This window comes from Hevea brasiliensis, chromosome 6, assembly GCF_030052815.1.
Source record: "Hevea brasiliensis isolate MT/VB/25A 57/8 chromosome 6, ASM3005281v1, whole genome shotgun sequence".
In the NCBI taxonomy this organism is placed as follows: domain Eukaryota; kingdom Viridiplantae; phylum Streptophyta; class Magnoliopsida; order Malpighiales; family Euphorbiaceae; genus Hevea; species Hevea brasiliensis.
In genome coordinates this window covers 22585386-22657474 of record NC_079498.1, presented here as the reverse complement: position 1 = coordinate 22657474, position 72089 = coordinate 22585386, and the positions used below count along the sequence as shown (strand labels likewise).

The 72089-nt window shown below is 34.5% G+C and overlaps 1 protein-coding gene and 2 pseudogenes across 1 annotated transcript; all 3 read left to right on the top strand.

Moving 5' to 3' along the window:
• Positions 1-17266: 17266 nt before the first annotated feature.
• LOC131180968 (mitogen-activated protein kinase kinase kinase 20-like) lies at positions 17267-26838 on the top strand (annotated as a pseudogene).
• Positions 26839-34550: 7712 nt separating this feature from the next.
• Positions 34551-53598, top strand: LOC131180612 (mitogen-activated protein kinase kinase kinase 20-like; annotated as a pseudogene).
• Positions 53599-56911: 3313 nt separating this feature from the next.
• On the top strand, positions 56912-57744 carry LOC110638436 (mitogen-activated protein kinase kinase kinase 20-like). The gene is made up of 3 exons (XM_058149287.1): positions 56912-57070; positions 57125-57610; positions 57649-57744. The coding sequence occupies exons 1-3, from the start codon at positions 56912-56914 to the stop codon at positions 57742-57744; spliced, it is 741 nt and encodes a 246-aa protein (XP_058005270.1).
• Positions 57745-72089: the final 14345 nt, after the last annotated feature.

Here is a 72089-nt window from a genome sequence, read left to right as displayed (position 1 = left end):
AATTTAATTATGTGATTAAAAATCCTAATTAAACATTTTAATTAGTCATATGATGAACCTTTCATCATGCAACAATTGCAGAATTTAATAACAACCATGCGCACCATGATCTTCCAAAGCCATGCGCACCATGTTGGAGTTCATCAAGCATACCGCCACACCTGTTGATCCAACCAGTAATGGATCAATCATCTCATGATCAAATCACACAATTAAATCATATAATAAACAATCTAAATGGCAAATATAGTGGCTCTAATACCAATTGAAGGAACGGAAGCGTGAAAAACACAAGTTTATACCATTGAATTCAAAAATTTTCACCTAGGGTCACACGCATCATGCAAGATTTATTTTTATCTATTTGATTTCAATGATAAACAACATATTAAAACTCTTTTAATATGTTTTTGGATCTATATTTGCCATTTAAGATTTTAAAATTAATCAGATTAATTTTAGAACCCTAGATTAAATCAAGAACGATTACACTAACCTCTTGATGCACTATAGCGTGTCTGCGCCTTTGAAATTCGTCTTCAGGACACCAGATGTTGTCCCTCTAGCTTGTCCACTCCAAGAACACCTATGGCAGCCCTTGAACAGCTTCTAAAGCCTTTTCTATTAAATAGAAATTCAAGTTCTGCCTTTTAAGAGATTAGAGATGTAAACAGGACACTAGAAACAATTTCTAGTGTTCTTAATTCAAGAGATTGATGGCTAATCTCTTTCAATTGATGAGAGATAAAGAAGAATAGAAGGAGGGCTGCAAAATGGCGTAACAAAGGAGTGTGGCTGCTGGTTGTATTTTATTTTCTCATAACAACACTTAAATAGCTAGGTTAACACATTAAACCCTTGCCACATGTCACCCTTTGATTAGCTCTAGGTTTAAGTGACCCAATCACATTGTGCCAAGTGTCAAACCTATATTTAATCTTGATTTTAATCATCTTACATGATTAAAAAAATATTTATCAAGCTTATGTGTTATGCCATATGTCACCATCTCATGGTGCCACGTGTCACACTGGAAAAATGACCAAAATGCCCCTGTGTCTTAATTTTGAGTTCTCAACCCAAAATAATTATTTTTCTTCATCTAATTAATTTATATCAAATATAAATTAATTAATTAATCTCTATTAATTAATTTCTCATTAATTAAATTCATATTTAAACACTTTAAATATAAATTTAACTTATATTATACATCCAATAATATAGATTTGGTTTCAAGTCATGCTAGGGACTTTGCAATCTAATTGCAAACCAAACCTATTTAATTAATCAATTAAACTCTTTAATTAATTAATTAATTAAATCATATTTAATTAGGTGATAACTTGTGTATGTGTGTGACTTACTAGGCTCATCACTAATTGGCAATGAGACATGATATCAATTCTTAATATCATCAGAACTCTTTCTTACCATAAATGATTTCTCTAAATCATTTTATGAACCTCATAGACCATGGTTAACACCTAGCATAGCATGCCATGGCCACCCAATTAGTAATAAGGTTTACCTTAAATGAACCTATAATCATATGTTACCATGCACTAGAATCTCTCTACATAAAAATCCCAACTCAAGTCGAGTCATGGTTTATGTCAAAATCCATTTGCTATTAAAATTATATTCTATTTTAATTCCAGTTCTTGATTAAAAGATTTTTCATCGTAAACTCTTTTCGAATAAATCTATCTGTCTCCGCCAGAACTTGAAACATCAAGAACAATTAAATGAACATAGGATTTTATCTCTATTTACTTAGAGGAACAGATTCCATCTTGATCAACACCTACCTCCATATATAACTAGTAGGAGCCAACACATGCCTATATACCCATACACAGTACAAGTATGAAAGCAGTATCAAACTCAAACTACCTATATACAAGATAACTGTGCTATCTCAGGTCTAAAGATTATATGCACTGATATGATTTATGACAAAACATTGACAAGAGTAAACTCCATGTGCTTGTCATAAGTGTCACTGGTTCGGCCTACTTATCATTTATAAGTGCCTATCATGTTTGTTACATGGCATGAGACTCACCATTCCATCTTATTTATATCTCATATAAATAACTTGGGAACAAACATGAATACAATCTTTCTGGATAAGTCATGTCCTTATTATGAAGTATCCTCAATTGTGATCCTATTTATGATACTTCGTGCTAGAAATATTATCACTCATATTCTTAACTACTTAAGAATAATATTTCTAACAAAATATCAATGGACCTTTTCTATTACACATAAATATATTATGTAAATGGAAAAGTGGAAATGCCTTTTATTAATAAAAATATGTACAAGATACATACTAAATGATATGCTCTAGGGCATACTACTAACATTATGGTGAAGATGAATTGAGGGTAGTGTATGTGAAGTAATGGTTGGGAAGTATATGTAATTAAGTGATTTCATGTATATGTTATGTTGAATTTAACTTTGTGAATTAGGGTTGTATAATGTACATGGAGCACTTGTATATTCTGCCCAAATGCACATGATTGAGATATGATGAATGGTATAGAAGTGCTAGGAATGTATAATTGTAGTTTTGGGAGGAGGAGAAATGTCAATTGGGAGTGTTCTTTTATGTGCAGGTTGTGTGTGTTGAAGGCAGTAGGTAAATTGAACCATAAGTGAAAATTGGTGATCCCAATTGGTATGAGGCCAATGGGAGGTGAAACTAGACACATAATAGGACAACTTTCATGTAGAAATGTTGCCAAAATTCTACCTAGAAATTGACCTTAAAAATGACCTAATCCGGAATTGGTAATGTGCAAACCTAGATTTTTGACCATATGAACAGTAGTCACTAAAATGACCATAACTCACTCAAAACAGGTCCAAATGACCTGAAATTTATACCATGGAAAGCTTAGACATAGAGATACAATTCTTATGAAGACACCAAAGCTCAGAAATAACCAGAACTAAGTTAAATTGCTTGCCCAAGTTAGGGTACCAAAACTGCCAGAACTGAATTTGACCTATAATTGACCAAATTTTGCACTAAAGATGCAATCTGTCCAGCTTTAGTAAATTGACCATATCTTGGTCTATACAACCCAGAATGACCTGAAATTTGTGCCAAAAGTTCAATAAGACATAGAGCTACAATTTTGCTTCTTTGACTAGAAGCTAACAACCAAAAGAAACAGAACATTAAGCTAGTCCAATCTAGCACACTAAAACTGAAAAATTGACAATATTATACAATAAAGCCTAGAATAATTTGGCAATAAATGCCAACTTGTGAAAAGGGTAAATTGCACTATATTGGCAGCGTATTGAATTACAAATTATGACATGTTGATATTAGAATTAACTTATTCATGATGTCTAAAAAGGTCAATATTTGCATTGACTTGTGAATTGCATAATAACTAGTAAACCGTAAAAATAAAGAATTAAACAATCAATTTGTAATATGCCCTAGTTTACCTAGTTGACTAGTTTGGATAGGTTGACATGCTAATAGGATTCTGATAGCTGTTCTGTAAATGGCTTTACGTCATATTGTGTTTATACGGCTTAGTATGTCGCACTATGATTTTAATAGCCTATGGCTATATGGATTTTATTATTATACTTGGCTTATTGCCTAATTGATTATATGGCTTTTTAGCCACATCATTTGCACACCGAGAGACACTTTGTGATCGATGGTGTGACAGCTCGAGGTACTAGGTACCTAGTGCTAGTATATTCATTTATCCAATCTGGTCAGTGTATAGGCTACACGGGTAGTTAATTTAAGCACTATTAAATTCAAATAGCTAAATTCAGTTTATTGACATACAGCACCACCAAAATTAGCAAAAAAGAAAGGTTAGCAAATAAAAGTAGAAACAGCAACTACAAAGAATATCGATGTCATAAATTCATAAACAATTCATTTATTTTATTTTAATGTATATTTCTTTACAAATGGCACCACTAAGCAGAATTGCTTAGCGCGTTACTTTTGCTACTTGTAGGTATTAGAGACACAGCTGGGGAGCCCAGCAGACCTACGATCGGGTGAGACATCAGATCTGCACAGGAGTCCAGAGTCATCTGTACTACATTGCATACATGGTAGGACTTAGGATCTTGTGTAATGACTATCAGTTGTATTTTGACATTTTGTTATGTAATATGTATATCATAAAACTTTAAGGTTGTAATAATTTGTATATATTAACTTTATATAGAGAATGTCTGGATGTATTTAAGTTATAATGGACTGTATTTTGAAACTATTTAAATATTGTAAAAAGCAATAGACTGTATTGAAATATTAAGACTGTGAAATAGTTGAGATTTTAAGAATATTATATTGAACTATTTTTAACAAGTGAAAAAGGACTGTTTGTCCAAATTACAGACAGCACTTTGCCGGATTATGGTTAAAAATTTTACAACACCAAATTTTATTACAAGATACAAATATATCAAACATGATATGAATTTTACATAAAGGCTTCTTAAACCAAATTGAGTATTCTGAAAATAAGATAATCACAGACTAGGTGCTCCGGCACGCCATGTAGCACACCTTGCTTGGTTACACTGTAAACGGGTGAGGGGTGTTACACCCCGTCTCATGATTTGCTTGGCCATCATATGCCCATTAGTGTGAGTAGCGCAATTCCCTTCATGAATTTCAAAAAGGATCCTCCTTGCTTCTTTTGCATCCACGCATCTCAACAACTCACCATTGGAGCTTCTTTTGTACAAAACTTCACCACTAAGGAAGTATCCTAGTGCCAATCTCCTGATCATTCTTCTTTCATTTCTGCTTGCCCCAGGAGGGTATTCCCTAGTTTTGATATAGACCTGGATGTCATGATACTAGGGTTTACCATCTGTTTCTTCTTCGATCATGAAGCAGTACGCCGGCTCACTCTTTGTTTTGATTTGTAACACCTGCTTTGTCTGTCCCCCTTCCATTTGAGTCATGACAGCTAGAGTGGCTAAGGCATCGATGCATTGGTTCTTGTCATGGTTGAGGTGAGTGAAGGAAATCTCTTCGAATTTCTTGATCAATTCTAGGAGATACTTTTGATACGGGATCAGTTTCGGGTTTTTAGTTTGCCATTCCCCTTTGACTTGGTAAATGATCAAGGCTGAATCTCCGTACACCTCTAATTTCTTAATCTTAATTTCGATGGCAGCTTGTAAACCCATCACGCAGGCCTCATACTCTGCAATGTTGTTGGTGCAGTCGAACCTTAGCTTGATAGCTATTGGGAAGTATTTTCCATCTAGGGATATCAAAACTGCTCTAATCCCATTACGAGACAAATTGACTACTAAGTCAAAATACATTTCCCATACGTCATTCGATTCTTTGTCATCGCTGCTGACTTCATTAATATACTCATCAGGGAATTTGAAATCTAGGGCTTTATAATCCTGGATCGGGTTTTTTGCTAGGAGATCAGCAATCATGCTTCCTTTCATGACTTTTCTGGTCATGTAGACAATGTCATATTGAGAAAGTATGACTTGCCATTTTGCTATCCTCCCTGGTACGAACGGGCTTTTAAATACATACTTGATTGGGTCCATTCTGGAGATGAGCCACGATTTATGATTTAACATGTAGTGCTTGAGTCGATTGCCGTCCATGCCAATGCGCAATAAGTTTTTTCTAGGAATGAGTATCTCAACTCGTAATCATTGAATTTCTTACTTAAATAGTAAATGGCTCTTTCCTTTCTCCCCGTGTCATCGTTCTGTCCCAGAACACAACCCATCGAGCTCTGCTGAACTGTCATATACAGAATCAACGACCTTCCCATCACTGGAGGAACCAATATTGGCAGATTTGACAGGTACTATTTAATCTTTTCAAAAGCCTCTTGACAAACTTGATCCCACTGAGCAGTGTTATTCTTCTTGAGTAGTTTAAAAATGGGCTCATCTTTAGCAGTGAGATTGGAGATGAACCTCAAGATGTAGTTCAGTTTTCCCAGGAAACTATGCACCTCCCTTTCTGTCTTTGGGGATGGCATTTCTTGAATGGCTTGAACTTTATCTAGATCCACTTCTATTCCCTTCTCGCTTACTATGAATCCCAATAGCTTACCAGACTTGGCCCCAAACACACACGTAGCCGGGTTCAGTTTTAGTTGATACTTCTTGAGCCTTTCGAACACCTTTCTCAACACCTGTACGTGACTTTTTGCCTCTCTCGATTTGATAATCATATCATCCACATATACTTCTACTTCCTTGTGCATCATATCGTGAAATAATGTGACCATGGCGCATTGTTAGGTAGCTCTGACATTCTTTAGTCCGAAGGGCATCACCCGATAGCAAAATACCCCCCACTGGGTGATAAAAGCAGTTTTGTCTTTGTCCCCCTCATCCATGGGGATTTGGTTATACCCTGATGCCTCGTCGATGCATGAACATCTTCCCAGCCTTGCAGCATTGTCTACCAGCACATCTATGTGTGGGAGAGGGAAATCATCCTTCAAGCTTGCTTTATTGAGATCCCTGTAATCAACACATACCCTTACTCTTCCATCCTTCTTCATTACAAGAACAATATTAGCTATCCACTGAAGGTATTTGACCACTTCCAGAAATCCAGCATCATATTGCTTTTTGACTTCATCTCTAACTTTGAGAAGCGTGTTAGGGTTTATTCTTCTCAACTTCTGTTTCACTGGAATCATCCCAGGAATTAGAGGGATTTTATGCGTTACTCTCTGAGGATCCAATACGGGCATGTCATCATAGCTCCATGAGAATACATCAATGAATTCCTTGAGCAAATTGACCATACTCTCTAATTCTCCATTATTCACGACCTTAAGTTCCCTCTTTATTTCCTCAGTCCCTAGATTTATGGTGTGCATTTCATCCCCACAAGGCACCAGGGAAGGCTCATCTCTTTCGCCCTGTTCTTCTATAGACTCTTCTCCGGATTCACTTGAACCAATGGCAATTATGGGAGTTTCAAAGTTAACATAAGGAACTTCATAGTCAATTAAATTATTAGGTGTGGATTGGTCAATGGTCTTGGAGAAATGAAAGTAGAGTGTATTGAAAAAATGGATTTTAATGGCGAAAGGAAAAGAGAATCGGATACAAAATGCGTTATTAATTAATTAATACGTTTATCATAAAAAAATGGTCCATTTACAGCATTACACTTGTCACCATGGACAGAATGATCAAGTGTTAATAACAAAATACACTTTACTTGAGATTAAGCATGGGGATATCTTCTGCTTCCCAATTATCAAGTTCTTGCCCTTCAGCGATTGTTGAAATCAGAGCCTCGAACATGGAGTCTAGCTGTATGACATTGATGGATGGTTCCAAATTAGACTCTTCGCTTTCATCCCCAGGTTCTATCACATTCACACCATTGCCTGCACTATGATTATGTACTGGGTTTGAAGTGACATTGGGAAGAGAGCCATTTTCCTCAATTTTTAGCCATCCATTCCTTATCAGAGCTTGTACCCTTCCCCGAAGAGCTTCACAATTATCAGTTGAATGCCCCAGTGCTCCACCATGATATTCACATCGGGCATTAGCATCATACCACCTAGGATATGGTGACTGAATCGGGTCAAAGGGGATGGGCACTATCTGATTTATACCCAGCAGGTATCGATAGATTTCACTGAGCGGAAGAGGGAGAGGTGGATCAGGATTCCTTGGTGGTCTTGGGTTAGTTTGAGGAGCAGGTGGTTTCAACTGATTAGGTTGGGAAAGCGGTCTGGGGTGGTAAGTAGCTTGATGTGGATATTTTGGGCGAGGGTGAGGATAATTTGGAAAAGGGAGCAGAACATTTGCTATTATTGGGCCCTGCATTGGAGGGTATGGTCGAAAGTTATTTTGAGGGCGTGGTGGTTGAGCTTGTCGGGTGATAAAGTGTACATCACCTTTCTTCTTTTTCCTGAAACTTGCTGTTTTCTTTGCACAGTTTTCTCCAGTCAACTCCTATAACCTTCCTAACCTAAGGTTAGCTTCAATTCTTTTACCGACTTGGATAATGTCGAAAAAGCTATTGGATGTGTTTCTGATCATTAAATTGAAATACAAGGCCTTCAGGGTTTCGATGAACAGAGATCAAAGCTCATTGTCAGTAACTTGAGGATATACCTCAGCTGCCTTCTCTCTCCATCTCTGTGCATATTCCTTAAAGCTCTCTTTCTCTTTTTACACTAGATTTTGAAGGTCCCTTCATGTCAGGCGACATCGCAGTTAAACTTGTACTGCTTGAGGAAAGCATCAGCCAAATCTTTCTAGGAGCATAGTTTGCTCCTATCCAGTAGTATGCACCATTGCAAGGGTGACCCGAAGAGGCTTTCATGAAAGAAATGGACTAGAAGTCTATCATCTTTTGTGAGAGCAGACATCTTGGCTATGTAAGTGGCCAAATGGATGCGGGGGTCTAAATTTCTGGTATACTTATCAAAGTCTGGAACTTTGAACTTAGGTGGTAACACTACATCCGGTACCAATCTCAATGAAGATACATCAACTGAGCCATACATGTTTAGACCTTCTATAGCTCTTAGTCTTTCCTTTAGAGCAGACAACTTCTCATTTTCTTTTTCTTTAATTTCACCCCCTGCTACATAAGCCACGCCTCTGGTTGGGAAATTATTTGCAGGGTAAACTGAAGGGATTAGTATGGAAGGGTGAAATTCGGCGTTTGAGACAGCCGGACAATAGGAAATGGGTAAATCATTATTTGGGAATGTTAGACTGATAATGATTGTCAGATCAGGAATAGGAGGTTGATAGGTGAAAGAGATTGAAGCTTGATGGGAATCAACCGTCGTTGCTAGTGGGGGAAATACTAGTAAATTTGGTTCTGGTGTAGGTCAAATGGTTTCTCTACTATAGGACATCTCCTTCATCAGTTTCATCAACTCTGAGACTTGGTCTCTCAATTTTAAAACTTGTCCTTATAGATTCTGCACTTGTTCCTGGTCTTCCATTATCTTCTTCATTCGGGACCTTGTTTAGTACACTCTTTTTGGTTGAACTGCTTGCTCGATCGGGTTTGCTTTGTTTGGAGCAATGTTGATTTCCTGTGAAAAGTAGGTCAGCAAAATAAATTCAGGTAATTTTCAATTATATTGCTGGTGTGGCAATATCTATACACCTATCAAAGTAGGAAGGTGTTTAGATCATCCTGACAGTATGATTCAAAATTACCCTCATGTTATTTAAGAAAAATTTAAAAATATAAACAGAGTAAGGTGAAAAGCAAGTATGTCCCTTTTGTCCTAAAATAGGGTAACCATGACACCGGGTGGGTACTATCTAATCGAATGGTCCTACCTTCAAGGATGGCTTATCATAGGCTTCGACTAATGTGACGGTTTAGCTTAAGGTCTAATTTTCTAAAGCCACAAGTTCCCAAATCGTCCCCACTGTAAACAGTAGAGCCTCACTTTATCATCATGATAATGATAGGAAAAATCCACGGTTATCACGATAGATGAAATGAGTTCCAATCTGAGCAGAAGCCTTCACGGATACTAACGGGGTAAAACCCACGGGTACCGCTATATGACTCCCTCCTATTTCCTAAAAGGGTAAGAAAGCCCGAGTATAGGGCTGAAGTGTGTGAGGACACTGTGTAAGTAATCAGTGTGTGAAGAGACATATTTACCTCTTCCCTGTATGGGAGAGTTTTAGATGAAGATTGTTGTAATAAATAAGATAATCAAAATAAGCAAAATGGTTAGAAAGAATAACAATAATTAATATATCAAGACTTTTTGAGTCTTGTAAGTTAAGCCCCCTAATTACGATTTTAATTTACAAAAGCACAAAATTAAATCTGCTTTTGGACCCCTAAACCAGGGTTAAGGTGAAAAAAAAAATTCCTTGTGGAGTTGCCAAGCTATCGCAAGGGTTTTGCGGTCGCTGGACAAATTCTCACCGAAGTGGGAAAAGAGAGGAGTCGCCACTTTAATTTTGAGGGAAATTAAAGGAAACCATTTGTCAAGATTAAAAAAAAAAAAAAAAAAAAAAAAAAACCACTTTGAAAACAGAGATTCTGGGTTCGGGGTCCGTACACGGGTGGGGAAGGTGTTAGGCACCCCACCTTGTCCCTCAGCGAGGGTAAGCAGATTTAATGTTGTGCGCTTTATAAATTAAAATTGATAATTAGGGGGTTGGAATAATGATGTTAATCCTTTGCACGGATAAAAGGAATATTTGATATTTCACTATTTTGGGTTGCCCAAGAACATGAGTATATGAGATGACCCTTAGTGAGTAGGTGTTGTGTAATGGATTTTTGTTGGGGTTGATATGAATGATGAAGTCATGATATTTTAGTTTAGATTCAAGCTAAGAGAATTCGGGTAAGAACTCTCTCCCGATCTCTTAATATATTCTGTTAAAATTTAAGCGAAAGATTTCGAGTAAGAACTCTCCCTCGATCTCCACATATTTTATTAAGATTTTGACCAAGAATTCGAGTAAGAACTCTCCCCCGATCTCTTAGTGTTAAGAATTTAAGTTGAGAACTCAGGTAAGAACTCTCTCCCGATCTCTTAGTGTTAAGAACTTAAATTGAGAACTCGGGTAAGAACTCTCCCCCGATCTCTTAGTGTATTAAGAACTTATGTTGAGAATTCGGGTAAGAACTCTCGCTCGATCTCTTAGTGTTAAGAATTTAAGTTGAGAACTCGGGTAAGAACTCTCTCTCAATCTCTTAGTGTTAGGAATTTAAGTTGAGAACTCGGGTAAGAACTCTCCCCCGATCTCTTAGTGTTAAGAATTTAAGTTGAGAAATCGGGTAAGAACTCTCCCTCGATCTCTTAGTGTTAAGAATTTAAGTTGAGAACTTGGGTAGGAACTCTCCCCCGATCTCTTAGTGTGTTACGTTAAAAGTTAGACTGAGTTCGGGTAAGAACTCTCCCCTGATCTCTTAATGTGTTACGTTAAAAATTAGACTGAGTTCGGGTAAGAACTCTCCCCCAATATCTTAATGTGTTTATTAGAATGGCGTTTTATAAGAACTTTGAACTAAGGGTTCTAGTAAAGGGTCCTTCTTGACCCCTTTTTACATGGGAATGAAGTACCGAAGGCGCAAGAAACCCGTGTAATGCTTTTCCTAGCCTACGGGACCTTATAACTAGATGACGAAAGACCAAACTCCTTGCCGATCTTCCGTATGATCGCTTTATCAGAACCCTTTGATTTGCGACATCCGATCTCTTTTTAGTTGCTCACCCAGGACCTGAACTTATCTTAATTCTCGATCTATTGTCTTATCGACTAGGTTCGTTCCAAGGCCCAATCTTAACTTATTTATTTAACCTAATCTTATTCCCAACCTATCCGACCTTTGTTACATCTATCTTCCTTTATCATTTTTTCATTTATTCAGACCAAAAACTCTCATGTTAAAGTAGCCCTGCCTATATTCTTTAGAGTATTTACAAGTCGCCTATGACTTGAATGTCTACTCTCGAAGGGAATGAAAGCTAAGTGATGATAAATGGAATTTGCGAATGAATAGAAAAAGAAGGCACAAGAAATAACTTCGGGCGTAGATAACCTATTCTGAGACTTAATGTGACTAAATATAAAATAGACTTTAAAAGAAAACTGGAGAAAACAAACCAAGGGTATTCAACAAAATGACAGTTTAGACACTTACCTATGAAAGTTGAGGAGACAGGTGAGCTGACTCCAGTATCCCCAAATCTTGCCGAGGTGAAAGCTGACGGCCGAAGAACTTGAGCTTACCCGAGGTAATGAGAACAGATTGGGACAAAGTTGAGCTCGGAAAGTAATGCACAGATACTAGGGCAGTGGGAATGAGGTGGAGTGATGATGGTTTCACAGGGCAAAGCACAGGTACTGAAAATGAAAATCTCAAGATTTAGAGCTCCTTTTGATGAAACACTCTAGAAAACTAGTTTCTAAACTTTCTCAATGCTTCGAAAGCTCAGAATGATAAGTAACCAGATTGAATCAAAGTTCAGAGTCTTTCCATGATAATCACCACCTTCTCCTCCCTCTACAGTGTTGCATGCAGGTATTTATAGGGAATATGTGTCCAAAATGAAGGGTCAGGATCTTATTAGCGGGAGACGGAGGGCTCAGATTCAAAAGGATATAATCTGATGCCTGAGAATTAAAGAGAATCAAAATGGAGGGTCAGGATTTCGTTCAGAATATCTGTCCTTTCTCCCCTTAATCCAACAGTCAAGTGTCTCACCTTATGAAATGGATTTAAAGGCTGGGAATAAAAAGCGTTGAATCTGCCGTCTGCTTTTGATCCGAGGGCTCCAAATCCATCCTTACAATTATAATCAATGATGTAGATCGAGATGTACAGGGCTGCTTTAACCGTTTTGGCATATGGCGGCTAGGAGGGCGTCCTTGCAAATGAGATGTGTGGTGAGGATCTGATCATGTCTGCAATGCTTTAACTAACTCGGATCTAACGATGAAGAGAGTTAATTGAAAGTTCTGAACGAAAGTTATTTAACCCCTCTACGCTCTCCGATCTCTATAGGTCGTCTCCTGTTTCTTCCTATCTTCCCATTATGACCATCCCCTTTTAGGGACATTATTCTAATCTCTATCTCTTGCATCGGGTCCTCTCTTATTTCCTGATCTCTCTCATTCCTGATCTTTCCTCTCTATCTAACTTGCATTGGTCAAAGCAATAAATTCTTCAGTTACCGATGCGCCCGCTTCAGGTTCTATATGCAATAAATGCTAAGGCCCTATATATATGCAGCAATAGGAAATCACCTTGACACTTCGCTTTTCCTTTTTCAGTTTATTTTCAATGCACCACTTCCCCAATTCTAGCTTTTTCGGTGATAATTCTAACTATGATGGTCATTTTGATCTTTTTTCGACTGTTTCCTTCGCCCCTTGCCTAAAAATTTATTACCCCGGCGATTGGAGAGCTGTGAGAATGTCATCTAATGACAGTGAGGGAACCGAACTAATTTGCCGATCAAGATCAAAAGTTACGGCCATGCCGATCTCGAATCGGTCTGGCGGTATAGTCGGTAGATCGATCTCAGACAAGAGGACTGCTAATTTCAATCTTGATGTCGGTGACCGCCTCTTGAAGTTCATTTGGCTTCCAACCATATCGGGCGTCTCGACTGTAGCTCGGTTCTTGTCAATGACATTGGCGATGACTCCGCTCAATATCATGAGAGTCATAGTCACCCTATCTAAGCTACACATCTGTCCAATATCTATGGCTGGCTTTCTGATCAAACACATCTTTTGATTCAGCCATAAGACTAGGCTTTGACATAGGCCAGCATTCTGGGCTTCGGAGTAGTCTTAAGCTAGGTAGAATGTAGTGCTGATTTTGAGAGATTGCCCAAATGCTGTAATTAAGATCGCCCAACTGATGTAATCAGATCTTTTGAGATCGCCCAACTGATATAATCAGATCTTTTGAGATCGCCCAAATGATTTAATATGATCTTTTGGAAATTAAATGAAATTTTTTACTTTGAATGTTTTTGTTTTGTTATTGCATTGGTTATTTTTTCGATCTATGATAAGTGTACTCAATCTGATCCCTAGACGAATTGCCATTCACCGATCCATGGGTTTGGAAGTTTGCTCAATCCGATGACCTTAGTTGACCGATCTCATTTATCTGATTTTTTTACTATGTTTCTGGAACCTTCTTACGACGTGTCAAGGAAGCGGCCCAGTTCCGCTAACCGATGCGTCACATAGGACTTCGTGAGCATTTTAATGCTCAAACGGGTATAAATAGGGGAAAGGTGAGTCATTTGTTTCCTCATGTCATTTTTAGACCTTCCCGTAGTGATTTCAACACTTCCTCTCACTTTTTAAAGTTTTCAGGCACTAATTTATACTCCGATAAGGGTTTTGATCTCTTCTCGATTAATTTTCCTTTTTATTTTCTGAAAATGAGCAGTATCGATGGTCAGAGAGCTGCTAGTCCTACCTTCGTTCATATCTCATGGACATCAGATGAAGTTGAGGTGGTCAGGCCAAGCGGGAGATCTGAACCTTCTACAACCTCTGTCTCAGCCTATGGTTGAGCGACCCAATCAAAACAATCATCTTCTTCAGGGAAAGAAAACTTACCCGTGGATGAGTTGCCTTCAGTCCTCAAGGAAACCGATTTGTAGTCCATTAGTCAAGAGTACAACCTTTGGACTGACTCCTTTGAGCTCATCACATGTCATGGCAATCTCCGAGCTGATCATTTCTTTGAAGAAAACGACATGATCATGGTATATGAAGAACAATTGAAGGCCAGGCTTCGGTTCCCCCTGGACGAATTCTTTAGAGCCGTTCTGAAGTTTCATCAAGTATGTGTAGCCCAAGTGCACCCGAACTCTTGGTAGATTCTGGTGGCTTTCAGAGGCTTATGTCGAGCTAAAAAGCTCAAGCCTACAGCAAAGGTTTTCGCTAAGTTGCATAGGCTCACTCGACGAAAGGACGATGAGTAATGGTTTTTCCAAGCCAAGCCGAATTGTGGGCTTTTTACCGATCTCCCTATTTCATTGAAGAATTGGAAGAACTGGTTCTTCATATTGAGGAGTAAGATCCCGAATGGCTTCGAGGGTATCCCACGCAATTGGCAGTACCTGTTCCCTTCAGTTGCAAAGAAGAATGAAGGATCAGGCGGCTACTCACAAGTATTCATGTCTAGATGCAGTTATGGCCGAACTAAAATGGTGGCTAATGCAGATGATCGCCCATGAGGATTATGAGCTGCAGCTCTCTGACCTCAGACTCGGGATCAGTATAACCTAAATCTTTAGCCTCCTAACTTAGGTGATCTAACTAACTTGTTTTCTGTGCAGGTATGGCTGGTGGCTAGGGCGCAAAGGAGAGCCGTAAGCGAAAAAGGGAGGTCGCTCGGAAAGTACGAGAAATGAAGATTGCTCCTGTACTCCAGATGCTAGGGCGAGACTCGATAGAAGTGCCAGGCTCTTCGTCCCGACCTTCGGGACAGCCGACCCCAAAGATAGAGATCGCTCCTTCCCCTCCTCAACAAGATGAACCGCCACCTCCATCGGTTTCTTCAAGTGTGGAAGGAGGGTCTTCCCAACCCGCTGTGAGGACCTTCTCTCGTGGTGCCCAGGTCCTCATTCACTCGCTAGAGAAGAATCGCTCAGTTTGGGAGAATCTTGGCCTAGCCAAGGTTTTGGGTGCCACCATCTTCTTCCAGGACGACCGAAATAGGCTAACTCCAGATAGCATTGACAACCTCCTGGCTCAGATGATGAGCTTGAGCATAGAGAGCCTTGTGAATCAATATATAATCAGAGAAAAGGCTCATATCTTGAGACAAGAAATTCTGAAGGCGGTCCAGGACGCTACTTCTGCCAAAACCTAACTTTCGTCTGCTTAGGACTACATCGTCAAGATTGAGGGTCGGACGAAATCTTGTGAGGATAGGATAGCCAAACTGGAGCGGGAACTCGAAGAAGCTAAGGCCCACCAAACTGCCGATGTCACTCACCTTACCGAGGAGATCAGAGTGAAAGAAGAAGAGGCCATGATGAAGGAAGCTAGTGCTTATGTGAATGCTCATGGCGATCTTCTGGCCGAGCTTGTAAGGCACTATCCTGAGGAAGACTTCTCCTGGATGGTGGATCATGTCCCTAGAGGTGAAGAGGAGAGCGAGGAGGAGCCTGAGAGAGAGAGAGAGGATGATAGAACTGATAATGTACCCGGAGAGCAGGTTAGGGGAGACCCTATTGCTGAATGACTTGTACATTTTTATTTTGAAATGAATTAGAGTTTTTTATGTTCAATTTTTGAAAAGATCGGAAAGCATCAAAACCAAATTGTCTGAGTACTTAATTGAATTAAACCTGAGAACGACTATTAATCAAATTATTCCAAGAGATCGAAAAGACATTACATGCAAACATGAGATTAAACTGAGTCATGACCAAATATTAAATGGAACTTTAGAATATTAGCATTGCACTGACTTGAACTTTTAAGGTCGGAACCATTATTAGACCGAATAAAAATCTTAACTTTATTTCAAGGAATATCTAGGGAATTCCAGCGAGAAACCCGATCACAACATTAGTTGAATGAAATTCTGTGATATTTGTAGATAGAGAGATCGAAGAATTACAATAGGCAGGACTGGATGGTCCGGAGACCCAATATTGACTTGAACTCAGTTGATAAAGACTAAGAGATCAGGAAAACAGTCTAACTTGAGCGTGAGATTGATTTGTTCCATGGATGAGCGATCGGTAAGTTCAGAAAAGCTACCTGTGATCGGGACATCAGTTGAGAATGGATAATAAAGTTTCAATTTTGAAAGATCCTTGCTTTTGAAAGTCGGCCAAAATATGGTGTCTACAATATGCATGGAAAAACAAAAGCTCTCAAAAGATAAATGATTTAAACCTATTTTTGTAGAATCTAATGGCATCCATTAACAAATTTCTATTATTATTACACTAATTGATAACAAATACACACACGTGTATGACAATCTATACAAGTATGTTTTATACGAAAGAATGGAATCAATTAATGTCACATTCTTCAATAGCAATGCATCATAATAACTCATGAATGATGACACTATTAAATCTCTCAGATTGAAGATGATTGAATCAGCTCAAAGCTAATTATTATTATTATTATTATTATTATTATTATTATTATTATTATTATTATTATTATTATTATTATTATTATTATAAAAGATTAAATTTATCAATAATTTCTTATACGAAATATCATTTAGTTACAGCAGAATTGACTTAAAAAGTCAAAATCTTTTATATTTTTTAAATTTAATCAAATCTTCTAATTTTAATAATTTAATTTAAAATTTTATTATTATTTTCACACTTAGCAATAAACCAATTAATAGTTAAAGTGATTAGTTAATGTGGTATGCTGACTAGCTAGGCATGCTGACTATATTAAATTTTTATTTTTAAATTCATGGGACTAAAATTTTTGATAATTTTTTTTAATTTAAAATAAAAAGTCGAGATAAAATTTTTAGTATAATTTTTATTTATAATTATTTCATTTTTGGTAATTTAACATTAATTACTTAGTTATTTTATGGGTCAAAAGATCTAAAATTAGTTATTAGTTAAGTTAGGTTTCAAACTAGTGGCAACTAGGAAAATAAAGCTTTAATTTCATATCGATGATATATGGTGGTAAAATCCCTTCTTTTGTGTAACCAAGTATCGTTGAAGCATTGGAGATTACATTGCTTTGAACCCAAGCAATGAAGAGAGAGGTTATGGTAGTGGAAGAAGATAGCTCGAATAATCACGGAGTCGCATGGTGGAGAGGGCCGTTGCTTGGCAAAGGAGAGTTTGCGTCTATTTATCTCGCTTTTTTGAAGAAACTCAAATCAAGAAGAGCGTTTTATCCACCACTTATGGCTGTTAAATCAGCGGAGGTCTCTTCCTCAAGCTCGCTTTAGAAGGAGAAAGAGGCTTTCAACCATTTTCGTGACTGTCCCTACATTCTTGAGTGTTATGGCAAAGAAACTACTATGAGTAAGGATGGAAAGATGCTTTACAATCTATTGTTGGAGTACGCTTTTGGAGGAACCCTAGCTGATCTTATAAAGAGATACACGCTTTTGGGTGGTTGTGGGTTGCCTGAATCAAATGTGAAGAGATACACAAGGTCTATTCTTAAAGGTATTAATTACATCCACAGTCACGATTATGTTCATTGTGACTTGAAGCCAGACAATGTGTTGCTCGTACCTAGTGGGGATGGTGACTTTGTGCCCAAGATTGGGGATTTTGGATTGGCTAAGAAAGTTCAGAAGACCAAGAAGAGGAAGCTTGATTGTTCTATTACCGGGACTACTTTCTATATGGCACCAAAGACTCTCGTTGATAATATTTAGGAATTTCCCTCTAATATTTGTGCTCTTGGGTGTATGGGATGTTTATTGGGAAATCACTTTGGGGTTCAAACCCTAATGAAACAACTGAAAAAGCTTGTGAGAGGATTGCTGATATATATGAATTGCCTAAAATTCCTTCTTGAATTTCAAAGGATGGCAAGGATTTCTTGAAAGGATGTCTAGTGAAGAATCATCAGTTCAGATTCACCATTGAGATGTTATTAATTCACCCTTTTATATCCGGAATAGATGACACAAAAAGCAGGGAATTTGGGGAGATTGTAGATTAGGGGTGCTTGGACTCATTCCTGGTCTGAAGATGCTAATTCTGCCAGCAATGAAGTTTCATCCCTGCTCACTTGCAGGTTTCTTATTTGAAACCTAAAAAAGTGGTGCAGGTCTGGCATGGAGGAGGTCCATCATTTATGATGTTTGATCTTCTCCAAAATGTGCCAGTTGGTTTCAAGAACAAATGTGGAATTAGCATTCATTTGGAAAAGCTACTGTGATCTTCTCTATTTGTTGAAGGCTCTATTGCTTTTGATAAGGAAGCTGCTAGGCTAGGGCATTGCTGCTACATTTTACTTTTCTATGTAACCAATTCTCTACTAAAATGTTGCAATTTGATATTGTTCATTATATAAATGAAATTCATTTTGGTTTATGAAATGAAAAAAAAAAAAAGGCCAAATGAGTTCACTGCTATGAATAAGTTTTTTTTAAAACTAAGTTTGCTTTAATTAGAAATACACATACGTTGATCTGCTCACAAAAATGCTTCATCCTCCATTAAAAATGTTAGTTATGCTCTATGTTGTTTATGCTCTATGCGGGGGAAAAACATTAGTTCTCATAAGGGATTTAAGATAAAACATGTTTAGTTACTTGTTCTATTGTAACCATTTAAAGTTTTCATCAAGAAGTCTCATTTTCAATTCCCATTAACATTCCGTATTGAATGGATCATATTATAAGAAAAAAATTTTCAGCAAATCTTGTGTGAAGCTCATTTTTAGGAGAGATTATATTTAGTGCACATGCATCATCTCTCTAAATACATGGCCCCATCTTTCTAAAATTAAGGAAAATTAAATTTTTATATCGAAGTCAACACTATTTTTTACCCTGATGTATAAATAATTATCTTATTTTTAGAAAGCTTGCACATATTCAATTCTTATAAATGAATACTGCAGCCTCAAGCCACTTGTGAAATTTAAAAAAATTCTAATAAAATTAAACATGTTAGATCGACGCATATAAACTCTACTAAGCTAACGTATAATGGGAGAGCTATCATTCTAGAGTAACCTAATCGGTTTTTCTGCATAATTGTTAGAAGATCTCCCTAGGTATGTAATAAAGTTAAAGATAAACCAATTGGGAGATCTCACTATCTATTAATAGTGAAATTGTACTAATAGTGAAATGCGATAAAAGTTTTTCTAGAGAGATGGTTACTTAGATGTTGTACACATCAAGAAAAAAGTCTTTGAGAATACTTTTAACATAGTGATGAATATTAAAGGGAAGACAAAGGATAATGCAAAAGCAAAGGAAGATATCACATATTTATGTCGTAAAAAAGAGTTAGAGAAAGATGTGCGAACAGGTAAATACCCTAAGGCTTATTATACTCTTTACAAATAGCAAAAGCAAAAATACAGCAATCTGTTGATATGTAAAAGTATAAGCTTTTTGGTATGAAGAGCCATGATTGTCATGTGTTTATGCAAAGATTATTACCAATTGCATTTCGTGAGTTCCTTCCAAATACATTTTAGCAAGCATTGACTGAGTTGAGCTTGTTTTTCAAAAATCTTACTGCTACAAATATTAAAGCGTAAGACATGGAGCGTCTAGAAGTAGAAATTTCCATAATTATTTGCAAGTTATAGCGTATATTTCCTCCTGCCTTTTTTGACTCAATGGAACATATTCTCATCCATCTACCGTATGAGGCAAAAATTGCATGACTGGTATAATATCAATGGATGTATCCTTTTAAGAGGTAATAGAGAATCGTTATTTTCTTTTTGTGTTGTAAAATTCATCATAAACTTTCCCTAGAGCTTGCATTTGAATATGGTGTTTTGTATTTTCAGATTTCTGGGACACCTAAAGAAAAATGTAAAGAACAAAGCAAAAGTAGAAGGTTCAATATGTAATGCATACTTAGTTGAAGCATCTAATTTTTGTATGCATTATTTTAAGCCTCATGTCATAACGCGGGATCGACAAGTTTCCCGTAATGATGATGGTGGAAACAATGATGAAATCGAAGGAAATTTATCAATATTCAAGTATCCCAGTCGATCGTATGGTAGAGCTAAAACAAGATGGTTAGGAGATGATGAATATAAGATTGCCCATATATACGTCTTTCTAAATTGCCTTGAAATTGACACATATATGAAGTAAGTTTATAAAAACCCTAAATATTAGTTAAATCTCTTAAAAGTCATCTGTGAATTTGCCTTTTCCACTGACAATCGACTAATTTATTTATGTGTAAGATGTACCATACTGAATTACAATAGACATCACGTAATATTAGTGATGCAAAAGCTAAGGAATTAATAGAACAAAGATTTTCAGATTGGTTCAACTCTTATGTAAGTCTATATTTATATAAACCATTCCATCGTCTAAATGTAATTAGTAACATTATTTGTGATTCATGTCATTTAATACAAATAATTTAAAACCTATTTAATATATTTAATAAGTATTTTTGTTTATTTTAATTTATATCTGTATATGTTATAAATACATTATAAATATAAATATAAATTTAAATTTAATCATGCATTTTTAAATAATTCATATAAATTTTATAATTAGTACTCTCAACTCTTAAGTAATCAAATTGTTTTTTTTTTTCTTTTTCTTTTTGTATCTTCCTCTTATTTTTATTATTTTAAAATTTTAAAACATAACAACTTAACATTAATATTGAGAGGAGCATAACTTTTCACATAAACATGTGTAAAAATATAATTATGCTTTTTTTATAACCTTATGGTCAAAATCAGCAATTTAACTAAGATTTACTAATGAATTAAAAATAAAAAATTATATTCATGCATATAAGGATATTAATAAATTATAATTAATCTATATTTAGACTAAATAGATCCAGAAAAATTAAAATCTTATACAATCACATATAAAATATACTTTTTTATGTAAAAATGATATTAATCATCCCAAATATTATAGAATGCATCAATATTAAATATGTTAAAAATGAAAATTAATCTATCTTACCCTATACAAATATCATAGAATTCGTGAGGATAGTGGTTTCATTTGATAATGGAAATAATAATAAAATTCAAGTGATCACATTCACATGCAATTACATTTATAGGAATGATATCTATGAGATACAAAAACTTAAAAATTTAAAAACTTACAAATAGATTTTACCTGTTAAAGAAAAAAATACACAAAAATGCAGTGAAAAAAGAAAAAAATCATATTATAAATCAAAATTAATTAAACTTGAGTCTTATTATAGAAAAATAGAGTGTGTAAATATAAAACTATCTTTCACTAATATTTTAAAAACAAATAGCTACAAATTTATAACAATTATTTTTCATTGAATAAGATTATAATTTTATATCTATTGATATAAATATAAAATTTTATTTAATTAAATAGTTATTTTTAACAATAATTTTATAATTATGTTAATTAAATAGTTACTTTTTAATAGTGATTTTATAATTTAATATTATAAATTTGTAAATATTAACAAAAATTAAAAAAAATAAATTAATATAAGAGAGATTTGGTGTATAATGCTGTTTATTGATTTTATTGTAATAAACTAAATAATTTTTAATGAATTAATAATGCATATAGAATTAAAAATATAGAATTATAATAAGATTTTTAGTATAAGTATAATTACTATAAAATAATATTAACATTTTAATTTATATTAATTATGGTAATATTTAAAAATTAAAATTATCTATAGATTTAGCAATGGATAAATTTATTGTTAAAAATTATTAGCCATAAATTTGTATTAAAAGTATTTGGTGATGAATAACTTCTTGCTAAAAATTATAAATAATATATTCGTATGGAATAGCTTCTCACTAAAAATTATTACCAATGACTTTATATAAAATCACTTGTCATTACTAAAAGTAGTAGCGAAATTTGTTATTAATTTATATTATTAGCAACAAATTTATACAATTGACACCATGGATACTTTTTAATGGTATAAATAATATAAATCATGAAGAACATTATTGGCAATGCTAATGTTTCCTCCTTTCATACATTTATCAATACTAGCCTTTGAAACACGTGCAATAACACAATTATTTTATTATTTAAATATTGAATATTAATATAATTATTTATATTGAAATGATAATTTTAAGGTTAGTTTAATTCTATAAATAAAAATATATATTAATTTTGAAATTATTATATTTTGATTAGATTATATTTTTACAAAAATTTATATGTTATAATTAACTTAACTGTGAATATATAATAATAATTTAATTATTAACTTAAATGTAATAAAATAAAAATATAATAGAATAATAAGTTTTTAAAAAATATGAATAAGTAAAGATACTGTTTAAAATTCAAAGTGAGAAATTAATTTTGCATGCAAATTGACTCATGGTATGAGGCTGGTTTAAATTCTATTCTCTTTTATTTTTTTAAAAAAATAAGTTTTTGGTTTGGTTATATTTTAATATTTTTTTAATAATTTAAAACTGGTGTTGATTTCTTTGTATAATGACATCAGATTAGCTAATTAGTTAACATAAAAGAATATTCTTTATAAAATTAGAAATTATAAGTAATTTTAAAATTACACATAGTTTAACGCATTAAGAGACCACTTTTATTTTCAATAAATTAGTACCATAAGATTTTATGATGTAACATATTATTCTTGCATTCGTTAAAAAAATGTTGATATGTGGTAATTTCTTGTGTCAATTAGTATTAATATCTTGTAGTAATTTCTTATTTCAATTAGTATTAATATCTGGTCTGCATTCCTCTAATGGATGGAAGAAGAATCTAATGGCGTAAAATCTCAAGGTACTAATTTAATGAAAATGAAAATGTTATCTTTTAAATGATAACAAGATATATATTTTTTATAATTGCTCTTATGTAAGTTAACAAAAATGGAATTATATCAAATAAAAGATTATAAATCCATGAGTAAATATGAGAAAAAGTGAGACTTATTAATATATCTCATTTAATTAACAGCTTTATCATGAATTTAATTTGGATTTGTTTTTTCTATATTCCCTCCTTATTTATTTTCTTTAAGATTATTGAGATTGATCAATAATAGGTGTGCTTCTTACAAAAACAATTATATGTGGATGTGATTAATAGGATCTTTCCATTATTGCCAATTTTCCCAAGGTTAAGATACTAATTTTGCAGGACTATAGCTAAATATGAAATGAAATCAGGTGCTTGTAAATCCAACAATATTTACGTAAGTTAAGATAAATTTTCCTTTTCATGATTGCATGTACAATAGGTTTATTTTAGTTATTAATTGTGATGAATCCCAATATAATCAAAGTTCAAAAATCTATACGTTGTACATACGACAATTGTATTGAATAATTTCTTATTAGTTAGGACTCTCATTAAGAGTAACTATATTGGCATTATTGGTCGAAAAAGGTAGTGCAGTATGTTAATTATTATTTTTGAAGATTTTTAAAGCTTCGTTATTAAAGTTATTATTAAAGTTTCGTTATAATAAAGCCTTGTCAATCATTAAAAAGTTAGTTTATTTTTTATTCAAGACACCGGTGAATTTCACCCATTTTACATGTGAGTATCACTTATTTTACATGTGAGTCTTATCATACATTATTGTATAATCGATAATGAACCGATCTAGATAAGAATTTTTAATAAATAAATGTGCAGTGTAAAAAGAAATTAACCCACCATTGTGCAATCAGCCTTCTCATCTCCCTTAGCGCCATATTTGCTGATATCGAAAATCTTAATAACAGAAGCATCAGTAACTTGAGAAATTTTAATAGTCACAAAAATAGAACAAAAATGAAATTTTCTTAACAAAGCTAACAAAGAATGAGAAATAGTTTTAGATACATATATAGATGTAAGATTCAAAAAATACTATAATTCAAAAAAAAAATGTAAATAAATGAAAAATTATAAGAAGAATAATCAACTTCTGCTGCTGCTAAGCTCTTTCAAGCACAGAAAAATTGAATCTTGAATTTGATGGATCCCAATAAATCCCAATAAGATCTCCTTCAACTAAATTCCTTCTCTTCACAAATTGAATCATCCAGCCTCTGATGAAAACATAACTCTTCGATGAACGCCAGTGCTTCAAAACCATATGTTGTTCGGTATTAGTATCGCAATCCCATATAGGAACTGGAGCACCATCTTTTTCAATCTGCTCAACCGTTTCACCGCTCAATAATGGCAAAATATGATTTCTGACTGATAATGATGCCACCAAAAGTCTGCACAGGTTACCAAGATCACTACCAGTGAGCTTCTTCTTAATCTTCCATGGATCAGAAAGCATCAGTATTGTCGGAACATCATGCATCGGACTCTCTTTTCTCTCCTCTTCAGGGCTGGATGTTGTCTCTGCAATATTTTGAACCAATGATTTCGATTCTGAATCCGATGATTCTTTAGATACAACAGGTTCCTCTCTCGTTGCAGCAAAGGCAGTAAACCAAGATTCATCAAATAGTTTTAGCTCAGTTGAAACTTCATTTGCAAGTCGAGTGGAAACAACGATAGCATTGATCTCATTATCAGGAGAAGAATTGATTTCTTTGATTCTTGGCTTGTTGATCTTGCTTGGAACCCCGCAAGAAAGGGTCAACTCAGTCGAAACTCCACTATTCTTTTCACCGTCTGAGTTATGCTGGTACTTCCGCTTCTTTTCAGATGGCTCAGCTGCAAGAAATTGATTTTTCTTTGCTTCCTGAGTGGTGGAAGCATAGAAAGAACCAAAGGGTTTCAAATGCTGTTTCTCCATTCTTGAAATTGCTCTTACTTGTTTCTAATGGATCGAGAGAGGTTAGGGATTAATGCACATATATATAGAATTGAAGGAAACTTCAACATTGAGATAGGATTTAAGATCCTAGTTGGAAACTGATTCCTTTGCTTGGGGCGGTGGTGAAGTTTTGTGGTTTCCTTTCCGGAGTTGGACATGAAAATTTGCTGACATTATTGGTTCTAAGAATTATAAATTAACAGGCTCTTGTTGGGCCAGTTTAGCCGGACCTTTTTCTGACAGTGACTTGGGCCCACCTTGATGCTCTAATGTATATAATTTCTTTTTTCATTTTGTTATGACAAAAATTATATGTCAAATTATCAAAATTAGTTTTTTAATTAGGATATATATTATATATAATCAATGATTCACCCGTGCATAATGAATCGAGTATGCTAATTAATATATATATTAAAAATATAAACATATTTATTGTATATATAATAATTTTACTAATAAATAATTCTCAGAAGTATTTTTTTTATTCCCCCATTATTTTTTTTTTGGGTCATTTCACCATCTATAAGTTTGAAAAAGTTTGGAATTTAAAAAATTTTATTTAAATCATGGTAATTTATGACTCATTAATTAATTTTATTGCATTTAAAATTCAATATTAGTTAATTAATTATAATTATTTTAAATATTTTATCAATCATTATTAATAGAACTGAAGTACTAAGAGTTATAAATTAAAATTCTTATAAATTAAGGATCTGTTGAGAAAAATATATTTTTAAATATATTATTTAGATAATATTAAAAAATAATTTAAAATTAAATTTAATAAATTTTAGTTATAAAACATTAAATAACAAAATTATCTTTTTCAAATTAATTTTTTCAACAGATAAAATGATTTTTTTCTATTATTGAAAAGCAACTCTAACTCTTCAATTACAATATCAAACAGGCTCTAAAACACGAAAACATATCTGCTTATGATTTTTAATATCTTTGCCATTATACATTTTGTCATATATATATACATAAATTATCATTTTTATAACTTGTTTAATTATTCCACTGCCATCACAATTATGTTTTTCATTATGAAAAATTTAAGGAAATAATGTATCAAGAAAACTTTTATAAATAAAATATAATAAGCTTATATAAATCGCAAGTGTTTTACAAATTATTTTTTAAATATAGTAAATTTTTTAAAAAATTATTATGTTTATTATTATAAAAAATTCTTATAAAAACATTTACTTTTCTAATTATATGAATAATATTTGTTTTGAAATATTTCTTTACATAGATAGAAAGAATTTAAAGTCCAAAATAAAATATTTATTTTCTCAAAAATAAATAATATTAACAAAAATATTGGTAAAAATATTTTGGGTGAATGAAAATAATTTAGAACAATATCTAAATAATTTTAGACATTTTAAAATGATTTTTAATTTCCCTCTAATATTTGGGCCCTTGGATGCAAGGTTTTGAAGATGTTCGCTGGAAAATCACTTTGGGTTCGACTTCAAACCCTGATGAGACAACTGAAGAAGTTTCCGAAATGATTGCCGATAGATATGAATTGCCTAAAATTCCTTCTGGGATTTCAAAGGATGGCAAGTATTTCTTGGAAGGATGTTTAGTGAAGAATCATGAGTTCAGATTCACAATTGAGATGTTATTAATTCATCCTTTTGTATCTGAAATAGATGACACAGAAAACAGTGAATTTGGGGAGATTATTGATTAAGGGTGCTTGAACTCATCTTTCACAGGAAATGAACCTTGTGATTCGAGCTGTTCTGAATAGTGGCATTCTTTATCTGAATAGGGATCTTCTTCTTGTTATTGGTCAGATGTTGTGGAAGAGAGTAATGGTGGGGTGTTTTGAAGTTTTCCGAAATCCACAGAATCAGGAGTCTAATGAAGTTAGTACTCCAATCTGTGCTATCATTGGCAAAGATGTTCTTTGCAATTGATTCACCAGCATATGTTTCTTCACATATGGTGGAGAAATGTCCTACTATATTCACCTTTCCTACAGGGATACATTGATATCCTTTTTAACTTCAAACCAGTATTAACTCTTTCAAAATCGTTATGCGGAATTCCAAGTTAAGCAACAATTTGATCTTTAGTGAACTATATCATTTGTAGAGCAGGACAACAACTTCAGCAGTACACAATTGGAATTGAAAAGATTTGGGCGCGTGAAGGAATTAAAGATGTGGCTTTCTTGCAACCGCAAACAATATCATCCAAGTTAGTCATTGGAGCTGGGATGAGAACGTTGTCCTCTGTTAATTCTGGAAGGAAAGCAATGGTTCTGAATTGTTATATATTGTGCTCATGACTGGCCTTGTTATTTAATGTTACCACCAATATTGTTCCCTAAGAGAATTAATTACCTAGTGAATTGAAGCCTATAATGATATGATATGGCATGCAGCAAGTTGCCAAGTGACGAAGACGCTAATTCTGCTGCCTAAGAAGTTTTTATCCCTGCTCACTTGTGTAACACCCTCCCGGTAGCAACTCCGTACATTCTACTGTTCCGGTGACCGGTGTCGGTCCGGACAGCTAGAACGTCCGGAAAAATATTTAAACTAAAGTGAGGGACCATAATTAACTCAAATATTAATAAGAAAAATTTAGTAAAAATTTTAGAAATAAAATACAACTAAGTCAAATGAGCCGGTGCCCAAGCGATGGGTAACCGAAGGGAAGTTGCGGTTCTCGCAACTAGGAGCCCTAGACCCGGGGAAAAAATTATAAAATAATTTTTGGGACTCTAGAGAAGGGTCATTGAGGTTCCTATGGCATTAGAATGCCAAGAAAATAATTATAAAAATTTTTCAATCGGTACAGACAATTTTGACCCGTTAAGCCAAACGGAGGGCATTTTGGTCATTTCGCCTTCAGAGACGATTTTTGGCCGACTTGTCCAGTTAAGTAAATAATTATTATGATCTAAAATGTGAATAAATATTACTAAAAATTGAATTGAAAATGAGTAGAAAAGAAAAGAAAAAAAAATGAATTAAATGGGAATTTATGACATCACATGATGTCATTAGTGTACCTTCACCCAATTATATGGTGACACATGGCTATAACCCATTTAAAATCAATAAAATGGGTAGAAAATGAGAGAAAAATGCAGCTTTCTTCTTCTTCCCAATTTCCATACGTGAACCTTTCTTCCTCCATTAAAATTCATTTCATTTTCTCTCTTCCAAACCTTGAATTCTCACCACTAAACCTTAAATTCTCTTCATTAAAACTTGTCCACTCATCTTGGGAAGGTGTTTGGCAGCCTAGAAAGTGAAGGAAAGGGAAGTTTAAGCTTGGAAAATTTTACCCTACAAGAGGTTAGTGCTTACTTATGCTAATATTCCTTTACTTCCATGTTAAGGACTTGAATTTAGTATGAAATTGTAAGTTAAATGGACTAAAACTCATGTGTATGTGTACCATAAATTTTGGCAGCCCTAAGGAAGGAACAATGATGGAGTGTTTTTGATGGTTTTAATGGACTTAAAATGAATTAGAGATTATGTTTAAGGTGCATATACACATATGTGATGAATGAAAGTGTGTATCTAAGGTGTATGTGTGAATCATAATGGGAAACTAGGGTTTGGGAGTGAAAATGTGGACTTGGCTTATGAAATTGTTAAAGGACATTTTAATGGTCAATTAGTGACCATTTGAGGAGATTTGACCATAATATGGATTGAAAAATAGCATGGTAAAAGGGAATGACTATGCTGCCTAGGGACAGCAGCAATTGACTGAGATTTCAGTCCAATTACACAGCCATAACTTTGGCTGTGTTAGTCCAATTGATGTTTGGCCAATTGGACATGAAACTAGGCTTATAATGGCACATTTTTGCTGAAGAAACCATGCCCAAAAGACTAAAGCAAGAGGACCAAAACTTGGCCCCAATCCGGATACCCTGCAACTGATTCTGCAGAATTGACCAAATGAACAGTAACTGTTCATTTGGCCATAACTCACTGTAGATTTGGTCAATTGACCTGAAATATTTACAGCAACAAGTTAAGACATAGACAAACAACTTTCATGAAGAAACCTACCCCAAATTATGACCAGAACCTAATCAAATCATTGAGCAAAGTAAAGTTTACTGTACTCAGATTTCCAGAATTTTCATTTGAGCAGCAATGTTTGGAGGACTATAACTCTCTCTAGAAAACTCGGATTTAGGCGATTCTTGAACCGATGGAAACCTAAGGCATAGTAGAACATTTCATATGAAGAAAGTTAGACCAAATTAGGAACTTAACTTGATCAAATTACTGATCAAAGTTGGATCAAAATCTACCAGAACCCATGATAGCAGCATGAACAGTGCACGTGAATAGTAAACTTATTTTGGCCATAACTTGAGCTACAAAACTCCAAATGGAGTGATTCAAAAAAAAGAAATTCAACTAGACAAAATAAGGAACATTTTCTATGAAAGAAGTTTTGTCAAATTCCAACAGTAAATCGACCAATGAAACAGTGCAACTTCGGAGCACCAAAACCGAAAATTGGCAATTTTGCCAAAATGACCTAAGCTTTGAGAAAGTGACCAAAACCAACAAGTTTTAAATGAAAAATGTAGTATGTTTGAAGTGCCAAAGTCAATGTTCATATTTTCTATGCAAAAGTCAACAGTTGACTAATGAAGTGAATAGTGACATGAAAACTTGAAATAAGCTTGGAAATGGATTTGGTAATTGATTCCAACAAGTTTTAAATGCAAAATGTGGTACATCGGGAGTGTTAAAACCAATGTACCTATTGTCTATGCAAAAGTCAATATTTTTGTTGACCAATGAGGTGAATAGTGACACCAAAACTTGAAATTCAAAATTTGAAATTAGAAATGCATCTAGGGGACTTTAAATTGCAATTGGCAATTAATACTAGTAAATGTAAAAACTCAAAATGTGGGATCTTGGTGTAATTAGAATTAATATATCCATTAAGTATAAAAAGGTCAACATTTTGGTTGACTAGTATGGTGAATAGTAATCAAAATGATTAGTGAATTAAGATGAAGACCTAGAACCAATTCTAAGCTTAAATGCTTAGAATTGTACGACAAATATGGACTATGCATCCTAGTTAAAATTGTTAAAAAGAAATTTAGGCCATAAATTTGAAATCCATAAAATATTCATGGATTACTTGAAACATGAAAGATAAGTCACCTAATTGATGTGAATAGATAGTTAGGGCATATATGCCCATCACAAATGGAATTCATAAAATATTAGTAACTCAACTTGAAATATAAAATTTGTAATTACATAAGTAGACTCTTGAATGTATAAATGAGAAAGGAAAAATGTTTTGAATACAATGGTACATGTGAACCATTGTTTAGAATTGGGATCAATATGAATAACATAATGAATGGATAAATAAACCATATTAATGTATGAATGAGACATTAGTCCTCATTATTGTAAAGAGGAGAAGTATTTTGAGTACAATGGTATAAAAGGATAATTGATGTGAATTGTGATCATATAAATGATCAAATGAATGTATGAATTATGATTGAAATTTATCATGAAATAATGAAGTCATAAAGCACAATATATTAATATTTTAAAGTATCAAATGCCCTAGTATACCTAACAAGATTGGTTTGGATAGTTTGGCATGCCAATAGGGTATTGTGTTAGCGATCGCGAAAGGCTTTATGCTGTATTCATGGCTTTATGCCCGTATTCATGGCTTTTATGCCCGATTATGTGATATCATGGCTTTTTAGCCATACCGATCGCATACATGGTTGGCGTTCGCGTCCCATGGTATGACGCCCGAGGCAATCGCGGTGTCGGTGCCAACGACCCGTTATCGATCCGACTGCCTAGTATAGGTTACTTGGGCGATCAATTAAAGTATTATTCAATTCATGACTAAGTTAAGTTAAGTATAATGAAAATCCAAAGACAATTAAATTAAGTATTGAATGAATAAGCAAAAGAGATTAGCAAAAGAAACATAACAAAAATATAAATTGCAGAACTGCATGCACTTGAAATACAATACGATAGGATAAATTATATACCGCTAGTATTACTGAAAAGTTATAAACTAAGCACTTCCAAAGAGGAACAAACTAGTATATAAGATCGTTGATACTAGAAATACCATACCAAATTAAATTGATTCTTGAGTATCTGAATTATCATTTATTTCTTTCTTTAATTGTATATATTAATTCGGTTATACTATTGCACCACTATGCAGAAATGCTTAGCGCGATGTAATTGCTTCCTCGAACAGGTACTGAAGGTAAAACCAGTAGACTGTCGACTGAGATTTTTGGAGTCCAGATCTGCAGTAGTGTCAGAAGAGTTCAAGATTGTCACCTCCTCAGCAATGCATGTAGATAGGGCTCATTTTATACATGTTATGTATATTGTTCATTCCTAGCACATTGTAAATTATTTGTATATCTTGTACAAAATAAACTCATGTAATTAACCTATGAATTATGGAAGCTATTCAAAGTAAGTATTTTAGTATGTGAATTGAATTTGAGTTATAATGAGAGTATACTTGTGAATATTGAGATATTGAAAATCTAATGAGATTTCTGAGAAATCTGGATACTGTATTGAGATACATTATGTTTGAAATTTTTGAGACTATTAAGTTTGAGAAATTGAGTATATATTGAAATTGTCTTTGGCGAGTTCGAAGAATCATTAGTCCAAATTACAGCCGATAGTTTGTCGGATTATCGTTAAAATTTTTGAAATTTCCAATTTAGTTAGATTTTGATAAAAGTAAAAATAGCCTAAATCTTCAATAAAGTTTTTGAATAAATAAATCAAGGACTGTAATGAAATCAGATAAAATAGAGTGCTCCGGCACACTGAGTGGCATAACTTGCTCGGCTACACTGTAGTCGGGTAAGGGGTGTCACAACTTGTAGGTTTATTATTTGAGACCTAAAAAAGTGCTATCATGGGCCTGGAAGATGCTAATTCTACTACCTATGGGCCTGGAAGAGGTCCATCATTAGTGATATCTGATTTTATCCAAAAAATGCCAGTTGGTTTCAAGAATAAACATGGAATTAGCATCCGTTTGGAAAAGCTAATGCAATCTTCTCTTGTTTATTCAAGGCTCTACAGCTTATGCCATGAAAGCTACTAAGCCATGGACTTGCCGATTACACATTTTACATTTCTATGCAATCAATTCTCTACTAAATGGTGGTTGTAATTTGATATTGTTCATTATATAACTAAAAGTCATTTTTGGTTTATGAAATGAAAAAAAGTGGCCATATGAGTTCACTGCTATGGATACATTTTATTTTATTATTATTTTTTTTGATAAGCTAAGTTTGCTTTAATAAGTAACACATGCATTGATGTGGGCACAGAAGTGCATCATCCTCCATTATGTTCTACATAGGCAAAAACATAAGATTTCCCGAGGGATTCAAGACAAAACATGTTTACCTTGCGTGATCTAGTGTAACCGTTCAAAATTTTCATTAAGAAGTCTCAAATTCAATTCCCATTAAGATTAGAGTAAAATGACTAATGGGAAATCCCTATCAAATGGATCATTGCATGTATCAAAGAGGAAAATAAATAAAGATAAATGGCTTAAACATGGAGGAAAGCTATTTTTTTAGAATCTAATGGCATCCTTAAGGAGCTAGTTTTGAAAATTTACTCTTATGGCATCCTTAAGTAGCTGGTTTTGAAAATTTACTATTATTATTGCACTAACTGATAATAGATACACACACATGAACCTATGTATTAGTGTGTTTTATAAAAGAAACTTTTTAGCAAGTCTTGTGAAGCTTATTTTTAGAGGGCCTGTACACATTCGGTTCCTTTTTTTATAAATAGGAAATTTTAATGAAATAAGGTAGGGAAAACTTAGCATAAACTCATCCAACTAACTCCGATCAGCAGATTGCCACCCCATAGACCCAACCCCTAAGACAAGGCATGCTAAGAGAAAACCTAGATACCGAAGAAAAACAAAAATAACAGACATGATTCAAACAATCCAAGAAAAAAGTAGAGTATTCCAAAAGCAAACAGAAAGGAGAACTCAAATGAGGACAATACAGACATGAACCCTAAAACTAAAAGAAAGCATTAACGCCTTTAGAGCAGATCAAGCCTTGCTTTGCAAGTGCAACAAAGATGAAATTGCCCTCCCGAAGAGTATAAACAAAATGAATTGATGGCAAGGCCTAAATGAGAACTGAGATCTCGTTAATTACTGAGAATAACTTATAACATGTCAAAACTTGTTATACATCAGTTATTCTATGTAAGATAATTTACTTAGAATGGAAAAAATAAACATGTATATAGAGTGGGTCCCAAAAAATTATAATTTTTTTTTATTTCAGTAACTGCATTTGTATATTTGTCCGTATCCTATTGCTTTGCCATTCTGTGCAAAGTATTGATATGATATCATTGTTTCGCTATCTAATTTCTCGAAAAGGTGGTCTTGTGAGTTTACTGCTATGAATTAGTAAAACATCCATTGATTTGCACATAGAAATGAACAAGTCTCCTCCATTAAAAAATGTTGCTCATGTTCTATATATGCATGGAAAAACAAAAGCTCTCATAAGGGATTCAAGACCAAACATGTTTAATTACATGCATTTCCTATTAATTGCAACAATTTAAAGTTTTCTTCAAGATTAAGATTATAGCAAAATGACTAATGAGAAAGAGTAGATGTAAATAAAGATAATGAATTTAAGCCTATTCTTGTAGAATTTAATGACATCCATTGACAAATTTCTGTTATTATTGCACTAACTCGTAACAAATACACACATATGCATGAAAGTATGTACAAGCATGTTTTATAAGAAAGATTAGAATCAATTAATGTAACATTCTTCAATAGCAATGTATTGTAATAACTAATGAATGATGACACTATTGAACCTCTCAGATTGAAGATGATCAAATCAGCTAAAAGCTTATTATTATTATTATTATTATTATTATTATTATTATTATTATTATTATTATTATTATTATTATTATTATTATTATTATTATTATTATTATTAAGCATTTACAACATAAAAGGAAAAAGTTATCAATAATTTCTTATATTGATTTAAGAAGGTCAAAATCTTTTATTTTTTTTTTAAATTTAGTCAAATCTTTTAATTTTATTAATTTAATTTAAAATTTTATTATTATTTTCATATTTACCAATACACCAATTAATAGTTAAAGTGATTAGTTAATGTGGCATGTTGACTAGCTAGGCATGCTAACTAGATTAAAATTTTATTTTGGAACTTATGGGACTAAAATTTTTTATAAAATATTTTTTAATTTAAAATAAAGAGTCGAGTTAAAATTTTTAGCATTTTATATAATTTTTATTTATAATTATTTAGTTATTGTATGGGTCAAAAGATATAAAATTAGTTATTAGTTTAAGTTAGTTTTCAAAATGGTGGCAACTAGGACAATAAAGCTTTAATTTCATGTCAATGTTATATGGTGGTAAAATCCCTTCTCTTGTGTAACTAAGTGTCATTGAAGAACCCAAGCAATGAAGGGAAAGGTTATGGTAGTAGAAGAAGATAGCTCGGATAATCACGAAGTCGCATGCTGGAGAGGGCCGTAGCTTAGCAAAGGAGGGTTTGCGTCTGTTTATCTCGCCTTTTTGATGTGCTAGAAGAAAGAATACAAGTAATGAAGGAAAGAATTGTGTATTTATCTGTGTCTTATTTACAGAGATATTACATCTATTTATACATGAGAATATGAGCTAATTTAGACAAGAATAATAATTGCTATAATTATGCTACACAAATCTCCTATAATCATGCTAATTGCTGTAATTATGCTAACACCCCCCCCCCCCTCAAACTCAAGGTGGTAGCACAGGTGCCAACTTGAGTTTGCTTAAGAGATCCTGAAAGCGTGCGAGAGGATGCGTTTTGGTGAATATAGGGAGGAAGTAGCGGAAAAGTGCAAACCATGAAAAAGAGTGCCTTTGATATAACGAAGGATTCGAAGTACTGTAGAGAAATGAGTTGAGCGAGGAGCAGACATAAACTAGCTGACCAGATGTGTAACACCCTCACTGTAGCAATTCCATACATTCTACTGTTTCGATGACCGGTGTCGGTCCGGACAACTAGAACGTCTGGAAAAATAATTAGACTAGAGTGAGGAGTCATAAATAACTCAAATATTAATAAGAAAAATTTAGGAAAAATTTTAAAAATAAAATACAACCAAGTTAAATGAGCCAGTGCCCTAGCGATGGGTGACCATATAGGGAAGTATCGGTAAAGACAGTTATCGACCCCAGATCCGTGAAAAAAAAAATTAAAAAAAAAATTAATGGAATAATTTTTAGGACTCCAGAGAAGGGTCATTGAGGTTCCTATGGCATTAGAATGCCAAGAAAATAATTAGAAAAAGTTTTCAATCGGTACAGACAATTTTAGTCTGTTAAGCCAAACGGAGGGCATTTTGGTTATTTCGTCTTCAGAGATGATTTTTGACCAGCTTGTCCAATTAAGTAAATAATTATTATGACATAAAATAGAAATAAATATTGATGAAAATTAAATTAAAAATGAGTAAAATAAAGAAGAAAGAAAGAAAGATAAACCGACAACTCGGTAAGAGCAAAATTTGGTCAATTAAATTTGAGGGTCCAATATTGACAAAAAATGATGATTATTAATTTAATGAAGCTAAATTAATTTAATTAATTGAAATTATGAAAATTAAAAATAATTATTGAAAAGTCAAATTATAATGATTATAAACTTCAAAATAATTTCAAATTTGCCATTCCACTTACTTACCATATTGCCATTAAATATTTAATTATTATATAGGTTAATTATTGAACAAAAATCTGCATTTTTCCCTTCTTCTTCCCGTCACTTGCCTTCTTCTCTTCTTCTAAAAAATTCTCCATTAAAAACCCAAAATCCAAAGCTTAAAACCCTAAGTCACAACCAAATTTTTTCTTGGAAAAATTATAGCCCACCCTAAACTAAAGCTTAATTAGTAGAAAGCGCTCAAGAAAACCAAAAAAAAAAAAGAGTTTGGGGCAAGAGGAATTTCAGCCAAGGTGGACCAAGAAGGAGCTTCAAGTTTTTTATTGATTAGAAGGTTGAATTGAAGTTGAGTGAAGCTAAGGAATAAGGTTAGTGCTAGAAATTCTCTTGGAATTTAAAATTTATGCAAGTTGATTTAGGGTTTGCTCAAATATGGAATTTTGTGTTGTGACTTGAATTTGATGATGTTGAGATTGATTATTGACTATTAGAAGTGTTATAAATGTGAATTGAAGTTTGGAAGTTGGGTGAAATTGAAAATTGGGAGTGCTTCTCTTATGCAGGAAATTTGGACCTATGAGTCCAGGGTATTGTTTGACCTATAACTGAGGTTGTGTGACTCCAATTGGTATGAGGCCAATTGGAGGTGAAACTAGACACATAATGGCACAACTTTGGTGAAGAAACCATGCCCAGAAAACCAAACCAACTTAACCAAAAGTTTGCCCTAATTCGGGTGACCTGCAATCTGCCTGGGCAAAATGACCAAATGAACAGTATTTGGTCATTACTCAATGTAGAAAGGTCCAATGGATCTGAAATTTTACCAGCAACAAGTTGAGATATAGACCAACAACTTTCATGAAGAAACCTGACCCAAATTATGACCATAACCTAGTCAAATTGCCAACCAAACTTGAGTTACCAAATCTGGCAGAAACAATTTTACCTAGAATTTTGGGTTTTGCCCAATCCGGCCAGTTATGGTTTTTAGGCCATAACTTGAGCTACAAAACTCCAAATGGAGTGATTCAAAAAAAGAAATTCAACTAGACAAAATAAGGAACAACTTTCATGTTGATCATTTTGCCAAATTCCCACTGAAAAAATGACTAATGGAACAGTAAACCTAGGGCATGAAATCTGAAATTTTTGAATAACATAAGGTAAGCTTTGAAATGGTATTGGAAATCAATACCAACAAAAATAAAATGCAAAATGTGGTATCTTGGTGAACTTAGGTTCAATAAATTTATTATGTATTAAAAAGTCAACAATTTGAGTGAATAGTAATACAAAGACACAAAGTATAATAACTAAATTGGTAGAGGAAATTAAAGTATGAAATTTGGAATCCATGAAACATTCATAGATTACTTGGGATAGAAATAGTAATTCACCTAAATGACTTAGTGAACATTTAAATTATGTGAGTATATAGTTAAAAATTGTATTCCCATTACTAGTAGGTCTAATAAAACATGAGTGATACTACTTGAATATGAAATGACATTAACCTAGATGGATTGTTGAGTATAAATGGGATGAGGTTTACATTAGGATTTATGTTTCTATTACAAATAAGATAATAACACTTTGTATGAGTTATGAATTCATATAAATATTTTAATGAATGAATGAATCACATGAAAATATGAATGGAACATTAGTTTTCTTTATGAGAGAAAGGAAAAATGTTTTGAGTACAATGGTATATGAACACCATTTTTGTGAATTGTGATCAATAGGAATGATGTAAGGAATGTATGCATATTATGATGAATGTATAAATTATGAAATTTATCATGAAATAATAAAGTCATAAAACACAATATATTAATATTTAATGATATTATGTGCCCTTGTATTGTCTAGACATGTGTGTCAGATTGGATAGTTTGGCATGCCAATAGGGTATTGTTTTAGCAGTACTGTGAAAGGCTTTATGCCTGTATTCATGGCTTTATGCCCGCATTCATGGCTTTATGCCCGCATTCATGGCTTTATGCCCGCACTCATGGCTTAATGCCCGATTATGTGTTATCATGGCTTTTTAGCTATACTGACTGCATACGTGGTTGACGTTTTGCGTCTCATAGTATGACTGCCCGAGGCACCGCGGTGTCCATTGCCAACGACCCGTTATCCAGTTTAGTCAGCCTGTCGTAGGTTACTTGGGCAGTCTAATTTATTGAAATAAATTAAGACTATTAGTAATTAAAAATATTAGAAATCAAATAAAAGAGTTGCAAAAATAGGTATAACAATAAAAGAGTTGCAAAAATAGGTATAACTTAACTAAATATTTTAAATGTACCTTCTATTGCCATATGAATATAAACTGAGTATTTTTATTAATTCTGTATATTGTACATTATCACTGTGAATTTCGAAATTAAACGCTTCCAAAGCGAAACAAATGAGAACAAAAGATCATTAATATTAGACACATTGTATTAAATTAAATTGATTCTTAAATATTCAAATTATGCTTCGTTCTTTCTTTATTTGTATATTTTATTTTCTTGTTCTATTATTGCACCACTAAGCAGCAATGCTTAGCGCGATGGATTTGTTTCCTCGCGCAGGTACTTTGACTAAGATTTTTGGAGTCCAGATCTGCAGAAGTGCCTGAAGTATTCAAGGTTGTCACCTCCTTAGCAATGCATGTAGATAGGGCCCATATAGATCATATTTTGTATTTAGTATAAAATGCTAGATATTGTATTATAATGTAGATTATGAGCAGGTAATTAATAGAAATGTAATGTAATTTAATAAATTGGCTTTTTCTGTTAGTAGTATGCCCTAGAGCATATCATTTAGTATGTATCTTGTACATATTTTTATAATAAAAGGCATTTCCACTTTTCCGTTTACATAATATATTTATGTGTAATAGAAAAGGTCCATTGATATTTTGTTAGAAATATTATTCTTAAGTTGTTAAGAATATGAGTGACAATATTTCTAGCACAAAGTATCATAAATAGGTTCACAATCGAGGATACTTCATAATAAGGACATGACTTATCCAGAAAGATTGTATTCATGTTTGTTCCCAAGTTATTTATATGAGATATAAATAAGATGGAATGGTGAGTCTCATGCCATATAACAAACATGATAGGCACTTATAAATGATAAGTAGGCCGAACCAGTGACACTTATGACAAGCACATGGAGTTTACTCTTGTCAATGTTTTGTCATAAATCATATCATTGCATATAATCTTTAGACCTGAGATAGCACAGTTATCTTGTATATAGGTAGTTTGAGTTTGATCTCGCTTTCATACTTGTACTATGTATGGGTATATGGGCATGTGTTGGCTCGCTAGTTATATATGGAGGTAGGTGTTGATCAAGATGGAATCTGTTCTTCTAAGTAAATAGAGATAAAATCCTATGTTCATTTAATTATTCTTGATGTTTCAAGTTCTGGCCAGACAGATAGATTTATTCGTAAAAGAGTTTCGATGAGAAAATCTTTTAATCAAGAACTGGAATTAAAAGAAAACATAATATTCATAGCAAATGGAGTTTGACATAAACCATGACTCAGCTTGAGTTGGGATTTTGTAACAGAGAGATTCTAGTGCATGGTAACATATGATTATAGGTTCATTTAAGGTAAATCTTATTACTAATTGGGTGGCCATGGCATGCTATGCTAGGTGTTAACCATGGTCTATGAGGTTCATAAAATGATTTAGAGAAATCATTTATGGTAAGAAAGAGTTCTGATGATATTAAGAGTTGATATCATGTCTCATTGCCAATTAGTGATGAGCCTAGTAAGTCACACACATACACAAGTTATCACCTATTTAAATATGATTTAATTAATTAATTAAAGAGTTTAATTGATTAATTAAATAGGTTTGGTTTGCAATTAAATTGCAAAGTCCCTAGCATGACTTGAAACCAAATCTAGATTATTGGATGTGTAGTATAAATTAAATTTATATTTAAAGTGTTTAAATATGAATTTAATTGATGAGAAATTAATTAATAGAGATTAATTAATTAATTTATATTTGATATAAATTAATTAGAAGAAGAAAATAATTATTTTGGGTTAAGAACTCAAAATTAAGACACAGGGGCATTTTGGTCATTTCACAGTGTGACACGTGGCACCATGAGATGGTGACACATGGGATTACACATAAGCTTGCCAAATATTTTTAATCATGTAAGATGATTAAAATCAAGATTAAATATAGGTTTGACACTTGGCACAATGTGATTGGGTCACTTAAACCTAGAGCTAATCAAAAGGTGACATGTGGCTAGGGTTTAATGTGTTAACCTAGCTATTTAAGTGTGGTTATGAAAAGAAAAAATAACCAGCAGCCTCTCCTCTCATTTGTCACGCCACTTTGAGTCTCTCCAGCTATTTCTCTTCATCTCTCATCAATTCAAAGAGATTAGCCATCAATCTCTTGAATTAAGAACACTAGAAATTGTTTCTAGTGTCCTGTTTACATCTCTAATCTCTTAAAAGGCAGAACTTGAATTTCTAATTAATAGAAAAGGCTTTAGAGGTTGTTCAAGGGCTGCCATAGGTGTTCTTGGTGTGGACAAGCTAGAGGGACAACATTTGGTGTCCTGAAGACGAATCTCAAAGGCGCAGACATGCTGCAGTGCATCAAGAGGTTAGTGTAATCGTTCTTGATTTAATCTAGGGTTCTAAAATTAATCTGATTAATTTTAAAATCTTAAATGGCAAATACAGATCCAAAAACATATTAAAAGAGTTTTAATATGTTGTTTATCATTGAAATCAAATAGATAAAAATAAATCTTGCATGGTGCATGTGACCCTAGGTAAAAATTTTTGAATTCAATGGTATAATCTTGTGTTTTTCACGCTTCCGTTCCTTCAATTGGTATCAGAGCCACTATATTTGCCATTTAGATTGTTGATTATATGATTTAATTGTGTGATTTGATCATGAGATGATTGATCCATTGCTGGTTGCAATGGATGTGTGGCGGCACACAAGGTGAAGCCACCATAGGTGGCGACAACAATGCTTCTTCATGGTGGCGCAAGGTTTGCTTTTTAATTTACAATTGTTGTTTGATCTAAAAGCTTATCTTATGTCTAATTAAATTGTTTAATTAGAATTTTTATTACACAATTAAATTATGATTCAAATCAGAATTTTAAAAAATTGTTTGAATGTGATTCAAATCTGAATTTTAAAAGTTGTTTGAATGTGATTCAAATCTGAATTTTTAAAGTTGTTTGAATCATATTTAAATCTGATTTTTTAAAATTGATTCAATAAAATTCAGATCTGATTTTTTAAAAAATATTTGAATGTGATTCAAATATGATTTTTTAAAAAATGTTTGAATGTGATTCAAATCTGAATTTTTGAAGTTGTTTGAATGTGATTCAAATCTGAATTTTTAAATTTGTTTGAATGAGATTCAAATCTAAATTTTTAAATTTATTTGAATCATATTCAAATCTGGATTTTTAAGTTGAATATGAGATATTCAATTTAATTTAAGTATGTATGTTTTATTTAATTGTTAAATAGTGATATGCATGATGGATGATCATGGACTATAAAAGACCAATGTGATTGGATTTATTTCTTTTATGTTTCTTTGGGATTATAAATTAATTAATTTATTTTAATTTATTTTAGGCATGTATTATTAAGTTTGTAATATTTTTGGGTTGTAATTTCATTTATTTAAGTTCTTGTAAATTCGCCTTGGTATGCCAAGGATTACTATGTAATATTGGATTGCAAGAAGTTCAAGGAGGTCAAGAGCATTGGTGGGACCAGTGGGAGGAATTCAATATCAAGTGTTGATTATGTACTCCTTCAGCAACTCTTGTAAAATGAATGAATGAAATGCACCTAGGAATGCCCTAATTCAATTCTTGGTGGCTCAGAATTGAATCCCTTAGAAAGTCCATGATTATACCATATTTACTGCTTATCCATGAATGCATGAGATGTATGGGAATGTATGCAATTATATGATATATGCATGCTAAATGGATAATGTGCAAAGTGAGACCTTAATAGTAATTAGGATGGCTATAAAATCTTCCAAACAAATGATTAAGTTGGAAATGGTATAATTAAAGTAATTATAACATAAGCCCTCCATTGGGGCAATTATTTTAAGAAATTTTAAATAGTTGCATGAGATGCAATTAATTTAAGAGATTTTCTTAAGAATAATTGTTAAGCATGAGATGTTGTAAATATGTAAATGGTTTGGTGGCCAATATTGGATGTACCTGAGGACATTAAAATTATTTACATAATTACTGGCTCAATGGGATCAACTTAACTAATGCAAGATAAGTCAATAATGGATGTACCTGAGATTTTGAGCATTAGGGGCTAGGTAAAGGATTGAACCTCACATGAAATGTGATGGGCAAGGAGTTGCTCACTTATAGTTTATTGTAATTCCAATAATGGATGTACCTGAGGATGATCAATAGAATTATAAGAATTCAATCACCCACTAGAAATCCATCCAACTAGGATTTCCGTTTTCTACTTTGGAAGTGTAGGATTCATTAAGTTAGTGGGAGGACCAATTTGATTAAAAGACCATAATCATTTTGGTTAATTACATGATACATTTACTAATTAATCTGGTTATTTTCTACAGTTAATTTTCTGATAAAAATGAGCACAAAACAACCACCACCATCCAATATCCTTGCAAGCATACTTGATCACAACAGGTTGACAGGACCTAATCTGTCTGATTGGCTAAGAAATTTGAAACTTGTCCTAAACCTTGAACATATAGGATATGTTTTAGATTCAAATGTTCCTGGTCCCTTACCTCCAGAGGCCACACAAGAGGAACATGAAACTTTGGACAAGTGGAAGGAGCATGATATGAGAGCTAGGTGTTACATGCTTGCTTCCATGAGTAATGAGTTACAGAAGCAATATGAGAACATGCAGAGTCCGAGTGAGATCCTCCTTCACCTACAAGAGTTGTATGGTGAGCACAGCAGGAATGCTAGGTATGAGATATCTAGACAGTTATTCCGTATGAGGATGTCTGAGGGACAGAATGTTGGGGATCATGTCCACAAGATGATTCGGCTGATTGAGCAGTTGGAACATCTTGACTTCAACATGGATTTCCAACTACAAACGGATTTGATCCTTCAGTCCCTTCCTGAGTCTTTTGGGAATTTTGTGACAAATTTCCATATGACTAAACAGGAATGCACCTTAGCTGGTTTACTCAACATGCTGGTTATTGCCCAAAAGAATATGCCAGGCAATAAAGGAAAAGAGGTAGCTTTGGTTGCATCTTCTTCTGCTGGAAAGTCCAACAAGAAGAAGGGCAATAAGAAAAAGAAACCTCAGATTCCTGGTCCTTCCAAGAAAATAGCTAAACAGAAAAGGAAGACTAAAGCTGATGGAGGCAAATGAAAGTGTTTCCACTGCCAAAAGGATGGGCACTGGAAAAGGAACTGCCCAGAGTATCTTGCTTCTCTGAAGGACAAGAAGGATACACCTTCGGAAGGTATGTCCATATCTTGTTATTTAGATTCTGATGATACTTATAGTTCATCTACAGCTTGGGTTTTAGATACTGGTGCCAGTTCTCACATTTCTAATGATATGCAGGAACTAGCAAACAGTAGCAGCTTGCGTTCTCAAGATATTAGAGTCCGGATTGGCAATGGCTCAACTGTTGAAGCTTTAGCCATAGGATCTAAATCTTTTTACATGTTTGGACATGTTTTGTGTTTGGATAATATTTTATATGTACCTGATGCTTTTAAGAACATCATTTCTATATCTAGTTTGACTAGAAATGGCTATGAATTTCAGTTCACAGATGATGTTTGCAATATTTATTTTGGAAATAAATATGTTGGTTCGGGTTATATGAATGATGGTCTTTATTATTTGGATAATAATGACAAACACAAATTGAATGCAAGTGATCTAAAAGAATACAATGCCATGGTGAAAACCAACTCAAGTTCAAAATATATTTGGCACTTAAGGTTATGTCATGTTGCAGAAGATAGGATTGCAAAATTGGAGAAAATGGGGATTCTATCCTCATTGGGCTCTGAGCCTACTCCAACTTGTGAATCTTGCCTTCAAGGCAAAATGACTAGATCACCCTTTGTTGGACAAGGGCTAAGAGCTGAAAATATTTTGGAACTAATACATAGTGATGTATGTGGTCCGTTTAAAGAAATGGCTAGAGGGAGTTTTCATTATTTTATTACCTTTACTGATGATAAATCAAGGTTTGGGTATTTGTATTTGATGAAATACAAACATGAATCCTTTGAAAAGTTTAAGGAATTTAAATCTGAAGTAGAAAATCAAACAGGAAAAAGTATTAAAGCTCTTCGATCAGATCGTGGAGGTGAATATTTGAGTACTGAATTTGATGAATACTTGAGAGAGCATGGCATTGTTTCTCACCGACTCTCCAGAACGCCACAATAAATGGTGTATCCGAAGGAGAAATCGTACCCTATTGGATATGGTACGTAGTATGATGAGCTATACCGATATGCCAATCTCCTTTGGGGATTTGCATTAGAATCACTTTGTATATTCGAATAGGATTCCATCAAAATCAGTTTCTTCCATACCTTATGAGATATGGCATGGAAGAAAACCAAGTCTTAAGCATGTTAAGATTTGGGGTTGTCCAGCTTATGTCAAAAAGCTGAACACTGATAAATTGGAGGCCAGATCAGAAAAAGGTCGATTTGTTGGATATCCAAAAGATAGTTTTGGATATTATTTTTATTTGCCTACTTCACAAAAGGTTGTGATAAGTAGAGATGCCGTATTTTTTGAACAACAGTTTGTTCAAGAAGGAGGCAAAGGAAGGCAAATAGAGTTAGAATTGGAGAATTCTGACCAACCAACAGATCAGATGGATATAGATCCATCTAGTCAACCTATACCCGTTAATGAAACATCTACAGCTGTTCCTCGTAGAACAACCAGGGTATCTCACCCACCAGTGAGATATGGTTTTCTTCATAAAGAAGAACAAGAGTTGTCTGCTCATGAAGAAGTAGATCATGGAGATGATCCACTTACCTATGAAGAAGCTATATCAGATATAGACTCTTCAAAATGGATTGATGCTATGAAATCCAAGATTGATTCCATGTATAAGAATCAAGTTTGGGATCTTGTTGACCCACCTGAAGGTATTGTACCTATAGGGAACAAATGGGTTTTCTAGAAGAAAATTGGTTCTGATGGAAAGGTAGAGACCTATAGGGCAAGGCTAGTAGCGAAAGGGTTTCGCCAAAGGCAAGGAATCGACTATGAGGAGACTTTCTCGCCTATTGCCATGCTTAAATCAATTAGGATTTTATTAGCAATAGCTGCGTACTATGATTATGAGATTTGGCAGATGGATGTCAAAACAGCTTTTCTCAATGGATACATTGAAGAAAACATTTTCATGGAACAACCTAAGGGATTTGAATCCCAAGATGGTTCCAAGGTATGCAAGCTAAAGCGATCCATTTATGGGTTGAAAAAAGCTTCGAGGAGTTGGAACATCCGTTTTGATGAAGCCATTAAATCTTTTGGTTTTATCAAAAATGAGGATGAGCCATGTGTATATAAGAAGGTTAGTGACAGTGCTATCACTTTCCTTATCTTATATGTGGATGACATACTGTTGATGGGTAATGATACAGGTATGTTGACGACTATAAAGGTATGGTTGTCAAATACATTCTCCATGAAAGACTTAGGGAGGCAACCTATATTCTTGGGATTCGCATCTATAGAGATAGAGCGAAAAGAATAATTGGTTTATCCCAAAGTCTATACTTGGAAAAGGTGTTAAAGAGGTTTAACATGCTTGATTCCAAGAGAGGATTGTTACCAGTGAGACATGGTATCCACCTTTCTAAAGAGATGTCTCCAAAGACACCTGAAGAAAGAAATAAGATGGCCAGGATTCCATATGCTTCGGCTATTGGAAGTTTAATGTATGCAATGTTGTGTACTAGGCCGGATATCGCATATGCTGTTAGTTTGACTAGCAGGTATCAATCCAATCCAGGTTTAGAACACTGGATAGCTATCAAGAATATCCTTAAGTACTTGAGAAGAACTAAGGATTTATTCTTGATTTATGAAGGTGGAGACTTGCAATTGGATGGTTATACTGATTCTGATTTCCAATCAGATATCGATGATAGAAAGTCTACCTCTGGATATGTGTTCATTTGTAATGGAGGTGCGATCGTTGGAAGAGTTCCAAGCGAGCACGATTGCGATTCCACTCGAGGTTGAGTATATTCTCGCATCGAATCTGCAAAGGAAGCTGTTTGGATAAAGAAGTTTGTGACAGAACTTACAGTAGTTCCTTCCATTAAGTCAGCAGTTCCACTACACTGTGACAATAATGGAGCAGTCATACAGGCTAAGGAACTAAGGTCTCACCCAAAATCCAAACACATAGAAAGGCGCTACCACATTATCAGAGAAATAGTTGGGCGAGGCGATGTAGCCATCTGAGAAATAGCATCGGTGAAAATCCGGTGATCCATTCACTAAGCCTATGTCACAGACTCAGTTAGACCGACATCTTGAGAAGATAGGTCTAAGATATTGTAATGAATGGCTCTAGTGCTAGTGGGAGATTGTTAGTAGTATGCCCTAGAGCATATCATTTAGTATGTATCTTGTACATATTTTTAATAATAAAAGGCATTTCCACTTTTCCGTTTACATAATATAATTATGTGTAATAGAAAAGGTCCATTGATATTTTGTTAGAAATATTATTCTTAAGTTGTTAAGAATATGAGTGACAATATTTCTAGCACAAAGTATCATAAATAGGTTCACAATCGAGGATACTTCATAATAAGGACATGACTTATCCAGAAAGATTGTATTCATGTTTGTTCCCAAGTTATTTATATGAGATATAAATAAGATGGAATGGTGAGTCTCATGCCATATAACAAACATGATAGGCACTTATAAATGATAAGTAGGCCGAACCAGTGACACTTATGACAAGCACATGGAGTTTACTCTTGTCAATGTTTTGTCATAAATCATATCAGTGCATATAATCTTTAGACCTGAGATAGCACAGTTATCTTGTATATAGGTAGTTTGAGTTTGACACTGCTTTCATACTTGTACTATGTATGGGTATATGGGCATGTGTTGGCTCCTGCTAGTTATATATGGAGGTAGGTGTTGATCAAGATGGAATCTGTTCTTCTAAGTAAATAGAGATAAAATCCTATGTTCATTTAATTGTTCTTGATGTTTCAAGTTCCTGGCCAGGACAGATAGATTTATTCAGAAAAGAGTTTCTGATGAGAAAATCTTTTAATCAAGAACTGGAATTAAAAGAGAACATAATATTCATAGCAAATGGAGTTTGACATAAACCATGACTCCAGCTTGAGTTGGGATTTTGTAACAGAGAGATTCTAGTGCATGGTCACATATGATTATAGGTTCATTTAAGGTAAATCTTATTACTAATTGGGTGGCCATGGCATGCTATGCTAGGTGTTAACCATGGTCTATGAGGTTCATAAAATGATTTAGAGAAATCATTTATGGTAAGAAAGAGTTCTGATGATATTAAGAGTTGATATCATGTCTCATTGCCAATTAGTGATGAGCCTAGTAAGTCACACACATACACAAGTTATCACCTATTTAAATATGATTTAATTAATTAATTAAAGAGTTTAATTGATTAATTAAATAGGTTTGGTTTGCAATTAAATTGCAAAGTCCCTAGCATGACTTGAAACCAAATCTAGATTATTGGATGTGTAGTATAAATTAAATTTATATTTAAAGTGTTTAAATATAAATTTAATTGATGAGAAATTAATTAATAGAGATTAATTAATTAATTTATATTTGATATAAATTAATTAGAAGAAGAAAATAATTATTTTGGGTTAAGAACTCAAAATTAAGACACAGGGGCATTTTGGTCATTTCACAGTGTGACACGTGGCACCATGAGATGGTGACACATGGGATTACACATAAGCTTGCCAAATATTTTTTAATCATGTAAGATGATTAAAATCAAGATTAAATATAGGTTTGACACTTGGCACAATGTGATTGGGTCACTTAAACCTAGAGCTAATCAAAAGGTGACATGTGGCTAGGGTTTAATGTGTTAACCTAGCTATTTAAGTGTGGTTATGAAAAGAAAAAATAACCAGCAGCCTCTCCTCTCATTTGTCACGCCACTTTGAGTCTCTCCAGCTATTTCTCTTCATGTCTCATCAATTCAAAGAGATTAGCCATCAATCTCTTGAATTAAGAACACTAGAAATTGTTTCTAGTGTCCTGTTTACATCTCTAATCTCTTAAAAGGTAGAACTTGAATTTCTAATTAATAGAAAAGGCTTTAGAGGCTGTTCAAGGGCTGCCATAGGTGTTCTTGGTGTGGACAAGCTAGAGGGACAACATTTGGTGTCCTGAAGACGAATCTCAAAGGCGCAGACACGCTGCAGTGCATCAAGAGGTTAGTGTAATCGTTCTTGATTTAATCTAGGGTTCTAAAATTAATCTGATTAATTTTAAAATCTTAAATGGCAAATACAGATCCAAAAACATATTAAAAAAGTTTTAATATGTTGTTTATCATTGAAATCAAATAGATAAAAATAAATCTTGCATGGTGCATGTGACCCTAGGTAAAAATTTTTGAATTCAATGGTATAATCTTGTGTTTTTCACGCTTCCGTTCCTTCATTTTCATATGTAATTAATTTATATATCATGTAAATTATGAAATTATGTAAATTAAAGAAATTTGAAAATTTTACTTATGTGATTTGAGCATGAATGAGATTGTATGAATTCGAAGACAGATTTGAAATATATAGATAATGCATGGAAATGAATATGAAATTGAGATATATGAATGAGATGTGAATTATAAGATGGTTATGAAAATAATTGATGAGATTTTATTTGTAAAATATTATTGAAATTTTGAAACAGGTAAATAGTAAAATACGTCAACTGGTAATAAAATAGGGGAAACTCCGCTGGTTTCTCCGACGAAAAATAATTAATATTAAAATATAACGAGATCAAATTATGAAAGGAATAAAGTAAGATAAGATAGGGTGCTCCGGCACCGAATGTAGCACACTTTGCTCGGCTACACTGCAGTCGGGTGAGGGGTGTTACAAGATGAACAGCTTATGAAATATCAGGTCGAGTAACTGTGAGATAAACCAGACTCCCGACAAGCTGTCGATATAAAGTAGGATCATCAAGAGGAGTGCCATCAAGAGGTGTAAGTTTGTAATTGAGCTCTAATGGGATTGATACTGTTTTGCTATCAGTGATGCCTGCTCGAGAAAGTAAGTCGGATGCATACTTGGCTTGAGATGGATAATAGCCATCAGAATTTTGAGAAACTTCAAGACCCAAAAAATAGCTGAGAGAACCTAGGTATTTCATTTCAAAATGCTGATTGAGATAATGTTGTAACTCTAAAATACCAGATGAATCATCTCCTGTTATTATCATATCATCAACATAAAGCAACAGAAGAACAATACCACTGCCATTTCAGTGAGTGAATAATGCAGAATCATGTGGACTAGAGAGAAAACCAAGTTGAGCAAGAGTGGAACTAAATTTGGCAAACCAGGCCCTGGGAGCTTATTTTAATCTATATAAGGCTCGCCGAATTTTGCAAACCTTATGAGGAGAATGATAACCTGGAGGAGGATGCATATAAACCTCTTCTGTTAAATCACCATGAAGAAAAGCATTTTTGACATCCATCTAGAAAAGTTTCCATTTACGAACTACAGCAATAGCTAAGAGACTATGAATAGATGTTAATCGGGCCACTAGAGCAAAAGTTTCTTCATAGTCGATACCATACTCTTGAGTGTACCCTTTGGCTACTAAGCGAGCTTTGTAGCATTCAATAGTTCCATTAGAATGGGTCTTGATTTTGTAAATCCATTTGCAACCAATAGGGGTCTTGTTTGGTGGAAGATCAACTAAATCCCAAGTATGAGTTTTCTCTAAAGCCTGAAGTTCGTCAGTCATAGCTTACTGCCAAAGAGGGTCAGTACTTGCCTCACGATAAGAACGAGGCTCATGAAGGATTGCAATAGTAGAGTAACAGTGAAAATAAGAAAGATAATGAGGAGTTTCTCTTACACGGGTAGAACGACGAAGAGTAGTGCTAGGAGGAGATGCAGGCGTATGTACTGGATCAACAACTGGTGCAGATTCAACAGGGGCAGGTGTAGTTGGGCTAATATTAAGCACATCACAATCACCTGGATCAGGACTTGGAAACAGCTCTTTGGAGGAGTCAGTGAAAAATAGATAGTTGGTATTGACAGAGTGATGAAATTTGGAAAGAGAAGAGAACATAGTATTGTCCCAAAAGGTAACATGACGAGAGATGCGTAACTTATTAGAAACAGGATCCCAACAATGATACCCTTTGTGTTTTATGCCATAACCAAGAAAACAATATAGACGAGCACGGGGTTCTAATTTGGTATGTTCATGAGGTTGTAAAAGAACAAAAGAAACACATCCAAAAGGTTTAAGGATGGAATAGTCAGGAGGTTATCCAAACAACTTTTCAAAAGGAGATAAATTATGAAGAACCAAGGTAGGAAGACGGTTAATAATATAAACAGCATGAAGAGCTGCTTCTCCCTAAAATTTTTCTGGACATGAGGCAGAAAGAAGAAGAGTACATACAGAATCAAGAATATGGCGATGCTAGCGTTCGGCTCGCCCATTCTTTTGAGAGGTGTGAGGACAAGAACGTTGAATAATGGTGCCTTGTTGACTAAGAAACTGAAGTAAAGAAGAATCCCGATATTCCATGGCATTGTCTGTTTAGAGAATTTTAATGTCACAAGAGAACTGAGTTTTAATCATTTTTGCAAATGTGATGTAAATTTGTGATAACTCAGATCGATATTTCAAAAAATATATCCAAGTAAATCGAGAATAATCATCAATAAATATCACAAAATAACAAAAACCATTTATTGAAGAAATAGGAGAAGGACCCCAAATGTCAAAATGAATTAAACCAAAAGGAGCGTCTGAAGTAGTATTATTATGAGAAAAAGATAATGCAGGTTGTTTTGCAAGTTGACAATTTAAACAATTAAATGACTCAAACTTAATAGATCCTAATAATCCACGAGAAATTAAAGGTTGAATTTTACTGGCAGAAGCATGACAAAGAGGAATATGCCATTGGTGAATGGAGAAATTAGGGATTGTAGCTGCAGACACAAATCTTTGAGGAAGATGTAAAGATGCAAGCTCAAATAATCGACCCACTCTGCGACCCTCCCCAAGAATATGTCCCATTTGTGGATCCTGTACCTGGACACCATGGGAAGAAAAAATAAATTTAGTCCTTTTTCACACAACTGACCAACAGAAATAAGATTGAGTGCCAAATTAGGGATATAATAGGTGTCAGGGAGATGAAGATTTGAGGTAGACATATGACCAGTATGTGTGATGTTCATTTTAGTACCATTTACAGTATGGATTGGTGGTAAGGAAGATACAGGTTTTGCAGAAGACAAGAATTTAAGATTAGTGGTCATATGATTACAACATGTAGAGTCAAAAAGTCAATAAGAATTACCCGGAGTGGCAGACATGACAGCAGGAGAATTAGAAGAGATAACATTTTTGAATAGTGCCTCAAGATCACTCATGGTGATGGCAATAAAACCTTCAGTAGCAGTAACAGCAGTGACAGAGGAAGATCCAGGCTTTGAGACATTCTTGAATTTAGAATGCCCTCCTTTTGGTCTTGGAAGGCATGTGGGACAATGTTCAAGAATATGACCGTGACCATGACAATATCTGCATTCTATAGTAGGACAATATACAAAAGCATAACCAATTTGATTACAATTCTTATAGAGTTGATTGCCAGATTTCTAACGTGAGGATCGAGTAGTTGCAAGAGCAGTTTCAAATTGAGGAGTTTTATCCAAACTAAGACGAGTCTCTTCAAAAATAATCTCTTGAATAGCAGTATCCAATGATGGGAGTTGATTTCGATGTAGCAGGGACGCTCGAACGGCCTCTTATTCTGATGGAAGAGCCATTAGAAGTTGAATGAGATGAAGATGATCTTCACTGATTTTGGCCTGAGATATTTGATTCCAAATGGATTGGACCTGGGCAAGAAAATTATTCACAGATTGACCTACTTCTTATTTCAGATTATGAAGAGTAGTCCACAACTATTAATAGTGGGCAAGTCCAGTGGTCTGATATCGATTAGCCAAAAAATCCCAGATCTCTTTTACAAAGTCATAATTAGCAAATTGGATGTGGATGGACGAGATAGAGGTATTGCGAAACCAGGCGATGATCTGATGATTTTTACTATCCCAATCCTCAAGACGATCAGCAAATTTTGCATTAGTTTCATCATTCTCTCTTGTCGGTGTAGTGATATCTCCAGTAACAATACACCAAAGCTTGCGACCTATCAAAAAACTTTTCATTCTTTGAACCCAAAGATTATAGTTGGAACCAGTCACAACTATTGCAATAAGTTTTGAAATATCAGATTTCTCCATTGATAACAAGATGAGGAGGAAAAAAAAATTGGTATAATAACAGGAATGAAAGAATGAACCAGAACAGGTTCTAGAGAGAGAAGAGAGACCCTAGAAACTAGAAATAAAAGCTTTACGGCTCTGATACCATGTTAGAAGAAAGAATACAAGTAATGAAGGAAAGGATTGTGTATTTGTCTGTGTCTTATTTACAGAGATATCACATCTATTTATACATGAGAATATGAGCTAATTTAGACAAAAAAAAATAATTGCTGTAATTATGCTACACAAATCTCCTATAATCATGCTAATCGCTATAATTATGATACACAAATCTCCTATAATCATGCTAATTGCTGTAATTATGCTAACATGAAGAAACCCAAACCAAGAAGAGCATTGTATCCACCACTTATGGCTGTTAAATCAGTAGAGGTCTCTTCCTCAAGTTCGCTTCAGAAGAAGAAAGAGGTTTTCAACCATCTTCGTGACTGTCCCTACATTCTTGAGTGTTATGGTGAAGAAACCACTATGAGTAAGGATGAAAAGATTCTTTACAATCTGTTGTTGGAGTACGCTTCTGGACGAACCCTTGCTAATCTTATAAAGAGATCGGATGGTTATGGGTTGCCTAAATCGGATGTGAAGAGACTCACAAGGTTTATTCTTAAGGGTATTGATTATATCCATGGTCATGATTATGCTCATTGTGACTTGAAGCCAGACAATGTGCTGCTCGTGCCTAGTGGCGATGGTGACTTTGTGCCCAAGATTGGGGATTTTGGATTGGCCAAGAAAGTTCAGAAGACCAAGAAGAGGAAGTTTGATTGTTCTATTACTGGGACTGCTTTCCATATGGCATCAGAGACTCTCGTTGATAATATTAAGGAATTTCCCTCTGATATTTGGGCTCCTGGATGTATGGTTTTTGAGATGTTTACTGGAAAATCACTTTGGGGTTCAACCCTAATGAAACAACTGAAAAAGCTTGCGAGAGGATTGCTGATAGATATGAATTGCCTAAAATTCCTTCTTGGATTTCAAAGTATGGCAAGGATTTCTTGAAAGGATGTCTAGTGAAGAATCATCAGTTCAGATTCACCATTGAGATGTTATTAATTCATCCTTTTGTATCCGAAATAGATGACACAAAAAGCAACGAATTTGGGGAGATTGTGGATTAAGGGTGCGTGAACTCATCTGTCACAGGCAATGAACATTGTGATTCGAGTTGTTCTGAATAGTGGCATTCTATATCTGAACGGGGATCTTCTTCTTGTTGTTGGTCAGCTGTAGTGGAAGAGAGTAATGGTGGGGTGTTTTCAAGTTTTCCTGAATCCACAGAATCAAGAGTCTAATGAAGTTAGTACTCCAATCTCTGCTATCATTGGCAAAGGTGTTCTTTGCAATTCATTCACCAGCACATGTTTCTTCACATATGGTGGAGAAATGTCCTCCTATATTCACCATTCCTACAGGTATGCATTGATATCATTTTTAACTTCAAACCAGTGTTAACTCTTTCAACATCGTTATGCGGAATTCCAAGTTGAGCAGCAATTTGATCTTTAGTTAACTATATCATTTGTAGAGCAGGACAACAACTTTAGTGGTACACAATTGGAATTGAAAAGATTTGGTCATGTGAAGGAATTGAATTGTAGATATGATTTTCTTGCAGCCGCAAACAATATGATCCAAGTTGGTCAATGGAGCTGGGATCAGAATGCTGTCCTCTGTGCAACTCTGGAAGGAAAACAATGGCTCTGAATTGCTCTATATTGTGCTCATGACTGACCTTGTTATTTAACGTTACCCATAATATTGTTCCCCAAGAGAATTAATTACCTAGTGAATTGGAGCCTATAATGATATTATATGATATGCAACAAGTTGCTGAGTGACGAAGATGCTAGTTTTGCTACCAAAGAATTTTTATCCCTGCTTACTTACAGATTTCTTATTTGAGACCTAAAAAAGTGCTATCCATGGGCTAGGAAGATGCTAATTCTGCTACCTATGGGCTCGAAAGAGGTCCATCATTAGTGATGTCTGATTTTATCCAGAATGTGATGGTTGGTTTCAAGAATAAATGTGGAATTAGCATCCATTTGGGAAAGCTTATGTGATCTTCTCCTATTTATTCAAGGCTCTATTGCTTATGCCACGGAAGCTACTAAGCCAAGGACTCGCTGCCTACACATTTTACATTTCTGCGCAACCAATTCTCTAGTAAATGGTGGTTGTAATTTGATATTATTCATTATATAAATAGAAGTCCTTTTTGGTTTATGGAATGAAAAAAGGTGGCCATATGAGTTCACTGCTATGAATAAGTTTGCTTTTTTTTTTTTTTTTCTTTTTTGATAAGCTAAGTTTACTTTAATTAGTAACACATGCATTGATTTGGGCATAGAAATGCATCATCCTCCATTATGTTCTATGCAGGGAAAAACATTAATTTTCATGACAGATTCAAGATAAAACATGTTTACTTGCGTGATTTACTGTAACCGTTCAAAGTGTTCATAAAGAAATCTCAAATTCAATTCCCATTAAGATTAGAGCAAAAGGACTAATGGGAAATCCCTATTGAATGGATCATTGCATGTATCAAAGAGAAAAATAAATGAAGATAAATGACTTAAACATGGAGGAAAACTATTTTTATAGAATCTAATGGCATCCTTAAGTAGCTAGTTTTGAAAATTTACTATTATGGCATCCTTAGGTAGCTAGTTTTGAAAATTTACTATTATTATTGCACTAACTGATAATAGATACACACACATGAACCTATGTACAAGTATGTTTTATAAAAGAAACATTTCAGCAAGTCTTGTGAAGCTTATTTTTAGAAAGCCTACACACATTCGGTTCCTTTTTTTTTTTATAAGTAGGAAATTTTAGTAACATAAGGTAGGAAAAACTTTACATGAGCTCATCCAACTATCTTTGATCAGCAGACTACCCCATACACCCAATCCGACCTAGGACAAGGCATGCTAAGAGAAAACCTGGATACCGAAGAACAACAAAGATAACAAAACAGAGTCAAACAATTCAAGAATAAAGGAGAATAGTCCAAAAGCAAACAGAAAGCAGAACTCAAATGGGGACAATATAGACAATAACCCTAAAAGTAAACGAAAGCAATAACGCCTTCAAAGCATATCAGCCTGTGCTTTGCAAGTGAAACAAAGATCAAATTGCCCTCCCGAAGAATATGAATAAAATGAATCGATGGCAAGGCTTAAATGAGAACTGAGATCTCCTTGATTACTGAGGATAACTTATAACATGTCAGAGCTTGTTATATATCAATTATTCTATATAGGATAATTTACATAGAATGGCAAAAATAAGCATGTATATAGAGTGGGTTTGAAAAAATTATAATTTTTTTTTAATTTTAGTAACTGAATTTGTATATTTGTCCATCTCCAATTGCTTTGCCATTCTATGTAAAGTATTGACATGATATAACGGCTTCACTATATAATTTCTCAAAAAGGTGGCCCTATGAGTTCACTGCTATGAATTAATAACACATCCATAAATTTGCACATAGAAATGAATAAGCTTCCTCCATTAAAAAATGTTGCTTATGTTCTATATATGCATGGAAAAACAAAAGCTCTCAAAAGATAACTGATTTAAACCTATTTTTGTAGAATCTAATGGCATCCATTGACAAATTTCTATTATTATTGCATTAACTAATAACAAATACACACACGTGTATGACAGTCTGTACAAGTATGTTTTATAAGAAAGAATGGAATCAATTAATGTCACATTCTTAATAGCAATGCATCATAATAACTCATGAATGATGACACTATTAAATCTCTCAGATTGAAGATGATTGAATCAGCTCAAAGCTTATTATTATTATTATTATTATTATTATTATTATTATTATTATTATTATTATTATAAAAGAAAAAATTTATCAATAATTTCTTATATGAAATATCTTTTAATTCTGTGAAATTAACTTAAAAAGTCAAAATCTTTTATATTTTTTTAAATTTAATCAAATCTTCTAATTTTAATAATTTAATTTAAAATTTTATTATTATTTTCACACTTAGCAGTAAACCAATTAATAGTTAAAGTGATTAGTTAATGTGGTATGTTGACTAGCTAGGCATGCTGACTATATTAAATTTTTATTTTTAAATTCATGGGACTAAAATTTTTGATAATTTTTTTTTTTAATTTAAAATAAAAAGTCAAGATAAAATTTTTAGCATGTTATATAATTTTTATTTATAATTATTTCATTTTTGGTAATTTAACATTAATTACTTAGTTATCTTATGGGTCAAAAGATATAAAATTAGTTATTAGTTTAAGTTAGGTTTCAAACTAGTGGCAAATAGAAAAATAAAGCTTTAATTTCATGTCGATGATATATGGTGGTAAAATCCCTTCTTTTGTGTAACCAAGTATCATTGAAGCATTGAGATTACATTGCTTTGAACCCAAGCAATGAAGAGAAAGGTTATGGCAGTCGAAGAAGATAGCTCGGATAATCACGGAGTCGCATGGTGGAGAGGGCCGTTGCTTAGCAAAGGAGGGTTTGCGTCTGTTTATCTCACTTTTTTGAAGAAACTCAAATCAAGAAGAGCATTTTATCCACCACTTATGGCTATTAAATCAGTGGAGGTCTCTTCCTCAAGTTCACTTCAGAAGGAGAAAGAGGCTTTCAACCATCTTCGTGACTGTCCCTACATTCTTGAGTGTTATGGCGAAGAAACTACTATGAGTAAGGATGGAAAGATGATTTACAATCTATTGTTGGAGTACGCTTCTGGAGGAACCCTAGCTAATCTTAAAAAGAGGTCGGGTGGTTGTGGGTTGCCTAAATTAGATGTGAAGAGGTACACAAGGTCTATTCTTAAAGGTATTAATTACATCAACAGTCACGATTATGTTCATTGTGACTTGAAGCCAGACAATGTGCTGCTCGTGCCTAGTGGGGATGGTGACTTTGTGCCCAAGATTGGGGATTTTGGATTGGCTAAGAAAGTTCAGAAGACCAAGAAGAGGAAGCTTGATTGTTCTATTGCCGAGACTGCTTTCTATATGGCACTAGAGACTCTCGTTGATAATATTCAGGAATTTCCCTCTGATATTTGGGCTCTTGGATGTATGGTTTTCGAGATGTTTACTGGGAAATCACTTTGGGTTCGAACCCTAATGAAACAACTGAAAAAGCTTGCGAGAGGATTGCTGATGTATATGAATTGCCTAAAATTCCTTCTTGGATTTCAAAGGATGGCAAGGATTTCTTGAATGGATGTCTAGTGAAGAGTCATTAGTTCAGATTCACCATTGAGATGTTATTAATTCATCCTTTTGTATCCGAAATAGATGACACAAAAAGTAGCAAATTTGGGGAGATTGTGGATTAGGGGTGCGTGGACTCATTCCTACTCTGAAGAAGCTAATTCTGCCAGCAATAAAGTTTCATCCTTAGTCACTTGCAGGTTTCTTATTTGAAACCTTAAAAAGTGATGCAGGTTTGGTCTGGAGGAGGTCTATCAGTAATGATGTCTGATCTTCTCCAAAATGTGCCAGTTGGTTTTATAACTCCCCTATTTGCATAGCCTGGTATATTTCACTGTTCCGATGACCGTGTCGGTCCGGATAATTAAGGAGATTAGAATCACTTCTAAGACACTTAGATAAGCCCTGAATACAAATAATTAGTAATTTCTAGATAGTTAAGTATAAATAAGAAAAATAGAATATAAAAAGTTAAATGAGCCGGGAGTCACAGCGATGGGTGACCTTCTCAGGAAATGACTACGAGGTCAGTCTAAACTCAAATTTAGAACTGAAAAATGTAACGCCGCAGTCCTTAGGACTATTGCGAACACAGTGGGAAAGAGAAAATCACAAAAAAGAGTTGTTAAGCAGGCCAAATAATTAGGTTAGGAATCCGGAAGAAATATCAAATAACTTGCAAACCGGATTGAACCAGTGAGGGGCAATTTGGTCAATTCACCCCTAGAGCTGACTCCTGACCTAACTGTCCAATAAAATCAGATAAAAGAAAATTTCGGGATCAAGAATTAAATTAAAGAACTAGTAGAAAAATAAATGAAAAAAAAAGTAAAAAGTATAGTTACATCATGCTTACATCACTATTATGACATCATAAATAATTTTATTTTTGCCATCAATATTGACCAAGTCAAAGGCAATTTTAAAGACTTAAAAATACATTAAAAAGAAAAAAAAAATCAGATCTCCTTCTCCAAGTCTTTCAGCCACCCTTCTCTCATCTCTCTACCATTGAAAAACCACCATTGAAGCTTGAGTTCAAGCATTCTTCCAACCACTTAACCCTACTTTGACTCCAAAATAATCCATCAAAACTTGTTAGATCAACTTGAGAAAGCTTTAGAGGAAAGAAAGAAAAAAAGAAAATGAAGAAATTGAAGAGTTGAACTTCAAAGTTTAAGGTTAGTGGTTTAAATTGAAAATTTATGTTTAATATTTGTGTTCTTGGTGTAAGTAACTTAGAAATTAACTTAAAATTAAAAGAAAACAATTGTTAAGGGACCAAAGATGAATTTTAGCCAGCCTTAGTTAGGGTTTGAAATGAAGGATTTTGAGGTGTTTAAATGGTTGTTTAGGTTGAGTTGTGTATGTGAAGTATGGATATATGTTTTGAATGCATTAGATTTGAACTCTATGTAATTAGGGTTTTGAGCATTTTGAAAAAAATTGGAGAAAAAGTTGAGAATATGTCAATTGATGTAGTTAACCTTATTTGAGTTAAGAAATGGTCAATTGTGACTAATTGTGGTGTGTGTGAATTGTTAGAAATAAGTTTCAATTTGGATTGGTTAGGGTCGATATGCAAACAGCTTGACCTAGGTCCCTTTCAGGGACCAAAAATGAAAATTTACCAACCCAATTGGTGTGAAGCCAGTTCTTATACCGATAGAAAGCTGAGAAATATCCCTACAACTTTTATGAAGAAACAAACTCAAATTTTGACCATAACCTATCTTAAAAACCACCTGCAGTCAACACACCAAAAATTGCCAATGTCCAGTAAATGCCCAGAATTCTGGGTAACACCAAATCTGACCAGCCATGTTTAAATGGCCACAACTTGGGCTATAAAACTCCAAATTGAGTGATTCAATAAGGGAAATAAAGTTAAGACAATAAGGAACAACTTCTATGAAGAAAACTTAGCTAAATTACCACAGAAACTTGACTAATGGAACAGTGCAAAATAGGACACCAAATCTGAAATTTTAAAATTTCACCTAAGAGACTTAAGATTTGAGGAAAACAACCAAAATCAACAAATTAGGTAACCAAAATGTGGTATGTGGGTGAAATTAAAATTCCCATACCTATTAAGCATGAGAAAGTCAACAATTTGACTTGAACAGTATCGTGAATAGTAACTCCAAAATATAAATTTTAAGGAACGTCAGGTTAAGCGTATTAAAGCTAGATATAAATAGATTTGAATTTATTTTTAGACTTATGATAAATTATGATACTGAAACACTGTAGAACTGTGTGTTTCAGTTGAAAAGAATACCGGGAAAGAACCCGAGACATCGAGTCAAAGCCTAGAGGCGACTCGTACAAGATTTGTGCACAACATAAAATGTTCTTTAAAATTCTTTTTGCAAAGTACAAGAAATGAATTGTGATTTATTTATAATGCAAAATGGTGATTGAAATGCACACAATGCTTTTGACCTAAATTGTTGAAAATTTAATGATATGTGTTTTAATTGTCAGTAAATGTTTGGTAAATTTTTAAGATAGTTTTGAAACCACAGTGTCATGACCATATATCTGAATGCCTCACTAGAAGGACTAGTGGGAGGAATTAGTTTTGAATTTTGATTCCCTCTCTGGGTGAAGTGTTGAGGTGTGTGCCAGTAGAGGAAGAAATTGAATGGGTACCCATAGATTGAGCTAGCTAGCCTTGAGATTCCTCATAAGCCTCCGGTTATTGAGATGAATATTGTTCTGATGGCATGATATAATTGTGTATTTTTATGAAATTCGTTTTGAGACTTCCCAAATAAGATTGTTTGGACTAAAAATTTATAATTCATGTTTTGTATCTGTTTTTCATGTTCAATACCATATTTGAATAAATGTGATTTGAATTATGCATAAAATGTTATTTTAGTATGTTGTGCACCACTGAGTCATAGTACTCAGCGATGGCTGTTATTGCTGTCGCAGATAAAGAGACTAGAGGAGCAGTAGAGTGAGCTGCTGAGGATCTTGGAGCTACATCCCTGAAATTTGGTCGGGTATAATTTTATACCCTGAATGTAATGTTTACTTTCATGTATGTAAATGTATGTACATGTATAAATGGGTCTTGAGCAGTTATATAGATTTTGTAATAATATTAGTTTGGATTTTTTAATGTAAATTTTGGGTTGATGAATGTAAATTGATTTTGCTTTAATGAAAAATGAATGAAATTATTTAGTATTATTTTTTTATGACAATTGAATTGAGAATTATTTTGAATTATGGAGTTGAGAGAAATGATGTTGATTTTGTTATGGTAGTGTTTGATTTGATGAAATAAGATATTAGAAGTGTTTTTACAGGTATTTGAAGAACTGTTTTTCCCAAATATAGACGACACTCTGCCGAAATTTTTCCAAAATTTGCGTAAAAATAAAAATAAACAAAAATTTTAACTAGTCTTTAATCTTCAAGTACATGTTTTTAATACTTGCTATAAAAGCTCACCACTTTGAAAAAGTAAGAAAATTATTTTAAAATCTCTTATAGTGTATTTAATGGGTTATCGGTAGATGGAGTCAATAATTCATTAGGTATACTACGAGATCATGTTATGCCTTACAGAGGGTAAGGTGTGACATGTTTTAGTGGTATCAGAGCAAATTTTTAACGTATGTTTTTACTTGTGACTTTGTCTATTTCTTTGATAAGTACAACTGCTCAATGTCCTTATTTGTTACATATAGTGCATTACATCATAAATATGAACTAATAGAGAGAAATTTCTTTGTATTATTTGTTCAGGAGATATCCTATCTCCAAATTGAAATGGAAGAAGGGGATCATTCAGTTGAGCAGTCAGTAGAGGCTGAGGCCTAAAAGGAAGCCCCCGCCCTCCAAAATGTTAGTGGATCAGTGGCACCAGTCCCACAAATGCCATAGTTTCCGGCACAATTCGTCCAGCAGATGGTTGCTATGTTTCAACAGATGGCTGGGGTATGCCTGCTCAAGCCCCACCCTAGACTCCTGTGGTGCAACCTCAGGCTCCAATCAGACAGTATGATAAGCTGTTGAAATATGGGGCGACAGAATTCAAGGGTACAATAGACCCTCTAGAGGCAAAGCAATGGCTAGAAAGAATGGACAGAGTATTCAAGAAATTGCACTACCCGGATGAACTGAAGTTTGAGTGTTTAGTATCGTTACTTCAAGGGGATGCATATGATTGGTGGAAGACCATCCCCCATAGCTTGGCAGAACCACCCGTATTGACCTGGGATGACTTCATCAGAGAGTTCAGATAGAAATATATCCTATATGCATATGTGGATCAAAAATTGTAAGAATTTTTGAGTCTGAAACAAGGCAACAGATCAGTGGCAGAGTATGAGAGGGACTTCTCCCGCTTAAGCTACTATGCTAGGAGTCTCCTGTCTACCAGCAGAGAAAGGTGTAAGAGGTTTGAAACCGGCCTGAAGCCTAGTCTAAGAGTGCAAGTGGTCAGCTTTAAATACAGTAACTTCTTTGAACTCATATCTCAAGCACTGGAAGTAGAAAGAATTGAATTAGAAGCAACACCAGTGAAAGAGAAAATAGAAAAGACAGAGAAATTAGAAAAAGAAAAAGGTGAAAAATCAGTTCCAGTAGCAATACTAGAAAAAGAAAGAAATTTAAGGGATCAAGCAGAGGTGGAAGGTTCGGAAGGGGCAGATTCTCTGGACAGAGACCCCCTAGGTCTGGTCAGCAGTCGACTAGCGATTCATATCCTCTCTGCCCCTGTGAGACATGTGGCAAGACTCATGGGGGAGAATGCTATTGAGCTACAGGAGCCTGCTTTAACTGTGGAGGCACGGGTCGTGTGACACCCCTTACCCGTCTACAATGTAGCTGAGTAAGATATGCCACATGATGTACTGGAACACCATATTTTATTTTAATTATTTTTTTTATCCTTTCTTAAGTTATTTCTTCATGGTTATGAAGTGCAATTTGTTAAATTTACCTCATTTGAGTCATTTATTGAAATTATAAATTTATTTGAAGTTTTAAAAATTTTATAGAAAATCCGACAGAGTACCGGCTAAAAATGGAGAAAACAGTTCTTCGGAACCTATGAAAAACACTTCCAATACGTTTTCAATCATTCTCAAACTCCATTATATCAACAAGGTCTCAATATTTCTCAACAATACTTCTATTTCTCATTCATTCATTTCACATGATAATCATATACAAATCATAAATAAATACTCAAATTTTCATTTTAAAAACACAAATCACAAATATTTACATTAATACCAAATTATAGTACATGAGTCTCAATTATACATGAGAAAATAAAAGTTTGATTACAAAATGCTAAAATGGGACCTAGTGTCCTACCAATGCACTGAAGTCTGTGAGGTGACACGGACACTATGCAGAACTATGGATGGCCTCACCCAGTCTGTGGTCTATTGGGCTCTCTGCCAGTCTCTCCAAAACCTATGCGTGGCAAAAAGCAACGCGCTAAGCAATAATGCTTAGTGGTGCCAATAATAAAATAAAAAGAACTAAAAGGAAATAAATCTGCAGTGAATGTATTGATGTCTCATGCAGACAAATTTTCGATAATTATTTGTAGTCTTATTTATTTGGTACTTTTTATATTCATTATTTCATTAAATTTATCAATTTTCATTTTTGGTTACCCAAGTAACCTATCTTTGGATATTGGACTAGATAAGCGTAAAGCGCACTTTGATATCAAGTACCTTGGGCCGTTACACCATCGGTCACATATGTATCTCCCGGCGTGCAAAAGAACAGCTGATAAGCTGTAATAAATATTAGGCACAAGGCCAAGTATCACCATAATTTCAGAATGGCTAAAAGCCATAAAATTTCAGAATGGCATAATGCCATGTGCAGTACTGCTAACTGAACCCTATTAGCATGCCAACCTATCCAAACCAATCTTACTAGGTGTACTAAGGCATGTTACACTTTTAAATTGCACAATTCTTGAAATTGAAGTTTAATTGTTACTATTCATTTCATTAGTCAGCTAAAATGTTGACTTTTTCATAGACAATAGGTACATTGGTTCTAATATCCCCAACATACCACATTTTGCCTTCTAAAGTTGTTGGCATTGGTTGCTAATACAATTTCAAAGCTTAGTGTTGGTTATTGACAATTTTCAGATTTTAAGCACTAAGTTTACTGTTCCATTAGTCATTTGTATAGTAGGAATTTGACAAAATTGCATGAAAGTTATTCCTTATTGTGTCTAGTTACATTTTTTTTTAAAATCACTCCATTTGGAGTTTTGTAGCTCAAGTTATGGCCTAAACACCATAACTGGCCGGATTGTAAATTTTCTAGAATTTCTAGGCAGAACCAATTCTACAGTTTTTGCACACTGACTACAGGTCAGTTTTTGAACATGTTATGATCAAAATTTTGGTTTGTCTTCTTCATGAAAGTTGTTGATCAATTGAACTTGCTTACACTGAGTTATGACTATTTGAACAAGCACTATTTATTTGGTCATTTTCCAGGGACAGCCTATTGGTCACCCGGATTAGGGTAATTTTCAGGTTAACTTGGTTTGGTGTTCTGGGCAGGGTTTCTTCACCAAAGTTGTGCCATTATGTGTCTAGTTTCATGTCCAATTGGCCTTGCACCAATTGAACCTATACAACTCCATTTATAGCTGCCCATACCTGCTGGACTCATAACTAGTCCTGCAGGTCACCAAGGGCAGCATGCCTAAGCTCAACTCCAACATCCTTACTCACTTCAATTCCTCCTCACACACATTAAAATGGTCACTAATTGACCATTACAATATTAACATACCATTACATGAGCAAACCCTAATGTTGTTCAAGTGTCCACATTTTCAAGGTTCATTCATGCATCACACTTGCATTACACTTGCACTTACATGTTCAATCACTCATCTCATGCCAAGGCTAGCTCCTAACCACTTTGCTTCAAGCAAATTCATCAAACCCTAACCATCCCTAAGCTGCCGAAATTATAGGGGTGAATATACATAAATTTTATTTTGTTTTTCTTACAATTTCCACTTATCTCATGTTAATAAACATGAATTAAACAAGAAAGGGAGGAGAGTGGTCACTGACCTTGTTGGAGCTACTCCCAAGCTTGCCAAAACCTTTCTTTTTCCTCTTCTTTTTGCTGCCTAGTGATGATTTATGGTGTGAGGATCAAATTTAGTAAAGAGCTTGAGTGGGTTTATGGTGAAATTAGGTGGGGTCTGAAGCTTGGTTAAGCCTTTAATGGAGAAATGGGTCAAGGGAGGGAGACGGCTGGTTTGGGTGAGGAAGGAGCAGATGGCTTTTTGATTTTTTTTTTGTATCATTTATTCTCTTTTTATTAGTTAATTTAAGTGTTGATTAAATGTGATTGGTAGGATTTTTTTAAATGACCTCATGGTGATGTCATAATTGTCATTTTATCTTATTTTCTTTTCTTTTCTTCTCTACTCATTTTCAATTTAATTTTTAGCAATATTTATTCATATTTTATGTCATAATAATTATTTACTTAACTAGACAAGTCGGCCAAAAATCATCTCTAAAGACGAAATGACTAAAATGCCCTCCGTTTGGCTTAACAGACTAAAATTGCCTGTACCGATTGAAAAATTTTTCTAAGCATTTTCTTGGCATTCTATTGCCATAAAAACCTCAATGACTCTTCTTTGGAGTCCCAAAAATTATTTTATGAATTTTCTCCCTGGTCTAGGGCTCCTAGTTGCGAGAATCGCAACTTTCCACTGGGTTGCCCATCGCTAGGGCACTAGCTCATTTAACTTGGTTGTATTTTATTTCTAAAATTTTTTCTAAATTTTTCTTATTAATATTTGAGTTAATTATGGTTCCTCACTTTAGTTTAAATATTTTTCCAGACGTTCTAGCTGTCCAGATCGACACCGATCACCGAAACAGTAGAATGTACGGAATTGCTATGGTGAGGGTGTTACAACTCTTCCCCTCTAATTTAAATTTCGTCCTCGAAATTTACCTACTGCAAATAGTTGAGGGAACTGTTGCCTCATCGTCTCTTCACTTTCTCAAGTTGCCTCCTCGGTGTTGTGGTGCCTCCAAAGCACTTTCACCAGTGGAATATGCTTATTCCTTAACTCTTTCATTTCCCGAGCCAAGATCCGTATGGGTCTTCTTCATATGTCAAATCCGGTTGTACTTCAATTTCTTCCATGGAGATGACATGTGAAGGATCTGAGCAGTATCTTCTTAGCATAAATACGTGGAACACATTGTGGATCTTATCCATCTCTGGTGGTAAAGCTAGCCGGTAGGCCACTGGACCCACACGTTCAATGACTTCATATGGGCCAATGAACCTAGGGCTTAACTTACCTTTTCTTCTAAACCTTAGTACCTTCTTCCATGGTGACACCTTAAGGAACACTTTATCGCCAACTGCATATTCTATTTCTTTTCTCTTTAGGTCGGCATAGGATTTTTGTCTGTCTGAGGCAACCTTCAGATTGGCTTTGATTAGCTTTACCTTCTCCTCAGTCTGTTTCACCAGATCTGGCCCTACCAGTTTATCTTCACCTAATTCAGTCCAACACACTAGGGTTCTACATTTCCTCTCATACAGTGTTTCATACGGGGCCATTTGGATGCTAGCTTGGTAGCTATTGTTGTATCCAAATTCTGCCAGTGGGAGGTATCTATCCCAACTTCCCTCAAATTCAATGACACAACTCCTCAGCATATCCTCAAGGACCTACCATATATTTCATGTTATTATTATCATTTCAGTTTAATATTTATATTAATTCAATTGGTTTCAATGTTTACCTAGATTACTCTTTCTGATTGCCCATCTGTCTGAGGATGGAAAGCTGTGCTGAAGTGGAGTTGTGTACCCAAGGATTCATGCAACTTCTTTCAAAATCTCGATGTAAACCTTGGGTCTTGATCAGATATGATGGAAAGTGAAATTCCATGCAGTCTAACTATCTCACTGATATACAATTCTGCTAACTTCTCCAGTTAGTAGTCAGTCCTAACTGGCAGAAAGTGTGCTGACTTTGTCAATCTATCTACTATCACCCATACTACATCATGCTTCTTTTGGGTGAGAGGTAGACCACTTATAAAATCCATGGTGACCCGATCCCATTTCCATTTAGGTATGCGTATAGGTTGTAGTAAACCCAATGGAACTTGATGTTCTGCCTTGATTTGCTGACATGTCAAGCATTTAGTCACATAGTCAGCTATGTCCTTCTTCATACCAGGCCACCAATAATGAAGTTTCAAGTCATGATACATTTTTGTACTTCCTGGGTGCATAGCATAAACACTAGTGTGTGCCTCTTTTAGAATACTGGCTTTTAATTCCCCATCATCTGGTACACACTCTTTCTTTGTAGTACAGACACCCATCTGCTTTTACCTCATAGTCAGTTGCCTTCCCTTCTGAGATTTTACACATAGTAGTCATTAACTTTTCATCTACCTTCTGCCCATCTAAAATCTGCTGTAGCAGGTTTGGCCTCACTTGCAACTCAGCCAAAATAGCTCCATCTTAAGCCAAGGATAGACGGGCATTCAATGATCTCAAAGCTGTGATGGATTTTCTACTCAAAGCATCAGCAACTACATTTACCTTCCCAGGATGGTAATCAATCACACAATCATAGTCCTTCAAGAACTCAATCCATCGTCTTTGTCTAAGGTTGAGCTCCTTCAGGGTTGGCAAGTATTTCAGACTTTTGTGGTCTGTGTAAATGTAGCTCTTTTCACCATACAAGTAGTGCCTCCATATCTTTAGTGCGAAGATAATTGCTACAAGTTCTAGATCATGGGTAGGGTAATTCTGTTCATGTAGCCTTAGCTGCCTGGAAGCATAGACGACCACCTTCCCCTCTTGCATCAATACACACCCTAACCCATTATGAGAGGCATCATTGTAGACCACAAAGTCCTTTCCCGATACTGGCTGTGTTAACACTGGTGCCTCTGTCAACATAGACTTCAACTTCTCAAAACTGGCCTGACATTTGTCATTCCAATCAAATCTGACATTCTTGTGTAACAACTTGGTCATTGGAGCAGCTTTCAAATATATTTCTGGGAGGCTTTCATTCCATCACTGCCTCTGTAACATCCTCACTTTAGCTAGTCCATACAGTCTACTGTTCTGATGACCAATGTCGGTCCGGGTAGCTAGAATGTTTGAAATTTTAAATAGACTAGAGTGAGGAGTTATAAAGAAACTAAATAATGCTCATAACAATCAAGGAAAATTTATAGGAACAAAATACACTAAGGTTAAACGAGCCGAAACACCAGGGATGAGTGACTCGAAAGGCAAGTGATGGTGAAGGCCGTTAGCAACCCTAGACCCGGGGAAAAAATTATAAAATAATTATTGGGACTCCAAAGAAGGGTCATTGAGGTTGTCATGGCATTAGAATGCCAAGGAAATGCTTAGAAAAATTTTTCTATCTGTACACACAATTTTGGCTCGTTAAGCCAAATGGAGGGCATTTTGGTCATTTCGTTTTCAGAGATGATTTTTGGCCAACTTGTCCAATTAAATAAATAATTTATATAATATAAAATATGAATAAATGTTGTTAAAAATTTAATTGAAATCAAATAGACAAGAAAAGGATAGAAAATGAAAGAAATTGGAATTATGACATCATAATGATGTCATTAAAATTCTCCCATCCAATCCAATATTGACACATGGCATAAGTTTATTTAAAAAGACTAAATGGGCAGAAAAATGAAGAAAAAAAAATCAGAACCCTCTCTTACCTTCTTCCTTACCGTCACCCTTCCCTCCATGGCCACCATTAGCAAGCTTTTTAATGCTTGATTTTCATGGCTTTTACCCAACTAAACCCTATATTCCGAATACAACAAAGTGTTCTTACATCTTGGTGAGTCTTTTGAGAGCAAAAAGAAAAGAAAAAGAAGAACCCTAGCAAGTTGGAAATTTCACTCCATTGAAGGTTTGTGACCTAACCTTGATTTTCACTTTAAATTCATGTTAAAGGACTTTGAATGAGTGCAAATTACAAAGAAATTTATTAAATACCATTTGTATGCCATCTCATAATTTCGGCATCCTTGGTTGGGGTAAGATTGTGATGATTTTTATGGAGTTAAAATGGTAGTATGGCTACCCTTAATATGCATCTCTTAAGTGGAGTGATGAAATGCAAAAGATAATGCATGGTTTGTGATGTTTGAGTTAGGGTTTGGGATGAAAATGAGACTTTGATCATGTGATGATGAAAGTAGGTTTTAATGGTCAATTAGTGACCATTTGGTTTTCTTTGAATAAAAAATGAAGTGGGTTGTGTAGTGGGATTTGAGTTTGGTGTGGTTGCCCTTGGTGACCTGCAAGACTGGGTATGAGTCTAGTAGGTTTGGGCAGCAATAACTGGAGTTGTAGAGGTTCAATTGGTGTAAGGCCAATTGGACATGAAACTAGACACATAATGGCACAACTTTGGTGAAGAAACCATGCCCAGAAAACCAAACCAAGTTGACCAAAAGATTGCCCTAATCCGGGTGACCTGCATTCTATCTGGGCAAAATGACTAAATGAATAGTATTTAGTCATTTGACCATAACTCAGTGTAGAAAGGTCCAATTGACCTGAAAGTTTACCAGAAATAAGCTGAGTTATAGACCTACAACTTTCATGAAGAAAACTAACCCAAATTATGACCATAACATATTCAAAAAGTGACCTGAAATCGCTGCTCCTAATACTGTAGATTTGGTCAGTCTTGAAATTCTGGAAAAATTATAATCCGGCCAGTTCTGGTTTTTGGGCCATAACTTGAGCTACAAAACTCCAAATGGAGTGATTCAAAAAAGGAAATGTAACTAGACAAAATAAGAAACAACTTTCATGTTGATTATTTTATCAAATTCTCACTGCAAAAATGACTAATGGAACAGTAATCACAAAGCTTGAAAACTGAAAATTTTGTACAATTAACATTAAGCATAGACATGGTATTGGCAACCAATACCAACAATTTTACAATGCAAAATGTGATATGTTGGGAGTATTAAAACCAATGTACCTATTGTCCATGTAAAAGTCAACATTTTGTTGACTAATGAATTGAATAGTAACACTAAAACTTGAATTTCAAGAATTATGAAACTTAAAAGTGCAATATGCCCTAGTATACCTAGCAAGATTGGTTTGGATAGATTGGCAAGCCAATAGGGTTCTGTTAGTAGTACTGCATATGGCTTCATGCCATTCTGTGTTTCATGGCCTCCCATGCCATTCTGTGACATAATAGCCTTTCGCTATGTTATTTGAGTTGTTATACTCGGGTTTTATCCCTGATAATTATTACAGTTTTTTAGCTGTTCTATTGCACACCGGGAGACACAATGTGACCGATGGTGTGATGGTCCGAGGTACTTAGTACCAGTGCCAGTTTACCTGTTTATCCAGTCCAGTCGACTAGTATGGGTTACTCGGGCAATGATAATGAATCTTAAAAATTTTTAATCAAATTATACTGCAATAAATACCAGGAATTAGGTCTACCAAAAATGTAAACATACATTCTGCATATTTATATTATTTTAGTTATTTTATTTTACTTTATTTTATATTGTCACAACTAAGCAGAATTGCTTAGCGCGTCGCTTTTACCACGCGCAGGTACTAGAGACATAGCTGGGGAGCCCAGCAGACATCAGATTGGGTGAACTTTCAGAGTTGCATACTGAGTCCAGAGTCACCTCACATATGCAGTGCATTTGGTAGGACATTAGGACTTTGGGTGGCATTTTATATTTGGCATTTTGTATTAGTTTTGATTGTAATTACAAACTCTTGAACTTATGTGATAATGTAAAGATATGAAATTTCATGTTATTGAAATTTTCTGTATATTATGTTGAAAAATGAAATGTTAAGAAATATTCATGAATATGCTTCAAGTGATGATGTGAACAGAAAAATTCTGAAAATAGTATTGAGATTTTGAGATTGAGTTGAAATGTGTGTATAATGGAGTTCTGGATTTGGAAATTATATTGGAAGTGTCTTTTAAACAGGTTCAGAAGAACTATTTTTCCAATTTATAGCCGGCACTCTGCCGGATTTTCTATAAAAATTGTGGAAAAATTCAGATTTATCAAAAATTGTAAATAAATGAATTAAAAGGGATAAATTGTAATGGAAATATGAATTGGTGCTCCGGCACACTGAGTGGCATATCTTGCTTGGCTACACTATAGACGGGTAAGGGGTGTCACATTTAGTGGTATCAGAGCATCGGTTTAGGCGTTTCTAGGCCTAGATAGAGTGCATACCATTGCGTTGCATTTGTAAGTGTTGAGGTGACACTGATGCAGATCTATTTGTTTTCTTATTTTGAATTGGATATGGATCTTGCTTCTCAAAGAGCAGTTGATGAAGAGGTGGAGAGTCGTGCTCCAGCAAGTGCCGAATCTGGGGGCAGGGGAGAATCTACTCCACCAGCAGCTGAGGCACCTGCCCAACCTCAGTTTGCACTATTTCAGCAAATGACCGAGTTTTACAGGCAAATGATGGGGGCAATTCCACCACCACAACCACAGCCACAACCTCCACCACCACCACAGAAGTCCCATCTGGAGAAACTGCGAAAACATGAGGCTATGGATTTCTTTGGGAAGAGGGAGAGTGATCCCATGACAGCAGAAATTTGGTTTGATAGAACAATTAGAGTGCTGAAATAGCTTAATTGCACCCCCGAGCAGAACCTGGAGGTTATTGTGTCCCTACTTCAGGATGATGCATATCAGTGGTGGGACACAGTAACCAGTGAGGTGCAATCGGAACAGATCACCTGGGAATTCTTCCTCACAGAGTTCAGGAAGAAATATGTTAGCAAAGTGTATTTAGAAGAGCGAAGAAGAGAATTTATCAGTCTGAGGTAGAGACAATTATCAGTGGTAGAATATGAGCGTGAGTTTGTCAGACTGAGTCGGTGTGGGAGGGAGATAGTCCCTACAGAGGCAGAGAGGTGCAGAAGGTTCGAGGAAGGCCTCAATAACAATATCAAAGTCATGATAACAGCATTGGAGATCACAGATTTTGCTAAATTAGTAGATGCTGCATCAAAAGTAAAAAGGGTCCGAATCAATGAGCAAACTAGAAGGGAAAGATAGCAGAAGAGGGGTCCGGGTCAGTCCAGTACATTTTCTGCTCCCAGTAAGAAGAGTAAGGGTCCTCCTGCTCAGGGTTCAGGACAACCACAAGGTCAGGGTCAGTCTCAGGGGCCTAGACCATAGTTCACACCTAGGAGAGGCCAGTCCACACCAACAGTGGGCAGCTCTCCAGGGATAGTGTTTAGGGGACCAGCCTTAGCATCTTCTACCTGCCA

Coding starts and splice junctions, on each gene's coding strand:
- LOC110638436 (XM_058149287.1), top strand. CDS start 56,912: ATGAAGAGAAAGGTTATGGCAGTCGAAGAAGATAGCTCGGATAATCAC. Junction 57,071..57,124: donor CATTTTATCCACCACTTATG/GCTATTAAATCA, acceptor AAGGAGAAAGAG/GCTTTCAACCATCTTCGTGA. Junction 57,611..57,648: donor TTACTGGGAAATCACTTTGG/GTTCGAACCCTA, acceptor AAAGCTTGCGAG/AGGATTGCTGATGTATATGA.